Below are 72089 nucleotides of genomic sequence, written 5' to 3'. Positions count from 1 at the left end.
ATATAGAAAATAGAATATATGAAGGACAGGATAGGAGAGCAAAATATAGTACAGGACAGGATAAGATAGCATACTGTATGATATGATAAGCTATCTGCCCTAGCAATATCACCAACCTTCCTCTTCACTCTTTCCAAGACCTCTTTATCTTTAGCTCCGTTGTCACTCCCATACATGCTCTCCACCCAAGACTTCTCCAGAGCCTCTCCTATCCTCTAGAACTCCCAACCCCAATCTTCCCAGCTATCTCCTACTCTGTCTTCTTTTAGGTAATCCCTATTCATATTCTAGTTTTGGGGGGCTGTTGGTAATTTGTATTACATGATGGATTTCAACATCTCCTGGATGCTCCAGTGGTGAAATTTCTCCCAAGCATTCCTAGTATGACCAGACATTGCAAAACCAAATGGGGGCAAGTGACAGACTCCCTGTACAGACAATATGGAGCTCAACTACAAGTAAATGGTACCTATGTTATGGTAAGGTTATCTGAAATAATATTACCTCTATTATATGGCCCCACTATATGCAAAAAATGACTGTTCAACTGCATCAAGCAAGCATCAAGTGTTTAACTGCATCAGCAACTGTATCAAGTGCTAAAATTGAAATATATCAACTACTTTTTTTGTGGAGCATATTTTACCTTTATCTAACACGTAGCCATTTGCAATTGATTCAAACAAATTATTAATTAACAATGAAATTATGGAAGAACACTACCCACATGAAACTATCCAAGGTTGCAATTTAAAATATGATCTTCCAATGATAAATCTGAGTGATCTGTTAAATCAGTCCATGTTGTGATCAATTTTCAAGCACAAACATACAGTAGGTATTTGTTTGAGCAATCAGAAACAGTCAACAAATGTCTACTACTGCTGATTGATTTAGGAAAGGTAAAAATCAATTAAAAAAGAGTTCTTCAAACTGATCAAATAAAGGGTCTCTGGTAGGGATGGGCGAATCGTTCGGCTCGAGCATTAATTCGGGCCGAACTTTGGTTTTTTGGACATTCAGGGAGCAACGAACATAATGCGGTGTTCGTGTCAAATTCGAAAGCCGCGGAACCCTGTTAAAGTCTATGGGACACTAACATGAAAAACCAAAAGTGCTCATTTTAAAGGCTTATATGCAAGTTATTGTCATAAAAAGTGTTTGAGGATCCGGGTCCTGCCCCAGGGGACATGGATCAATGCAAAAAAAAAGTTTTAAAAATGGCCATTTTTTCGGGAGCAGTGATTTTAATAATGCTTAAAGTGAAACAAAAAAAATAAATATTCCTTTAAATATCGTGCCTGGGGGGACCCGCACGCAATTTTTTTTTTAATTTTTGGTTTGGGGTCCCCCTTAATATTCATACCAGACCCAAAGGACCTGGTAATGGACTGGGTGGGGAATCCATGCCGTTTTTTTCAATGAGTTTTATCTATATTGCTGGGACCCGACAATACATTACAGCCGCAATCAGTTTTAAATGACTTTTTTTCCTTTAGAAATGTAATTTTGTGCAGAGACTGTTCTAAACATGGGAAAACTGCGGCACTTTACAGGCACAGTCACCCCCCCAGGCACGATATTTAAAGAAATATATTTAATTTTTATTGTTTCACTTTAATCATTATTAAAATCACTGCTCCCGAAAAAAATTTACATTTTTAAACTTTTTTCGCATTGATACATGTCCCCTGGGGCAGGACCCGGGTCCCCAAACACTTTTTATGACAATAACTTCCATATAAGCCTTTAAAATGAGCACTTTTGATTTTTCATGTTCGTGTCCCATAGACTTTAACGGTGTTCGTCCAAATTTTTTGCCTGTTCGCAAGTTCTAATTAGATTAGATCAGTCACCTAAAATGATTGAGTAAATGATCATATTGATACATGTGTGACCAGCATTAGAGTTGTAGCTCTTTCTTGCTTAAAATTACTTGAAATTGGATTCTAAACATCTTGCACTTTGCCAATGATTTTGTATTGTTCCATAAAATTTCATAAAATTAGATTGCTCATCTAATTTTTTCCAAGTCTATGCTGTACAACATTATCTTCCGTGCTGCTTTGAGATCTTTATTCTACAAGCTGTAAATCGAGGGATTGAGGAGTGATGTGACCACCATGTAGACAATAGACACAAGATGATCTTCTGAAGCAGTGGCGGTTTTGGTTAGAATGGAGGAAGGTAAAGATTGCTCGTTCATTGTAATGTTATTGTTATTCTGTGCCAAATTTTTCAAAGCCTATGCTGTACAAAATTCTCCTCAGTGCTGCCTTGAGATATTTCTTTTGTAGGCAGTAAATCAAGGGATTGAAGAGTGATGTAATGACCATATAGACAATAGACACAAGATGATCTTCAGAAGCAGTGGAGGTTTGGGTTAGGATGGAGGAAGGTAAAGATTGCTCACCCATTGCTAAATTGGCATTGTTATTCTGTGCCAACTTTTTCCAAGTCTATGCTGTACAAAATTCTCATCTGCGCTGTTTTGAGATCTTTATTCTATACGCTGTAAATCAAGGGTTAGAGGCCTGGAGTAACCACCATGTAGAAGAAAGACACAAGATGATCTTCTGAAGCATGAGAGGTTGGTTAAGATGGAGGAAGTTAAAGACTACTCATCACTGCACAATTGGCATTGTTATTCTGTGCCAACGTTTCCAAAGCCTAGGCTGTACAAAATTCTCCTCAGTGCTGCCTTGAGATCTTTGTTCTGGAGGCTGTAAATCAAGGGATTGAGAAACAGTGTAACCACCAATTAGACAAAAGGCACAACATTATCTTTCACAGCATTGGAGGTGGGGTTAGGACATAGGGTAAATAAATACTGCTCATCCATTTCACAACTGGCATTGTTATTCTGTGCCAACTTTTTTCAAGCCTAGGCTGTACAAAATTCTTCTAAGAGCCGCTTTGAGATCTTTGTTCCGTAGGCTGTAAATCAAGGGATTTAAGAGTGGTGTAATCACTGTGTAGACAATGGACACAAGACGATCTTCTGAAGCAGTGGAGGTGGGGTTAGGACGGAGGTAGGTAAAGATGAGTGTCCCATAGAAGATGAAAACTACTGTTAGGTGGGAAGTACATGTGGAAAAGGCCTTCAGTTTTCCTTTCCGGGAGTCAATCCCCATGATGGTGCGAAGTATACGAATATAGGGTACAAAGGTCATACTAAGAGCACCAGAACCCATTATGATACCAACAAGGAACATGACAAAAACGTTAATGAAAGTATCGGTACAAGACAAAAGAAACAACTGAGGGAGGTCACAGAAGAAGCTGTTGATGACATTGGGGCCACAGAAACTCAGTCTCAGGATACAGAGGGTATGTATTAATGAGGTGAGGAACCCAATGACCCAAGCTGCAGACACCATTTGAGCACAAATCTTGGGGTGCATTATCTGGATATAATGTAAAGGATGACAGATTGCAATGTATCTATCATAGGACATCACAGCCAACAAATACAGTTCAATGCATATAAAGGAAAAAAAGAAAAAGAACTGAGTGATACATGAAGAAGCAGTAATTGTCTTGACTTTAGAAAATAAATCTGAGAGAATTCTTGGAGAGGTAACAGACGAATAGAGAATATCCAGCCCAGCCAGGTTACATAAAAATGTGTACATGGGAGTGTGGAGGTGAGGATCATGCCAGATCAGAAGGACAATCAGTAAATTTCCAACCAATGATGCTAGATAGATGAGGAAAAACACCAGAAACAATGGCAACTGGAGGTATGGGACATCCGACAACCCCTGAAGGATAAACTCCGACACTTTGGTTTGATTGATTTCCTTCATCATTTCTACAAAACCACTAAGGGTGGCAAGAACCATCCAATACTGTAATCCCTGATAAACCATAACATACATTTAGGGGTCAATTTTACAAAAGATAAAGCAATTCTGTCTCCAGTATAAGCAAAATTGCTATCAGTTATAGAGTGCAGCAACATAAAGGTGCCCATACATATTTTTTACAACCCTAATGCCCAACCCTTCTGTTATCTGCAAATGCCAGGGAATTAGAAGCACAGGACATTTTGACATGCAGAATTCAGATACTTCAGACCTGGTACGGCCAGAGCTTTCTCATCTCATTCAACAGGTTCCAATTGACGTATCATTATAATGGTCTGCCCAACTGGCCAATATAAATATAGGTGAGCTTCAACACCATAGGGAAATTCTGGACCTCTGCCACTTCAAATTGCCCCCTTACATTGGTGATCAATGAAGCAGCATCCACCTCTATAGGTTGTTCATTGGAGAAGAATTCCCTTACGTTACTGATCAGTAACTTGCCCTTACTCTGGTATTCAGTGGAGAAGGGTTCTCACATTGATGGTCAGTGAAGTGCCACCTTACATTGGTGGTCAGTGGAGGAGGGACCCCTTGTGTTGGTGGTGAGTTTAGAAGTCTAGCACTTCTCACTACTCAAGAAAGCCCTATCGACCTCTGGAGGAACCATGGAGTGTCAAATAATTGCAACTGAGAAAGGCTGCTTCATGGGTTGGATGGGTGCGTGAAAACATTTACAAATGCAGTTATAATACAAATATGATCCTTCATACATATAGGCATCAAAGTTAAACATCTTGCATGTGCCACAGTGAATCTAGACTGTAACACTTCTTGCTGTCTATCTCTAGAAGTGTCTCACTAGGATTTGTTAAGGTATTGTAGTATGTAGCATTTCCCTTGTCACAGAGGCTTACAATTAATTAAACAAACAAACACACAGTAAAAGACCCCAATAAAAATCCAAATCAAAAATAGTTTAAAAAAAAGTTGTTTTTCCACCTCTTACTGTGATATAACAAATCTGGCAAGGCAGTCAGTGTGTGTTCTGGGTTGTTGCAACTGGGGGTTCATTGGGAACAGAGAACAGTCACTAGTGGTGTCACAGAAGGCTCTGTACTAGCAATGAGCAAATAGTGGCAATGGGGTGGTGAAAGCAAATACAAGTATGGGATGCATCACCAGAGCAATGACCTGCAAGAGGAAGGAGGTCCTAATTACTTTATATAGATTTTCAGTTATCACTAGAGGGATCACCAGCAGGAGGAAAAGGGAGGTCCTGATTCCTTTATATAGATTTTAAATCACTAGAGGGGTCACCAGCAGGAGGAAGAAGGTCCTGGTTCCTCTATATACTGTAGATCTTTATATGACTAGAGGGATCACCAGCAAAAGGAAGGAGGCCCTGATTCCTCTATATAGATCTTTATATTACTAGAGGGGTCACCAGCAGGAAAAAGGAGGGCCTGATTTCTCTATATAGACCTTTATATCACTAGAGAGGTCACCAGCAGGAGGAAGGAGGTCCTGATTCCTCCATATAGATCTTTATATCACTAGAGGGGTCACCAGCAGGAGGAAGGAGGTCCTGATTCCTCTATATAGATCTTTATATAACTAGAGGGGTCACCAGCAGGAGGAAGGAGGTCCTGATTCCTCTATATAGATCTTTATATCACTAGAGGGGTCACCAGTAGGAGGAAGGAGGTCCTGATTCCTCTATATAGATCTTTACATCACTCTAGTGATCACCAGAAGGAGGAAGGAGGTCCTGATTCCTCCATATTGATCTTTAGGTATTACTAGAGGGATCACCAGCAGGAGGAAGGAGGTCCTGATTCCTCCATATAGATCTATCACTAGAGGGATCACCAGCAGGAGGAAAGAGATCTTGATTCCTCTATATATATATCTATATATCACTAGAGGAATCACCAGCAGGAGGAAGGAGGTCCTGATTCGTCTATATAGATCTTTAGATCACTCGAGTGATCACCAGAAGGAGGAAGGAGGTCCTGATTCCTCCTTATTGATCTTTAGGTATCACTAGAGGGATCACCAGCAGGAGGAAGGTGGTCCTGGTTCCTCTATATTTATCTTTAGTGGGACCTAATTTTGAATAATATGTCCAGTTTTGTAGACCTCACTTACAAAAACATATTGATAAGACAGAAAAGAAACAAAAATGATTAAAGGTCTGAGGGATAATACAGGAGGAGAATTTCTCAATATGAATATAGGATCAAGAACTTGTAGACATGACATCAGACTAGCGGGAGGAAAGTTCTGTGTAGTTGACGCTTGGAATAGACTTCCAGCAGAAGTAGGGAGTCAGTCAACAATGAATTTAAACATGTTTGGGACAAAGGGAACTATACCCAGATAAAAAGTTTAAAAAGAAAAAAGAAAAAAACAAACAAACGAATAAAAACATCAACACACAAAAAAAAAAAAAATCATAAAAATACAGACTTGTTGGACCACTTGGCTCTTTTCTGCTAGGTTTTTATATCTCTATATCAGTGAACTTACCGTGATTAAACATACATATTATAGATGTCAATTGCTGGTGTGCTTAGAACAAAGGGGAAGGTTCAGTTATCAATGCCTGTGTCATTTTTTGCTGCAGCTAATAGGAGCTCCATGACCCAGAGCTGAGCTGAAATTACAAAGAGGCTCAAACAATAAGAGGATCAGGAAAACATCATTTTGTGTTCTTGCAATCTCAAATCCTACAAATTAAACTGAATTGTATTTTGGAATCTTCCTCCTTTCCAGCACAGCACAGCGATTGACGTGTATTCATTTCCATGTGTTATGTGTAATATCAGTGTTGATTTTCTCGGTCTTTTATGTGTGAGGAGAATACCCATAGGGAATTGTTATACATGAATGTTATTAGAAAATATTTATTCCCTAACGTTAGCAAATCTCCAGGTTATTCCCTGGAAGGTCTACAGATAATAATTAAATCCCTACTGTATTCATGTCTCTATCTTTGTTACTATTCAATGTTGGCTTTTACACTTAGGTGTAATGCTTATTTGGTACCATGCTGTACAGATTGTGGCTTTGATAACAGCTTTGTGAGGGTTACATTGGTCATCATTTGAGAGGTTCCATGTGTAGTCATCAGCTACTGGCTGATAACTGAACTTAGGTAGGTTTATTCGGGGCTCAGATCATGCTTTCTTCGTTGGCTAATTTGGTCTTAAATATGTATAAAAGCAGGCCTTTGACAGGAAGAGACAGCAAAGGGCTGATATACAAATACACATTTTGTAGGCTCCTCTGATGCTGCAAATATGGCCAAGCCATCTTTTCAAAGTGTCATATAGAAAGAGTGAGGCATATTTATAAAACATTTGCAGAGTCATTCATCTTGAAAAACTGCATGTACAGTATCTCACATTTTTGTAGATCTTTTATTCTATCTTTTCATGTGACAACACTGAAGAAATGACACTTTGCTACAATGTAAAGTAGTGAGTGTACAGCTTGTATAACAGTGTACATTTGCTGTCCCCTTAAAATACCTCAACACACAGCCATTAATGTCTAAACCGCTGGCAACAAAAGTGAGTACATCCCTAAGTGAAAATGTCCAAATTGGGCCCAAAGTGTCAATATTTTGTGTGGCCACCATTATTTTCCAGCACTGCCTTAACCGTCTTGGGCATGGAGTTCACCAGAGCTTCACAGGTTGTCACTGGAGTCCTCTTCCACTCCTCCATGACGACATCATGGAGCTGGTGGATGTTAGAGACCTTGCGCTCCTCCACCTTCCATTTGAGGAGGCCCCACAGATGTTCAATAGGGTTTAGGTCTGGAGACATGCTTGGCCAGTCCATCACCTTTACCCTCAGCTTCTTTAGCAAGGCAGTGGTCATCTTGGAGGTGTGTTTGGGGTTGTTATCATGTTGGAATACTGCCCTGCGGCCCAGTCTCTGAAGGGAGGGTATCATGCTCTGCTTCAGTATATCACAGTACATGTTGGTATTCATGGTTCCCTCAATGAACTGTAGCTCCCCAGTGCCGGCAGCACTCATGCAGACCATGACACTCCCACCACCATGCTTGACTGTAGGCAAGACACACTTGTCTTTGTACTCCTCACCTGGTTGCCTCCACACGCTTGACACCATCTGAACCAAATAAGTTTATCTTCGTCACATCAGACCACAAGACATGGTTCCAGTTCCATTTTTTTTTGCAGATATTTAGAGAGATCTTTGCTATGACTTGCCATGTTGAACTTCCAGTGACCAGTCTGAGAGAATGAGAGCGAGAGAGAATGAGAGCGATCACAACATTTTTAACACACCTGCTCCCCATTCACACCTGAGACCTTGTAACACTAACGAGTCACATGACACTGGGGAGGGAAAATGGCTAATTGGGCCCAATTTGGAGATTTTCACTTAGGGGTGTACTCACTTTTGTCGCCAGCGGTTTAGACATTAATGGCTGTGTGTTGAGTTATTTTGAGGGGACAGCAAATTTACACTGTTATACAAGCTGTACACTCACTACTTTACATTGTAGCAAAGTGTTATTTCTTCAGTGTTGTCACTTGACATCGGCCAGTTCAATAAAAACTGTCCGACATTCTGCCCGTGTGTATGACAGTCAGTCCCACAGAAGCCGGCCGGCTTCTGTCGTACAAGCATGCTAGAAAACGAGTAGCTGACCGGCTCCCAATCAGCGATCTCAGCCAATGGCTGAGAGCACTGATCGGAGTATTCTGATGGGGGTCCATCCTCCTGTCAGAACACAACAGCTCAGCGGGGGGAGATCGCTGTACTAGCTTCTGATCCTTAGTACAGTGGCTCTGACCAGAGCTGTCAGTTTTTTATCGTTCAACGCGCTGGTTTGAACAAAAAAGAAAAATGATTAGTGTGTACCGAGCTTAACCCCCTCATCCTGCAGCCACCACCTGGGCCAATTAGCAGCTAGAGGAGGATTCAGCAGCTGCAGTGGATGCTGGGAAATGTGGTGCTGGTAAAGGACCACTGCCCTGTAGAGAGATGGCCACCATACTACAGATCCCAGTAGACTCTGGGGCTCGAGGAGAGAGAAGAGGAGTTTTGTTTCACTGCCCAGAAAAGGGGCACCAGGACCGAGACCGAGAGGATCTCTGTGAATCCTGCCTTCAGGGAGTCTGGCCCATTTGATCTAGATCATGTGATTGTGGAACCGGGATGCTCGATGCTACATAGCGTCAGTTACAAAAGCAACAACTGGACTAAAAGAAGGTGGAGTGCTTGCTGCCGCTGGTAACCACCACTGTTCATTAGAAGCTTCTAAAAGAGTGCAGGGGGGCTTCCCCCAAGAACATCTACAGTCACACCCTGGAATTGGTGAGAGGACTAATGGCCCAGTACTAATACTGCTGGTGGAGACTGTTATAGAATGCAGGACACTAACCACACTTGTTATGTCACTAGCCACAGACTCACAGTGCATCTATAATAGCTCTATACCGTAGATCTACTGAACTGTCATTGTTGACTCACATTCACTTTCTATCTGCTACAGAGACGTCTTCACTCCTACTGCATTCAGTTTCTTAAGAACTATTGTTAAATGCACCAATAATAATTTAAGGGCCCCAATGATAGCCGGCAGACTGCCCCTGTCATATAACACTCTTATCACTCCTCTTATCACTGCTCATCCATTCCTTCTATATTAATCTTTGACTATGCTTATCAGATGGTTTTAGGCCTGACATAGCCACAGCTAGTGCGGTCTGACAGTATAGTCTCAGCTATTGGTACTCAAGTCTTATTACTGATCACTGCTGCACTGTAGGTGGCATTGTTACTTTTTCTACTAATCTGGAGAGCCTGTGTCACCTATTTGTTTGTTTCTTTGTGCTAGTTATCCTGCATACCAAAGAATATTTTTACTGTCACCATTTATTTGATCTCTTTATTTTTGTAAACCCATTACTGACAATATAATAAGTTTTCTTTCTTTCTTAACTGGCTGGGTGCATGTGTATTCTTGAAGCTGGGTATCCAGTATTGTTGTTGATGATATCTCACCATATTGTGGGTTTGTATACTCAGCTGGGTGTCAGAAGGTCTTTACAGGTCCTGTGTCTTGGCACATAGCAGACTGGATGGGAAGATGCTGCTTAGTAGCTTTTGGCTACTAAAATAAGTATAAATGCCCTCTGTGCATTTACCAATAGAAGTAATATATATGTGAACATGTGTAGGCTGCAGCCTGCACTGATACACTATATTGCCAAAAGTATTGGGACACCTGCCTTTACACGCACATGAACTTTAATGGCATCCCAGTCTTAGTCTGTAGGGTTCAATGTTGAGTTGGCCCACCCTGTGCCGCTATAACAGCTTCAACTCTTCCGGGAAGGCTGTTCACAAAGTTTAGGAGTGTGTCTATGGGAATGTTTGACCATTCTTCCAGAAGCACATTTGTGCGGACAGGCACTAATAATGGACAAGAAGGTCTGGCTCGCAGTATCTAATTAATCCCAAAGGTGTTCTATGGGGTTGAGGTCAGGACTCTGTGCAGGCCAGTCAAGTTTCTCCACCCCAAACTCGCTCCTCCATGTCTTTATGTACCTTGCTTTGTGCACTGATCTAAATCATTTGGTGGAGGAGGGATTATGGCGTGGGGGTTATTTTCCAGGGGTTGGGCTTGGCCCCCTTAGTTCCAGTGAAGGGAACTCTTAAGGTGTCAGCATGCCAAGATGTTTTTGATAATTTCATGCTCCCAACTTTGTGGGAACAGTTTGGGGATGGCCCCTTCCTGTTCCAACATGACAAATGAGGTCTATAAAGACATGGAGGAGCGAGTTTGGGGTGGAGGAACTTAACTGGCCTGCTCAGAGTCCTGACCTCAACCCTATAGAACACCTCTGGAATGAATTACAGTGGAGACTGTGAGCCAGGCCTTCTTGTCCACATCAGCGTTTGATCTATCAAATGCGCTGCTGGAAGAATTGTCAAACATTCCCATAGACACACTCCTAAACCTTGTGGACAGCCTTCCAAGAATACTTGAAACTGTTTTAGATCCAAAGGGTGGGTCAACTCAATATTGAACCCTACGGACTTATGCCCCGTACACACGGTCGGACATTGATCGGACATTCCGACAACAAAATCCTAGGATTTTTTCGGGAGGATGTTGGCTCAAACTTGTCTTGCATACACACGGTCACACAAAGTTATCGGAAAATCCGATCATTCTGAACACAGTGACGTAAAACACGTACGTCGGGACTATAAACGGGGCAGTAGCCAATAGCTTTCATCTCTTAATTTATTCTGAGCATGCGTGGCACTTTGTGCGTCGGATTTGTGTACACACGATCAGAAATTCCAACAACGGATTTTGTTGTCGGAAAATTTTATAGCCTGCTCTCAAACTTTGTGTGTCGGAAAATCCGATGGAAAATGTGTAATGGAGCCTACACACGGTCGGAATTTCCGACAACAAGGTCCTATCACGCATTTTCCGTCAGAAAATCCGACCGTGTGTATGGGGCTGGGACTGGGATGCCATTAAAGTTTATGTACATGTAAAGGCAGGTGTCCCAATGCTTTTTGTAATATAGTGTATATGTTACCACACCTAGGTCAACAATTTATATTTTATTAGTGCCGCACACCCCCACTAAAAAATTATGCACCCCCATTCCCAAAAGTTATTTGGAACCAATAAAGTTTTTAAAATAAAAATATGAAAAAAATTGCCCTGATTGCTATAAATGATATATGATAACACTCAAATTAATGTGATAACAATATGCCCAATAAAAAATATTCCTACTACATTGACCAACATGGAATATAAATATGCACAATAATAAAAGTCCAACATGTTTATTCAACCCCCAAAAGTGCCAGTGAAGAAAAAAAGTGAAGAAATCCAATACTGTGACTTCCACGTGTTCCACTACCTATCACCATATGATCTCACCTGGATAAATTGACCTATATGTCATATAGGTCTATCTGTGCCTACCGGTAACATCTCCCAGGCCTCAGGACTAGTCACTGTGCCTAATTTTCCTCAGGATCCTCAAACCAGCTAGAATGATCCACCTCTTCATGGAAGAAGACTCCAACAGTGTATAGCTCAAAGAAATAAGACTATCATTGTTCCTACTGTTCAATAAAACTACTCTTTATTTAAATAATACATATACACTCACTTGGGCCAGTGCACAGCCATCTGGTGCACTGCAGTATAAAGCACATAAAAATGATGTTGCCCCCTTAAGGAGATTCCAGATCGGCAGTTTAGTACAAAAAATAACGCCTCCACTTTTGGATATGTGTGATGATGTCATAGGCGCTGCCCCTATGCATTTCCACATTAGTCATGTGGCTTTGTCAGTAGACATGGCAATTGTCTAATTTCTTTGAGCTATACACTGCTAGAGTCTTCTACTGGTAGGAGGTGGATCATCCTAGCTTGTTTGAGGATGCTGAGGAAAAACTAGGCACAGTTTCAAGTCTGGAGGTCCAGGAGATGTTACAAACCCCTCAAGGTGCAGATAGACCTATTATTCCATATAGCTCCCTTTCTCCAGGTGAGAGCATATGAGAGCATATGGTGATAGGTCATGGAACACATGGAAATCACAGCTTTTGGCTACTTAGGTTTAGATACGCTTAAATTGCCAGCCCCCTGGAATGCATTTCTTCTTGGGTGAAGCAAGACAACATTCGATTCCATTCCACAATGCTGAATGAAAGTTTGGCTTTTCATCCCTGGATTTATCGCACTCAGCCAGATTGACCATTAGACTCTGTAGGTTTGTGTCTTTAGGCAACTGAGACAAAGAGATGGCTGCTCAGTAAATGGGCACCCACATCAGAGTGATAGAAATGAGCACAATGACTACATGTAAAGCAGGGGTGTCCAAACTTTTTTCAAAGAGGGCCAGATTTGATGAAGTGAACATGAGTGAGGGCCGACCATTTTGCCTGACATTCTTTGAACCATTAAAATTCGGTCTAATGCCCTGTAGACACGATTGGACATTCCGACAAAAAAATCCATGGATTTTTTCCGACGGATGTTGTCTTGCATACACACGGTCACACAAATCTTGTCGGAAATTGCGAACGTCAAGAACGTCAAGAACGTCAACGAGTCGAGAAAAATGAAGTTCAATAGTCAGTGCGGCTCTTCTGCTTGATTCCGAGCATGCGTGGAACTTTGTGCGTCGGAATTGTGTACACACGATTGGAATTTCCGACAACGGATTTTGTTGTCGGAAAATTTGAGATCCAGACCTCAAATTTTGTGTGACGGAAATTCCGATGGAAAATGTCTGATGGAGCCTACATATGGTCAGAATTTCCGACAACAAGCTCCCATCTAACATTTTCCGTCTGAAAATCTAACCGTGTGTATGGGGCATTAGTGTGTTCGTCCGAGCACTAATACACTGCCCAAGAAGAATTCTCTTGCCTTTGTGGCTGTGTGTGGTGAAGAGATGAGTGCAGGCGTGTTATTTGTATATATATATATATATATATATATCTTTTGTGGCCCCCAACAAATCCCAGAGTGCCGCTCAGGGCTAAGGATGAGCTCAGGCATGTTATTTGGATATACCCTATTTATCTGCGTATGACACGCACCTTTACTTTAAGAGGGAAGTTTCAGGAAAAAACTAAAATTTTAAATAAAGAACTGTGAAGAGAAATAAGGGTCAGTGCCCATCAATTCAGCCTAATCAGTCCCCATCTGCAGTCTCGGCCATTGCTATGAATGCAGCCCCTCTGTTGCCATGAATGCAGAATCTCAATTGCAAACAATGCATCCGTACCATTGTCATGAATGCAGCCTCACCACTACAATCAATGCAGCCTCACATGTGCCATGAATGCAGCCTCACATGTGCCATGAATGCAGCCTCACATGTGCCATGAATGCAGCCTCACATGTGCCATGAATGCAGCCTTACATGTGTCATGAATCCTGCCTCATCTTCGCTATGAACGCAGCCTCACATGTGCCCTGTATGCAGCCTTACCATTGTCTTCAGTGCAGCCTGATTCATGTCCATCTGCAGCATCGGATGGGACAGGGAGGGGGGCAGGACGAGCGCCAACAGATTACATACAGGAGAATCTCCTGTTTACTTGGCGGCCTCTTTAATACAAAGTCCCACCTTCTATGATAGACAGAACAGTCATCCAATGGCAGCCCAGGAGACAGGACTTCCTATTACAGATGCCGCAGAGTAAACAGGAGATTCTCCTGTATGTAATCTGATGGCGCTCATCCCTCCCCCTCCCAGTCCCCTCCAATGCAGCGCCGATAAATACGGTATACATTTTTTGTGGCCCTGGGGTCCACAAAAGATATATATATCCAAATTACCAGGGGGGCCATATTATACCATGGGCCGGACTTTGGACATGCCTGCTGTAAAGAATATCCAGGAATCTCAGTCATGAAATTCACATTGGCCATAAGTCCCTGTGGTCTGCTTTGATAGAGGCATTTTCCTCCTTGTGAATAACGGGCATTTAGAAACTGCTGGCTAAAACATAGCATACAGCAGGAACACTCGCTAGACTTTTGACAACTTCTGGTAGCAAATCTACAGTACATTTTGATCTAAGCACCAGAAAGTTAAACACTTCTTGTTGGTGTTCTTTAACACATCAATGCTTCACTGATATTGCTTTCAACCTGGCCTGTTATCTGAAATCTTTCATTCATTGGCAACTTGCCCTGACTGAACCAATTATGAAACTGCTTGAAGATGTTGTACTTTGACCTGGGCCCTGCACTGACCTCAGCTTGTTCACAGATCTTGATACCTCACTTTGATTATCTACTGGTCTATAAAATGTCCCAAGTGGAAAAGTTTCTAAGGGCCATGACCTGGAATTGTCATGCAGAAAAAAACAGTATATCTGTGAGGAAAAACTAGACATTTCTTGAACTCCACATCCTTGGAATGTCTTTTCTAGCTGCTGCTAACAAAGAACCCACACTAAGTAGGAGTGAATTTATTCTAATGAGTAAATGGAGGACCCTGAGTTTCAAGCACACACGTTCATAGCAGGTTAGTACAAAAATAATCTTCTGCTGCAAAGGTTATTTTAAAATATCCACCCACAGAGTAAGGTTGTGGCTGCAAACTTACTAGATATAGGAAGTCTCAAATGTGGCCTCACGCATGGACCCTAATATCCCCAAAGGCCACACATCAGGCTCAGTAATACTGCAAGACACAGGGCAAGCAGAAATCCAATATAAGATGATCAAATAATGCACATGTCCTACAGAAAAAAACTGTAGATCTGATGCAGGAGATGGTCAGGGTCTGCAACTGTCCTATACTGGACATTGTGGGCATGATACAGAAGGTCAGTTACCATGTCACTCGTGTTAACTGAGAAAGAAGAAATATCTGTATATAAAGGCCTACCCTCATGTGCATTTTTCAATATTCCTCTACATAAAATATTTAAGAGACACAGTAATGGGTGGAGGAGGGACAGAGATATTTGGTTCCAAGGGAGCGTCCTTTCACAGTAGAAATAATAGGGAGTTATGCTGTGTATATACACTACAGGAAATGTTTAGAGACTTAGGCAGGCCATAGACAGTGCAAATTGCTTCCCTGCTACCACAGCATTGCTGACAGGGGAATTCCACCTGCCGAGACATTGTATTCTCCCGGCAGGGGGCGGGAGAAGCAGTCCCCACCGGGAAAAGATAGTGATTATTGCTAGTGGTTATAGCAGCCACTAGCGATGATTATTAGTAAAATCTGGTAGGCTGGTTGCACCAATTAAGTTGGTACATTCAGCCTGCCCATACATGTTTGAATCTCGATCGGTTCTCAGCCGATTCAAACTGTCTATGGCTGGCTTTAGGACATGCTTCAGGGAATTGGAAACTATGCTGTGTATAAAATACATGAGATGTTCGGAGCCTGGGGACATGCTACATTAGATGTTCATAGACGTGCTCCGAAGAATGGTCAAAGACTGAAGACATGCCTAAGGAGAGTAGACAACTGGCAAGACGCTATAGAAGACAATTGAAGACTTGCTGCATGCTAAAGGGGACAGTTGGGGACTGTGGGAGACTGGGAACAGTCTCTTAAAAACGAGCCCCCCAGATATCTTCACCTTCTACCCCTTGTGACTTATTCACTAAAAAAGAACAAAGTAATTAATTAAGCACACACACACAAAAAGTATTTTGTGTCACAATTAAGCCTGCAGTTTTCCCGCCTGTGTAATTTTTACCTCTTCGCTAAAGTTCTTCCCCTGTTCTCTGATTCCTTTTACATGTGTTGTTGGCTTCTGCACTCACCTATGGGCATTGCCTGCTATTCTCTGGGTTTATATTTCCTTTTCTTTACATCACTTCCTGGCCCACCTCCTAGTTTGCTTCCCTATTTATACAAATGTGCTCAGTCCAACCTGCATTGCCTGAGCAACTTCACAGTTCTCCGAGTTCTTGTCTGCTTACTATTTTGTGTATCCTCTCTGACTACCCATGTACCAATCCAGGCTTCATCTACTGTCTGTGCTTGCCTGCAGCCTGCCCTGACCTTGGGTTGCTGCATACGCTAGTGGTCTCTGCATTCTCAGCTGGGCATACCTGGGGGCCGCGACCTGGTTCCAGCTTGCTGCATGTCCATTCCCATCATCAGGGGCCCTTTTTTCATATAATCTATATTTAAGACAAAATAACAAGTCATAGCGAACATTTCCAATAGAACAAGACAAGAGCTTAGTAGGACATGTACAAATTATTTAAATACCAGCAATAAAACAAGAGAATAAAAGAAGGACCAACGGTTGTATAGCAGTATAGCATTAGGACTCTCCCCATTAGGAATTGGGGAAAGCTCCCATGGTACTGTCACTAAATTGTATACATAACAAGAATAAAAAAGGTCTTGACTAAAAAGACTAGTAGCCAGCAAATACCAATGAGAATGCTAGGTTAACTACGGAGTGGCCCTGCCGGCAAAAATTGCCTCCAACTAACCCCTCCCAGCACACCACCCACACCGGGGCCACCTTGAGGCATGTTGTCTATACCAGTGTTTGTCAACTCCAGTCCTCAAGGCGCCCCAACAGGTCATGTTTTGAGGCTTTCCATTATTTTGCACAGGTGATTTGATCAGTTTTAATGCCTTAAGCCCCATATACACTATCAGATTTTCTGCTGAGTTTTTCCTTCAGATTTACCAAAACCATATATTATGAGGTCAAACCTTAGGAGTTTCAATGTGTATGCAATCAGGCAGGCCCCTGCACTACATGGTTTTGGTAAATCTGAAGGAAAAACTCAGCAGAAAATCTGATAGTGTGTGTGGGGCTTTAGTAATTACCACAGCTGTTTTATCTGAAGGAAATCCTGAAAACATGACCTGTTGGGGCGCCTTGAGGACTGGAGTTGAGAAACACTGGTCTATACCGATGGAGAGAAGAAGCACCAACCTCATGAGAAGTGGACTCCCCTGCCATGGCAAGACACTAGGACTGCATTTCCAGCTATTACATTGTTAAATGGTACATATGCCAAATTCCAGAAACAAGAAAACTTAAGCCCCATATACACTATCAGATTTTCTGCTGACTAATTCCCTCAGATTTACCAAAACCATGTAGTGCAAGGGCCTGCCTGATTGCATACACTTGAAACTCCTAAGGTTTGACCTCCTATTATATGGTTTTGGTAAATCTGAAGGAAAAACTCAGCAGAAAATCTAATGTGTATGGGGCTTTAGTCTTTGTTCAAAGAAAAAGGAAAAAGAAAAAAAGAGAATGAAAAAGAATAAACAGGAACATACAGTACTTTAATTCTTGAAATTAGTACCCTCGCTCACACCAAGCCAGACATCCTATAGCAGAAAAAATTGTATGGAAATGGGAGGTGTGGTGTCGCATTCACCACAAAAAGTGAGCCCTATGTCACTGCTGCCGAGGTTGAATAGATTGTCAAAAGGATGGTTTCGCCAATTAGAGATCTAAACTGGAAGACACCTGCCCTGGATCATAGATGTGGTCTAGCCAAGATGACCAAATGCTGATGAAGCAGTTGCGGGTACCTTTGCAAGTCATTATTCAGTCCTCAACTTCCCTGATTTCATTCACCTTGTGGATCCACTCCTCCCAGCTAGGAACTTGTGCTTGTTTCCAATAAATAGGGAGCAAACACCTTGCTGCGTTCAATAAATGAGGCAATGCTCTTTTCTTATAATGACTACTTGGTATGGGAGGGATATGCAAGCGGAAATGAACCGGGGAGACAGGGATGTCCAGGCCCAGGATATCTTTTATCTGGGACTGAATATCAGCCAAAAAAGGCATTATCACAGGGCATTCCCACCACAGATGTTAAAGCTTACGGCGGTGGCCACAGCCTCTCCAGCATTGCTCAGGAGTAGAGGGATAAATATGTGTCAGATCAGCGGGCTCCTGGTTCCAGCGTGACAAAATCTTATAGTTTGTTTCCTGTGTTTTAGATTCAATAGAGCTGGAATGAGTAAGCTGGTACAGGTGAGTCAGCTGAGCGGTAGTGAACTCAAGCCCCAAGTCTCTTTTCCAAACCCGGATATATGTGGGCTTAGCATCGGAAGTGGCAGAACTCAGAAGTTGATATAGCTCAGAGACCATATGTGGTATCGGCTCTTCCACTATAAAAAAGTGTTCAAAGGCCTGCACCCCCAGAAATCCATATGGGAACCTCCATGTCTGGCTTTCAGGGTCTCAAAGGTCAGCAGCTTACCATTCTTCAGGAGCTTACCACAATTACCATTGTCTACCCAGGGCCCAAAAAGGACCATTTATTCTCCGGGAGGAAATCACAGGAACCCTCCCAGTGGGGCTAACAGGGACACAGAGGGAGCCAAGTGTAGCATTGGAATAATCCAACCCCAGACTGTAAGAGCATAGGTCATCAATGGGGAAGTGGTATCTGACAACCCCCTGTGCTCCTGAGCCAGCCACGGGGCATATGATAGATTCCTACCCACCATGTATTTCTCCAGGGAGACCAACAGCTTAAAGTGAGTGTTGAAGCACCAGTTTAGGATCCTCTGAAGGACAATAGCCCTGCAGTATCTCTGTTGTCTGGCATTCTCAAGCCACCATTATGTTTTGAGCGCCACAGCACTCTCAGAGTAATTTGTGGTCTCTGCGCATTCCAGACAAACCCAGACAGCCTGCTAGAACATTAAGGTAAAGGGAAAGCCGGTTGCTTGTCAAGGAGGGGGTTGCTGAAGGTTGCTTGTCAAGGAGGGGGGCAACTGAATGGGAAGAATCTCAGATTTTGTAAAAAATAATTTTGAAATTCGAGAGTGTTCCAAAATGTTTGAGTTCTCGCATCAGGTTGGGCAGTGAGATCAAGGGGTCCGTGAGGGGAAATAGCAGGTCATCAGCATACGCTGACAGTTTATGCTCAGTAATACCAGCCTTCAAACCATTAATATCAGTGTTCGCTCGCACAGTGTGTAACAGAGACACATTTTAGAGTGGCCTTTTATTGTGGCCAGCCTAAGGCACACCTGTGCAATAATCATGCTGTCTAATCAGCAGCTTGATATGCCACACCTGTGAGGTGGATGGATTATCTCAGCAAAGGAGAAGTGCTCACTAACACAGATTTAGACAGATTTGTGAACAATATTTGAGAGAAATCGGCCTTTTGTGTACATAGAAAAAAGTTGTAGATCTTTGCATTCAGCTCATGATAAATAGGGGCAAACACAAAAGTGTTGCGTTTAGAATTTTGCTCAGTGTGTGTGTGTGTATATATATATATATATATATATATATGTATATATAAAAAATAATTGACCCCAAATCATTATAGCTTTCTTTTTTGCTAATATCTGCTTGGATACTGTATATTTACACAGAAGGGTCAGTATCTTTTCCTGCTATAGTATACTGTATAACAAACTGGTTCATTCATCATTTACCAGTATAGAAGTTTTAAAAGAGATATTTTTTTAGTTATTGATGCAATGAACCAGTTAAAATGCCGTGTTTATGTTGTATCATTATTTTGAATGTAAAATAAATCATTAGAGGATCCCAATCCTCTGGAGTCCCCACCAACAGTAATCTTTAATTAAAGGAATCATTAGTCAGGTCTTGTTAAAACACACAATGATGTCACACTCCTGGGATTCTCTCCGAATTGTAACTTTTAAATTATCAACAAGATAAAGATTTCATTTAGTAATTATCCACGAGTATTCCCAGCAATGAAGCCGTGACTGGGAATTAATTATACAATCACCGAATGTGAAATGAATTATAAACTTACAAGATTGAAAGGCCCAACAACAATGATTTATACACATGTGTTAAACTTCTTTTGTCCATATACAAAGCATTATTTATTATCAAGATAAGCCCTTAAAAGTCCTTAGAAATGCTAAGAAATGACCACTAATCATTGTATAAACAGTTATACAAGACAATTCACAAGACAAAATGAAAGGAGCTGTCCAACTTATGCTCCCGGGTTGTTCACAGAGACAGTATATGCCCAGCAATGGCAATAATAATAATAATAACAACAATAGTATTATTATTATTATTTAATTTTTTTGCTAGAAAATTACTCAGAACCCCCAAACATTATATAATATATATATATATATATATATATATATATATATATATATATATATATATATATATACACAGTATCTCACAAAAGTGAGTACACCCCTCACATTTTTGTAAATATTTTATTCTATATTTTCATGTGACAACACTGAAGAAATGACACTTTGCTACAATGTAAAGTATTGAGTGTACAGCTTGTATAACAGTGTAAATTTGCTGTCCCCTCAAAATAACTCAACACACAGCCATTAATGTCTAAACCGCTGGCTAAACAAAAGTCAGTACATCCCTAAGTGAAAATGTCCAAAGTGGGCCCAATTAGCCATTTTCCCTCCCCGGTGTCATGTGACTCGTTAGTGTTACAAGGTCTCAGGTGTGAATGGGGAGCAGGTGTGTTAAATTTGGTGTTATCGCTCTCACTCTCTTATACTGATCACTGGAAGTTCAACATGGCACCTCATGCAAAGAACTCTCTGAGGATCTGAAAAAAGAATTGTTGCTCTACATAAAAATGGCCTAGGCTATAAGAAGATTGCCAAGACCCTGAAACTGAGCTGCAGCACGGTGGCCAAGACCATACAGCGGTATAACAGGACAGGTTCCACTCAGAACAGGCCTCGCCATGGTCGATCAAAGAAGTTGAGGTCACGTGCTCAGCGTCATATCCAGAGGTTGTCTTTGGGAAATAAATGTATGAGTGCTGCCAGCATTGCTGCAGAGGTTGTAGGGGTGGGGGGTCAGCCTGTCAGTGCTCAGACCATACGCTGCACACTGCATCAAATTGGTCTGCATGGCTGTCATCCCAAAAGGAAGCCTCTTCTAAAGATGATGCACAAGAAAGCCCGCAAACAGCTATATATTTTTTAGCAGACACCCTAGGGAAAAATGGCGGCCATTGCAACTTTTTATGTCACGCGGTATTTGCACAGTAATTCTTCAAACGCAATTTTTTTGGAAAAAATTTTTTTATCATGAATAAAAAAAAAGTTAGCCTACTTGTTTTGTATGATGTGACTGATGATGTTACACCGAGTAAAAAGATACCTCACATGTCACGCTTTAAAGTTGCGCACACCCGTAGTATGGCACCAAACTTCGGTACTTAAAAATCCCTATGGGCGACGCTTTAAAATGCTTTAAAGGTTACATTGTTAGGGGGTTACCGAGGGGGCCTTTGGCTAGAATTATTGCTCTCATTCTATTGTTCGCGGTGATACCTCACATGTGTGGTTTGAACGTTGTTTACATATGCAGGTGCGACTTATGTATGCGTTTTTTCTGCGTGCGAGCTCGTGGGGGTAGGGGCGCTTACTTGTTTTTTTTATTGTTTATTTTATTTTATTTTATTTTTTTTTATACTTTCCCTTTAAAAAAAAAAATGTGATCACTTTTATTCCTATTACAAGGAATGTAAACATCCCTAGTAATAGGAATAGTGCGTGACAGGTCCTCTTTATGGAGAGATGTGGGGTCTATAAGACCCCACATCTCTCCTCCAGGCTGGAAAGCTTTAGATAAAAAAAAAAACGATTTAATGCTTTCTAGCTGAGTCTCCAGCTTTGCTTACTTGCGTCGGCCCGGATGTGATGTCATAACGTTGCTCCGGGGCCTCCGAGAGTCATAGAGATTGCCGGGGACCGTCTGTCTCTTGGTTTTCTCTATGACTTCCTTCCAGCAATAGCAGATTCCTTCTCCGGGTCCCCGATGGCACGGGAGAGCCTGAATAAGCACAAGAGGGCAGCAGGTGGGGGGACGTCCCCTCCCTTTGCTGGTAAGAATGATCACCGGCTGAAAAAAAAACGATATCTGGATGATGCCTGCAGCTGCAAGACACAAAAGTAACAATTGGGCAAAGGCTTGTCCAAGGCCTGGTTCACACCTATGCATTTTTTAGTGTGTTTTCAGTTTTGCAGAAACACACTACAGTCCATTTACCATGGTTTCCTATGGGTCACATTCAAAACTGTGCATTTTATGGAAAGGGTCAGGGATTTTTCTGGTTTTTGGTTCCATAGTCTTCAGTGGATCAAAAGCGTGTATTGAAAAACACAAAATGCACCTTCAATATGCAAATTGCAACCTACATAGGTGTGAATGAGGCCTTAAGAAGAAAGTCTTCAATTTTGATTTGAAAGAGTTTAAACAGGGTGACTCTCTGGTGTCCTTGGGAAGAGAATTCCAGACTTTTTGGGGCAGAACCGGTGAAGACCCTGTCCCTAATAGAGGCTCGATTCACACCTATGCATGTTGCTTTTGAGCGTTTTTGGAGGTTTTTTTTTCATGCTTGCCACGTTTTTGAGCCGCGTTTTTGCCGCGATTTTGCCGCGTTTTTGCCGCGTTTTTGCCGCGATTTGCGTTTTGCGTTTTTTTTTTTTTTTTTTTTTTTTACAGTTTTTTTTACAGTCTAAAAAAAAATGTAAAAAAAATTAAAAAAAAAAAAAAAACGGCAAAAACGCACCAAAAACGCATCAAAAACGCATCAAAAACGCTGCAAAAAAGGTGCACTTGCGTTTTTGATGCTTGTCCATTGAAAACCATTACATGCAAAACGCTGCATTTTGCATGAGAAAAAGTCCCCGACCCTTTCCAAAAACGCAAAGAAACAAAAAAGCATTGATGTGAACATGTTCCATAGGAACCCATGTTAAAAAATTCCCGTGCATTTCTGCAAAATGCAAAATGCATCAAAAAACGCGCTAGTGTGAATGGGGCCAGAGTGTAGATAGGTTTGAGGAACACACAGAAGATCAGAATTAGAAGGGTGAAGGTAAGGTTATGAGGGGGGGAGGGTAAGATTATATAAGTTCAGACAGATAATGGGGTGCCAAGCTGTGCAGAGCCTAAAAGGTGGGTATGAGGATTTTGAAGTTAAAGGGAAACCTGAGAGGTAGCCAGTGCAAGGACCTAAGGATTGGAATAATATGAGATCTGGGTCAGGGTTCATGCTGGCTAGATCAAATCTGGTCCTAGGAGGGAGCAGGTTGTACAGAAACTTATATAACAGACTAAGTAGGATCATAAGCAAGCCTGGATCTAGGGGGTGCTGGGGTGGGCTCTCCAAGACCAGCGCATCCACTGATCATGATCCAGTCTCCTATTCCCAGTTCAGTCCCCCCCACTCACAGTGATATTTTACTAGAATGGCCTTCATCCTAACAAACAATGTTGTCATGTGTAGGCCCCACTTCCAGCACTTACGTCCAGACCTGCAACCTGCATTACCTCATGGTAAATCTACAGTCACGGGGCGGCAAGTGGTTATAAACAATGTTACTTTGTATCTCTCTATTTCATGTCTGATTAACGTTTATAAAAAATGTTACTTTGTATCTCTCTATCTCCTGTCTGATCAACGTTTATAAACAATGTTACTTTGTATATCTCTATCTTCTGTCTGAACACTGTTTATAATCAATGTTACTTTGTATATCTCTATCTCCTGCCCAGATCAATATTTATAAACAATGTTACTTTGTATCTGATCAACGTTTATAAACAATATTACTTTGTGTCTCTCTATCTTCTGTCTGATCAAAATTTATAAACAATGTTACTTTGTATCTCCCTATCTTCTGTCTGATCAACGTTTATAAACAATGTTACATTGTATATCTCTATCTCATGTCTGAACACTGTTTATAAACAATGTTACTTTGTATCTTTTTATCTCCTGTCTGAACACTGTTTATAAACAATGTTACTTTATATCTCTCTATCTGTATAATGTTTATAAACAGTGTTACTTTGTAAATCTCTATCTCCTGCCGGATCAATATTTATAAACAATGTTACTTTGTATATCTCTACCTCATGCCTGAACACTGTTCATAAACAATGTTACTTTGTATTTCTCTATCTTCTGTCTGATTAACATTTATAAACAATGTTACTTTGTATAGTTCTATCTCATGTCTGAACACTGTTTATATACAATGTCACTTTGTATCTCTCTATCTTATGTTTGAACGCTGTTTATAAACAATGTTACTTTGTATCTCTCTATCTCCTGTCTGAACAATGTTTATAAACAATGACACTCTGTATATTTCTATCTTGGATGTGAACAATGTTTATAAACACAGTGTCAGATGGTCCAATTTTAGAGCAGCAGCCTCAATAGTTTCTGTACTTGTACAGTCTTTTTGACAGCTGCTGGATTGCTGGAAAGTGTGAGGGGATACATATAAATACACACACCTGATCATGTGCTTTAGTGCCACCCTCTCTCCAACCAGACTGGGACTTGCATTGTAGGTGGAGTGCTGTCTATTTCACTGCTGAGTACTCTAACACACATGAAGCATTTCAGCACCTGGGACCCTGCTGCTGCTCAGCTAAGTCCATTAAGGTGCCTAACAGGTGGCAGCCCAGTCCAGGACATAGCATCTGCACCTAGGTAGCTGGCAGGCCTCATGCAGCTTATGGCCCATGTGTTTGGCACCTGAAATCTAGAAGAACAAGGTATAAAAAATACATGAATAAATAATGCTGGGATACGATCTGCCAACTCAGGTCAAGCCCAGACATAAAAGGTTAAGTGGACAAATGTTTTACTTTATATTTTTGTGTTGAACTCCACTAAAAGAAGCTCAGCCTGTTGTGTTTATATGCATATTTAAATGCATTGGTGACCTGGAGTAAGCAGGGTGTGGTTAGTTCTAATATGCATACTTGGGTCAGTTAAATCAGTGGTTCTCAACACCTGTCAGAACCCACTAACAGGCCAGATTTTAGATATTACCTTGGGGGAGATGCAGACTAGAACAGTGGCGTCACTAGGGTTGGTGTCAGCTGGTGCGGTAATACATGATGTCACCCCCCACCCCCGGCACTAATCAGGCTAGTGCAGCAGTGCAGCTCTCCCAACCTTAACACACCACAATAGATGGAGCTGGAATGGGATCAGGGGATGGATGGAGCTGGGATGGGATCGGGGGGGTGGATGGAGCAGGGATAGGATCAGTATCAGGGGGGATGGATAGAGTGGGTATGGGATCGGGGGGGATGGATGGAGTGGGTATGGGATCGGGGGGAATGGATGGAGCCGGGATGGGATCAGGGGGATGGATGGAGTAGGTATGGGTTAAGGGGGGATGGATAGAGCAGATATGGGATCAGGGGAGATGGATGGAGTGGGTATGGGATCAGGGGGAATGGATGGGGCAGATATGGGATCAGGGGGATGGATGGAGTAGGTATGGGTTAAGGGGGGATGGATAGAGCAGATATGGGATCAGGGGAGATGGATGGAGTGGGTATGGGATTAGGGGAATGGATGGAGCAGATATGGGGTCAGGGGGGATGGATGGAGCCGGGATGGGACCAGGGGGTAGATGAAGTAGGTATGGGATCAGTGGGGATGGATGAAGTGGGTATGGGTTCAGGGGGATGGATATAGTGGGTATGGGATCAGGGGGATGGATGGAGTGGGTATGGGATCAGGAGGATGGATGGAGTGGGTATGGGATCAGGGGGATGGATGGAGCGGGTATGGGATCAGGGGGGAAGGATGGAGCGGGTATGGGATCAGGGGGATGGATGGAGCGGGTATGGGATCAGGGGAATGAATGGAGCGGGTATGGGATCAGGGGGGATGGATTGAGTGGGTATGGGATCAGGTGGGATGGATGGAGCGGTTATGGAATCAGGGGGATGGATGGAGCGGGTATGGGATCAGGGGGATGGATGGAATGGGTATGGGATCAGGGGGGATGGATGGAGTGGGTATGGGATCAGGGGGGATAGATGGAGCGGGTATGGGATCAGGGGGGATGTATGGAGCGGGTATGGGATAAGGGGGGATGGATGGAGTGGGTATGGGATCAGGTGGGATGGATGGAGCGGTTATGGGATCAGGGGGATGGATGGAGTGGGTATGGGATCAGGTGGGATGGATATAGTGGGTATGGGATCAGGGGGATGGAGGGAGTGGGTATGGGATCAGGGGGATGGATGGAGCGGGTATGGGATCAGGGGGGATGGATGGAGTGGGTATGGGATCAGGGGGGATGGATGGAGCGGGTATGGGATCAGGGGGGATGGATGGAGCGGGTATGGGATCAGGGGGATGGATGGAGCGGGCATGGGATCAGGGGGATGGATGGAGTGGGTATGGGATCAGGGGGATGGATGGAGTGGGTATGGGATCAGGAGGATGGATGGAGTGGGTATGGGATCAGGGGGATGGATGGAGCGGGTATGGGATCAGGGGGGATGGATGGAGCGGGTATGGGATCAGGGGGATGGATGGAGCGGGTATGGGATCAGGGGAATGAATGGAGTGGGTATGGGATCAGGGGGGATGGATTGAGTGGGTATGGGATCAGGTGGGATGGATGGAGCGGTTATGGAATCAGGGGGATGGATGGAGCGGGTATGGGATCAGGGGGATGGATGGAATGGGTATGGGATCAGGGGGGATGGATGGAGTGGGTATGGGATCAGGGGGGATAGATGGAGCGGGTATGGGATCAGGGGGGATGTATGGAGCGGGTATGGGATAAGGGGGGATGGATGGAGTGGGTATGGGATCAGGTGGGATGGATGGAGCGGTTATGGGATCAGGGGGATGGATGGAGTGGGGATCGGATCAGGGGGGATGGATGGAATGGATGTGGGATCAGGGGGGTGGATGGAGTGGGTATGGGATCAGGGGGGATGGATGGAGTGGGTATGGGATCAGGGGGATGGATGGAGTGGGTATGGGATCAGGGGGGATGGATGGAGTGGGTATGGGATCAGGGGGGATGTATGGAGCGGGTATGGGATAAGGGGGGATGGATGGAGTGGGTATGGGATCAGGTGGGATGGATGGAGCGGTTATGGGATCAGGGGGATGGATGGAGTGGGTATGGGATCAGGTGGGATGGATATAGTGGGTATGGGATCAGGGGGATGGATGGAGTGGGTATGGGATCAGGGGGATGGATGGAGCGGGTATGGGATCAGGGGGGATGGATGGAGTGGGTATGGGATCAGGGGGGATGGATGGAGCGGGTATGGGATCAGGGGGGATGGATGGAGCGGGTATGGGATCAGGGGGATGGATGGAGCGGGCATGGGATCAGGGGGATGGATGGAGTGGGTATGGGTTTAGGGGGATGGATGGAGTGGGTATGGGATCAGGAGGATGGATGGAGTGGGTATGGGATCAGGGGGATGGATGGAGCGGGTATGGGATCAGGGGGGATGGATGGAGCGGGTATGGGATCAGGGGGATGGATGGAGCGGGTATGGGATCAGGGGAATGAATGGAGCGGGTATGGGATCAGGGGGGATGGATTGAGTGGGTATGGGATCAGGTGGGATGGATGGAGCGGTTATGGAATCAGGGGGATGGATGGAGCCGGTATGGGATCAGGGGGATGGATGGAATGGGTATGGGATCAGGGGGGATGGATGGAGTGGGTATGGGATCAGGGGGGATAGATGGAGCGGGTATGGGATCAGGGGGGATGTATGGAGCGGGTATGGGATAAGGGGGGATGGATGGAGTGGGTATGGGATCAGGTGGGATGGATGGAGCGGTTATGGGATCAGGGGGATGGATGGAGTGGGTATGGGATCAGGTGGGATGGATGGAGTGGGGATCGGATCAGGGGGGATGGATGGAATGGATGTGGGATCAGGGGGGTGGATGGAGTGGGTATGGGATCAGGGGGGATGGATGGAGTGGGTATGGGATCAGGGGGATGGATGGAGTGGGTATGGGATAAGGGGGATGGATGGAGTGGGTATGGGATCAGGGGGAAGGATGGAGTGGGGATCGGATCAGGGGGGGTGGATGGAATGGATGTGGGATCAGGGGGATGGATTTAGTGGGTATGGGATCAGAGGGGTAGATGGAGTAGGTATGGGATCAGGGGGATGGATGGAGCGGGTATGGGATCAGGGGGATGGATGTAATGGGTATGGGATCAGGGGGGATGGATGGAGTGGGTATGGGATCAGGTGGGATGGATGGAGTGGGTATGGGATCAGGGGGGATGGATGGAGTGGGTACGTGATCAGGGGGGATGGATGGAGTGGGTATGGGATCAGGAGAGATGGATGGAGCAGGTATGGGATCAGGGGGGATGGATGGAGTGGGGATCGGATCAGGGGGAATGGATGGAGGGGATGTGGGATCAGGGGCATGGATGGAGTGGGTATGGGATGAGGAGGGATGGATGGAGTGGGTATGGGATCAGGAGGGATGGATGGAGCGGGTATGCGATCAGGGGTAATGGATGGAGTGGGTATGGGATCAGGGGGATGGATGGAGCGGGTATGCGATTAGGGGGATGGATGGAGCGGGTATGGGATCAGGGGTAATGGATGGAGTGGGTATGCGATTAGGGGGATGGATGGAGCGGGTATGGGATCAGGGGGGATGGATGGAGTGGGGATAGGATCAGGGGGGATGGATGGAGTGGGGATAGGATCAGGGGGGATGGATGGAGTGGATGTGGGATCAGGGGGCGGCTGGTCGGCAAGTAGTTAAAGTGAAGTGAGTTGTCAGCCCAAATCCCAACCTAGAGGATTGGGTTCCCCCTATTTTCCAGTCATCTCTTCCCCTCTCAGGGTCGGTGGCCCCCCTGATACTCACATTTTTGGTCATTTACTCTAAGCGGTAGTGTGAACGGGCCTTAATGGAGCAAAGTATACAGTTAACCCCTTCAACACTGAGCACTTACACCCCCTTCCTGCCCAGACCAATTTTCAGCTTTCAGCGCTGTCGCACTTTGAATGACAATTGCGCGGTTCTGCAACACTGTACCCATATTATGTTTTTAGAATTTTTTTTTCTACAAATAGAGCTTTCTATTGGTGGTCTTTAACCACTGCTGTTTTTTTTTTTTTTCGTTTTTTTGCTAAACAAAGAAAAAAAAAAGACCGGAAATTTTGAAGAAAAAAAAGTTTTTCTTTGTTTCTGTTATAAAATTAGTAATTTTTCTCCCTTACTGATGGACACTGATGAAGCTGCACTGATGGGCACTGATGAGGTGGCACTAATATTCAGCACTGATAGGCAGCACTGTTGGGCACTGATAGGTGACACTGATAGGCGGCACTGATGGGTGGCAATGATGGGCACTGATAGATGGCAGTGATAGGCAGCACTGATGAGGAGGCACTGACAGGCATTACTGATGGGCACTGATGGGCACTGATAGATGGCACTGATGAGGAGACACTGACATGCATTATTGATGGGCACTGATTGCCATCTCTGGTGGGCACTGATTGGCATCCCTGGTGGGCACTGATTGGCACTTGTGGGTATACTTGATGGTACTGCACTGAGATTCTAATTATCAGCACAGACCCCTCCATGGGTTGAGCTTCTGATCGGCTCTCCTGTACTCGCGCCTTGACAGCGGGGATAGAGGAAAAGCTGATAACCGGCACTTCCTGGTTACGATGCGATCAGCTGTGATTGCCCAGTCAGGATAATGAAACCACTGCCCGGCTGTCATTTGGCTATAGGCTGGGCAGAATGTGGTTAAAGAAATGTGGAGCGCTTAGCGAAAGTAACTTTTATAAGTTTACTTTTAGTAACGTTTTTTTTTTAATCTGAACAGCAGTAATTCTAAGCATCAAGGTTGATACCACTGGTAAAAGGAAAAATAAATAAATAAGATATAAGTAAAGAATAAAAATACAAGAATGGCGCAAAGTGAAGTATAGCATAACCAAATTGCTTTTTCTGGTAAATATACAGAAAGTTTTAAAAAAAAAAGAACTGCTGGGACCATAGGCGTGCGCACAGGGTTTGGCTTTACCACTTCAGCCCGGGAAGATTTGGCTGCTCAATGACCAGGGCCATTTTTCGCAATACGGCTCTGTGCCACTTTAACTGACAATTGCGCGGTCCTGCGATGTTGTACCCAAACAAAACTGATGTCCTTTTTTCCCCACAAATAGAGCTTTCTTTTGGTGGTATTTGATCACCTCTGCGGTTTTTATTTTTTGCACTATAAACAAAAAAAAGAGCGACAATTAAAAAAAAAAAACACAATATTTTGTACTTTTTGCTGTAATAAATAGCCCCATTTTTTTTTCACAGAGGTGACCCTGGCAGGTGAAGGAGGAGGATGGGTACAACAATCACTTTCAGGTGGAGTGACCCTTTAAATCTATTTGTTTCAAAAGGCAGCGATTGTCAACAAGTCATTGTATGTACCAGTCATGTGACTTCTCCGAGAACTTTGTGCAGATATGCTGGAACAGGAAGAGGGGGGAGGAGGATAACTGCTTTCACTTTCACTTTTCTCTGATCATTGTGTCCCAGTCTGAGCTGACACTGTGCTGAGGACAGACAGATGCTGAGCTCCACCTCAACACCCCCAGAGGACAACGCATACAGGCAGAGCGACTCTTCATAAACATGGTAAAATCAGCAACCTCAGAGCTCAGGAGTGCTGGGACTTGTAGTCCTGTATCACCTATCTGGACACCGGAACTTGTGCTGCTCTCCTGATATGAGTGTGATCTTTGCTGGAGCTAGTGTGGTCCCAGGAGCTCCACCAGTATCACGCTTGTCTCAGGGGAGCACCACAAGTCCCAGAAGTACCAGTTTGACCATCTCCTGTATTATGACTGCAGTCTCTGACCATCTCCTGCAGCATGTCTGCAGTCTCTGACCATCTCCTGTATTATGTCTGCAGTCTCTGATCATCTCCTGTACTATGTCTGCAGTCTCTGACCATCTCCTGTATTTTGTCTGCAGTCTCTGATCATCTCCTGTACTATGTCTGCAGTCTCTGATCATCTCCTGTATTATGTCTGCAGTCTCAGTACAGGAGATGGTCAGAGACTGCAGACATGCTACAGGAGATGATCAGAGACTGCAGACATACTACAGGAGACAGTCAGAGACTGCAGACATGCTACAGGAGATGGTCAGAGACTGCAGACATAGTACAGGAGATGGTCAATGTCTGCAGTCTCTGACCACCTCCTGTAGTATGTCTGCAGTCTCTGACTGTCTCCTGTAGTATGTCTGCAGTCTCTGACCATCTCCTGTAGTATGTCTGCAGTCTCTGACTGTCTCCTGTAGTATGTCTGCAGTCTCTAACCATCTCCCGTATTATACCTGCAGTCTCTGACTGTCTCCTGTAGTATGCCTGCAGTCTCTGACCATCTCCTGTAGAATGTCTGCAGTCTCTGACCATCTCCTATAGAATGTCTGCAGTCTCTGACTTTCTCCTGTACTATGTCTGCAGTCTCTGACTTTCTCCTGTACTATGTCCGCAATCTCTGACCATCTCCTGTACTATGTCTGCAGTCTCTGACCATCTCCTGTACTATGTCTGCAGTCTCTGACCAACTCATGATTGACCATCAGTAATCTAAACTAATAGTTGAGGTCCTTGGGATGAATCTGTACAGAGTTCTCATCATGTCTTATATCAGAAAAAAAATCAGATGGGGTCTCTATTTTGGCCCCGGGGCTCCTACATTGTAATAATTGGTGTGACAGCCTGATCTCCACCAGCAGATCAGAGACAGAACATCTAGAGAAGATCCCCCCTGGGGAAGGTGGGGGATCATCTGCTACTCCTATAGAACATGATTTTAGTCTCACATTTCTATCGGATTGTGGCTTTCGAAGATCTGAAGAAAGTATCCGCTAGAACAGTTTGAACATCTTTTGTTTTATATGTTTCTCTTTTTGTCTTTCAGGTGTCATCCTCCACTGTAATGCAGAGTGTTTTATCCAAGGTGAGGAACGGAGGAATGGAGACTCTTTGGTCTGTAGGGCTGTTTTTGAGGAATTAGGTTGAGGTTTGCAGTCTTGTGTTATTTATACATTTTTCTCTTGTTTGTCTTTCAGATGTCGTTTTTCTTCACTGTAATATGGAGTTTTTTATCCAAGGTGAGGAACGGAGTAATGGAGACTATTAGGTCTGTAGGGCTGTCTTTGAGGAATTAGGTTGAGGTTTGCAGTCTTGTGTTATTTATACATTTTTCTCTTGTTTGTCTTTCAGGTGGCTTGTTATTGTTATGATATGACTATGGGTATTCTACGCAAGGTAAGAAAAATAGGTTAACCGTAGGGCTGTTTCTGAGGTATTAAATGAGGTTTGCAGTTTTTATGATATTTGATCAATGAAGTCACTCAAGATCCCCAGCACATTTATTTATCTGGCATTAACTGTCCACTGTAGTATGTCTGCAGGTCTCTGGCCATCTCCTGTAGTACAGTGGTCATCAACCCTGTCCTCAGGGCCCACTAACAGGCCAGGTTTGCAAGATAACTGAAATACATCACAGGTGATATCATTTGCTGCTCAGTGATTGCAGTATTCAAGTCTGCATCTCCCCAAGGTAATACATAAAACCTGGCCTGTTAGTGGGCCCTGAGGACAGGGTTGATGACCATTGCTGTAGTAGGTCCATAGTCTGACAGTTCTCTGTAGAATTACATCCACTGAATATTATGTGTGGCCCTGTGGTGATGTCAGGGGCCCCATTTGAAGCCCCCTATGTCAAGAAATTTGACCATCAGTAATCTAACCTCATGGCTGAGGTCCTTGGGATAAATCTGTACAGAGTTCTCATCATATCTCATATCAGAAAAAAATTAGATGGGGTCTCTGTTTGGCCCCAGGCGCCTACATTGTAATAATTGGTGTGACAGCCTGATCTCCACCAGCAGATCAGAGACAGAACATCTAGAGAAGATCCTCCCTGGGGAAGGTAGGGGGTCATCTGCTACTCCCATAGAACAAGATTTTAGACTCACATTTCTATTGGATTGTGGCTTTCGAAGATCTGAAGAACGTATCTGCTAGAACAGTTTGAACATCTTTTGTTTTATATGTTTCTCTTTTTGTCTTTCTGATGTCGTTCTCCACTGTAATGCAGAGTGTTTTATCCAAGGTGAGGAACGGAGGAATGGAGACTATTTGGTCTGTAGGGCTGTCTTTGAGGAATTAGGTTGAGGTTTGCAGTCTTGTGTTATTTATAAATTTTTCTCTTGTTTGTCTTTCAGGTGGCTTGTTTTTGTTATGATATGACTTTGGGTATTCTACTCAAGGTAAGAAAAATAGGTTATCTGTAGGGCTGTTTCTGAGGTATTAAATGAGGTTTTTAGTTTTTATGATATTTGATCAATGAAGTCACCTAAGATACCCAGTCCATTTATTTATCTGGCAATAACCGTCCCCTGTAGTATGTCTGCAGGTCTCTGGCCGTCTCCTGTAGTACAGTGGTCATCAACCCTGTCCTCAGGGCCCACTAAGGTTTGCAAGATAACTGAAATGCATCACAGGTGATATCATTTGCTGCTCAGTGACTGCATTATTCTAGTCTGCATCTCCTCAAGGTAATACATAAAACCTGGCCTGTTAGTGGGCCCTGAGGACAGGGTTGATGACCACTGGTGTAGTAGGTCCATAGTCTGACAGTTCTCTGTAGAATTACCTCCACTGAATATTATGTGTGGCCCTGTGGTAATGTCAGGGGCCACACTTGAAGCCCCCTATGTCAAGAAGTTTGACCATCAATAATCTAAACTCATGGTTGAGGTCCTTGGGATAAATCTGTACAGGGTTCTCATCATATCTCATATCAGAAAAAATGAGATGGGGTCTCTTTTTGGCCCCGGGGCTCCTACATTGTAATAATTGGGGTGACAGCCTAATCTCCACCAGCAGATCAAAGACAGAACATCTAGAGAAGATCCTCCCTGGGTCATCTGCTACCCCCATAGAACATGATTTTAGTCTCACATTTCTATCGGATTGTGGCTTTCGAAGATCTGAAGAAAGTATCTGCTAGAACAGTTTGAACATCTTTTGCTTTATATGTTTATCTTTTTGTCTTTCAGATGTCGTTCTTCACTGTAATGCAGAGTTTTATATCCAAGGTGAGGAACGGAGGAATGGAGACAATTTGGTCTGTAGGGCTGTTTTTGAGGAATTAGGTTGAGGTTTGCAGTCATGTGTTATTTATATATTTTTTTCTTTCTGTTTGTCTTTCAGATGCCTTGTTTTTGTTATGATTAGGGATGAGCTGAACACCCCCCGGTTCGGCTCGCACCCAGTCCATTACCAGGCCCTTTGGGTCTTGTATAGATATTAAGGGGAACCCCGCACCCAAATTAAAAAAAAGGAAAGGCGTGGGGCCCCCAGGCCCTAAATACTCTGAACAGCAGTATACAGGCGGTGCAAACAAGACAGGGACTGTAGGTTTGTTGTTAAGTAGAATCTGTTTGTAATTTTGAACTGGTGCATTTTTAACGTGTTTAGCTCCAGCCAAAAAATCTATTAAGCTTTTTGAAAAACATAGGGAAGGGTTATTACCCCTGTGACATTAGTTTTGCTGTCTGTGCTCCTCTTCAGAAGATTTCACCTCACTTTCTGTCCCAATGACAAATGTTTTTAGAAAATGTGGGGGTTTTAGTGAAACAAGGATTGGTGATAAAGCATCAGTGGAAAGGAGAAACGTTTTTCCCATATTAACTCTTACAGGAGAGAATTTCCCTTCCTAGGGGTAGATTTCATCTCACTGTTGTCTCCTTCCGTTTGCAAGTAGGAGTCATTTGTAAGTTGGATGTTTGAAAGTAGGGTCCTGCCCTATATACTCTGCAGAAATTTGGGCCTTAGGTGTTGGTGTTGCCACAACACTGTAAGCCCTCACAGGGCCCTGCTGTGAAATATTAGATCAAGAATTGTAATTACATGCCCCTGTTGAACAGGGGCAGAAAGATTGGGCCTTTGGTAAAAGTGGTGGTGCTGGTGCCACAACACTGTAAGTCCTCACAGTTACTCTTGGTGGGCGCTGGAACGGGCCCTGCTGTGAAAAAAATAGATCAAAAATTGTAATTACATGCACCTGTTGAACAGGGGCAGAAAAATAGGGCCTTTGGTGGTGGTGCTGGTGCCACAATACTGTAAGTCCTCACAGTTACTCTTAGTGGGCGCAGAAACGGGCCCTGCTGTGAAATATTAGATCGAGAAATGTAATTACATGTCCCTGTTGAACAGGGGCAGAAAAATTGGGCCTTAGGCACTGGTGCTGGTGCCACAACACTGCAACCCCTCACAGATACTCTAGTTGGAGCGCAGGACGAACCCTGCTGCAAAGAATTGCATCAAAAATTAAAATTACACGCCCCTGTTAAACAGGGGCTGAAAAATTGGGCCTTAGGCAGTGTTGCCACAACACTGCAACCCCTCACAGATACTCTAGTTGGAGCGCAGGAATGAACCCTGCTGCAAAGTATTGCATCAAAAATTGCAATTACACGCCCCTGTTAAACAGGGGCTGAAAAAATGGGCCTTAGCCACTGGTGGCGGCATCCAGGAAACAAAAATATTCTTACAAGCTATCAGCATAATCATTGAGGAGAAAGAGGATAGTTACTCAGCATAACAGGATAGTCACTCAGCATCAGAATAGGCAGTCTTGAAGGGATCTGACATTTCAAAGAAATTTATTCGGTTACATACTGTAAGCATCAGGTGCTTGGTAGCTGGGGGTGATCCAAGACTGATTCATTTTTATGAAGGTCAGTCGATTGACCGAGTCGGTGGACAGGTGCACCCTGTAATCAGTTACAAAGCCTCCAGCAGCACTGAATGTGCATTCCAAAGAAATGCTGGATGCAGGACAGGCCAGTAGCTCAATTGCATACTGTGCAAGCTCTGGCCAGTAATCCATCCTCAAGACCCAGTAACCCAGAGGATTTTCGGTGGGAAATGTGTCCAAGTCAGATCTTGCCCCTAGGTATTCCTGCACCACGTAAAACAAACGTTGGCGATGGTTGCTGGAACCGATCATACCTTGGGGCTGCGGACTAAAAAATTGTCTGAACTCATCGGTCAGATGGCCACCTTCTCCACTGCTCCTTCTTTGACTGACCGAAGCCTCAGCAACACGTTGTCCAGGAACAGGAGTTTGAAAAACTCCCAGTCTCTGGGAAAGTGTTTGCTCCCTCTGCAACGGCAAGATAAGGTCTGCAACCTTACTCTTGTAACGTGGATCAAGGAGGGTTGCCAGCCAGTAACGATCCCTCTCCTTGATACCACGAATATGAGGATCCTTCCGCAGGCTTTGCAGGATCAGGGAGGCCATGCAGCGTAGGTTTGCTGAGGCTTTCGGTCCGGAGTCCTCTGGGTCACTAAGGACGACATGATCCGCAGCCACCTCCTCCCAGCCACGTACAAATCCATGGGTTTCTTGGGACTGTAAATGATCCCTTAAAACTTCTGCTGATGCTGGGTGCCAGGCTCCACCTCCATGCTGACACAATCCTCCTCCTCTTCCTGTGTGATCGGCGGGCATGCAGGAACACTGTCTGGATAAAGGGGGCCTTGAGAGCTAAGGAAGTCCTCCTCTTTCTGTCTCTGTTCTGCATCAAGTTCCCTGTCCATTATTTCACGCAGCGTGTGCTCCAACAGGTGGACAAGGGGGACAGTGTCACTGATGCATGCACTGTCACTGCTCACCATCCTCGTGGCCTCCTCAAATGGTGACAGGACAGTGCATGCATCCCTGATCATGGCCCACTGGCGTGGGGAAAAAAAACCAAGCTCCCCTGACCCTCTCCTGGTGCCATAGTCGCACAGGTACTCATTGATGGCCCTGTGCTGTGTGTCAAGCCACTGCAGCAGGCCAACGTTGAGTTTCACCTTGTGGGCATGTCACAGATTAGGCGGATCTTGGGCAGGTTAAATTCCTTTTGGAGGTCAGCCAGTCGAGCACTGGCATTATATGACCGGCGGAAATGCACACAGACTTTCCTGGCCTGCCTCATGACATCCTGTATGCCCGGGTACCTGCCCAAGAACCGCTGCACCACTAAGTTAAGGACATGAGCCAAACAGGGCACATGGGTCAGTTGTCCCTGTCGGAGGGCAGAGAGGAGGTTGGTGCCATTGTCACAAACCACCATTCCTGGCTTAAATTGGCATGGCGTCAACCACCTCTGAACCTGCCCCTGCAGAGCTGACAGAATCTCTGCCCCAGTGTGGCTCCTGTCCCCCAAGCACACCAGCTCAAGCACTGCATGGCATCTTTTGGCCTGTGTACTTGCATAGCCCCTTGAATGCCTACAGAGCACCGCTGGTTCCGAGGACAAAGCACAGGAAGCGGTCATGGAGGAAGAAGAAGAGGAAGGGGTGGAGGAGAGAGGTGTGTCAGAATCATCAGTAGTGGCATTTTGGAGGCGTGGTGGCAGAACAACCTCCAACACTACTGCACCTTGTCCTGCATCCTTCCCAGCTGCCAGCAGAGTCACCCAATGTGCCATGAAACTTAGGCAACGTCCCTGTCCATGCCTGCTGGACCATGAATCAGCGGTAATATGCACCTTACCGCTGACCGCCCTGTCCAGCAAGGGCAGCACAGTGGTGTAGTGGTTAGCACATTCACCTAGCAACAATAGGGTCGCTGGTTCAAATCCCGATCACGGCACCATCTGCCTGGAGTTTGCATGTTCTCCCTGTGCCTGCGTGGGTTTCCTCCGAGTACTCCGGTTTCCTCCCACACTCCAAAGACATGCTGGTAGGTTAATTAGATCCTGTCGAAAAAAAATTGGCCAAATATGTGTATGTTGTATGTGTATGTGTTTGTAAGCATGTCAGGACCCCATGGGGCAAGGACCGCGCTATACTGCAGATGGACACCGGCAGCAAAAAGTGCCCTGAGGCGATTCAGTTCGCATAGGTAGCGCTATACAAGTCACTCATTCATTCATTCAAGGCCAAGACACTGCCTTCCACATGGTGGTAGAGAGCCGGAATCGCCTTCCGTGAGAAAAAGTGACGTTTGGGAACCTGCCACTGAGGAACCGCACATTCCACAAACTCACGGAAGGGGGCAGGGTCTACCAACTGAAAAGGTAGCAGTTGAAGTGCTAGCAATTTTGCCAAGCTAGCATTCAACCGCTGGGCATGTGGATGGCTGGGAGTGAACTTCTTTCTGTGGTGCAGCAGCTGGGGCAGGGAAATTTGCCTGGTACAATCTGACGTCGGTGTACCGATAGCAGATTGCCCGCAAGTATTTGGCTGTGACACACCTAATTCTACACCTTCATTCCTCTCAGTGCAGGTCTCAGAGAGGACTGAAGGTATAGTGAGGTTGGAGATCCCTGCTGATGAGGAGCAAGGAGAGGTCCCCTTTGTTCTTTGGTGTGGGTCTTTTAGGTACGCTTGCCAACAAACTGCATGGCAGGTCAACATATGTCTGGTCAAGCATGTGGTGCCCAAGTGGGAGATGTTTTGGCCACGTGAGATACGCTTGAGACATATGTTGCAAATAGCAGCGGTGTGATCTGATGCACTCATCTCAAAAAAGGCCCATACCAAAGAACTTTTGGAATAACGCACAGAGACAGCAGCGTCTTGCACATGCGGAGCTCTGCTGTGTGATGTAGTCAGTGTGCTGCCCTTAGGCTGGCCCCTGGAGGGCATACTGCCTCGTTGGTGATGTGCCTCCTCCTCCTCCTCTCTCCTATCAGGCACCCATTTGGAGTCAGTGACCTCATCATCCCCTCCCTCCCCATCACTGGAGCAAACCTGGCAGTATGCTGCAGCAGGGAGAACATGACTGCCAGATTGCTATCCTTCTTGGGCACCCCCTCTGTCTGGGCTCAAGTTACTGCCTTCCTCTAGCTGAGTACCATCATCGGAGCCTTCAAAATGCTGGGCATCCTCCTGGAGCATGTACCCAACACTGTGGTCAAACAGTTCGGGGGACTCCTCAGGAGGACATGGTGGGGCTAGGGAAGGAGTCACTGATAGCATTGAGCTGAGGGAAGAGGCCGCATTGGCAGCTGCTTTGCCAAAGTACCCTGAGCCTGGGTGAAAGAGGATTAGGAGGATGCGGACGGCTTGGTCATCCACTCGACCAAGTCTTCGGCATGATGCGGCTCAATGCGGCCAGCTGCCAAAAAAAAGGCCATGTGTCCCACGGCCACGTGCTGATGAGGATGCACCGTGTCCATGACCAGCACTGTTGCCTCTAGACACAGAGCCTGCTTGCCCTATTTTATTGGCTTGTGACTGTCTGTCTCTCCTTGTTGGCCTTCCAGACATACTATTTGCCTGCAGTAAAATGTAGCTGCACAAAACTGGGATGTATATATATACCGATTATACTGCAGCCAGCAGAATCAACTGCCTGCCTGTAGTATTATTAATATGAAAACACATGCACTTGTCTTCAGGTAGCTATACTGTAGGTGCAACTGTGCAGGGTACACAGTACAGTAACTGGAAATACATCAAGTGCCTACCCAAGCACCTGGCTTCAGGTAGCTATACTGTAGGTTCAACTGTGCAGGGTACACAGTACAGTAACTGGTAATACGTCAAGAGCCTACACAAGCACCTGGCTTCAGGTAGCTATATACTGTAGGTGCAACTGTGCAGGGTACACAGTACAGTAACTGGAAATACGTCAAGAGCCTACACAAGCACCTGGCTTCAGGTAGCTATACTGTAGGTTCAACTGTGCAGGGACACAGTACAGTAACTGGAAATACATCAAGTGCCTACACAAGCACCTTGCTTCAGGTAGCTATACTGTAGGTTCAACTGTGCAGGGTACACAGTACAGTAACTGGAAATACGTCAAGAGCCTACACAAGCACCTGGCTTCAGGTAGCTATATACTGTAGGTGCAACTGTGCAGGGTACACAGTACAGTAACTGGAAATACGTCAAGAGCCTACACAAGCACCTGGCTTCAGGTAGCTATACTGTAGATGCAACTGTGCAGGGTAAACAGTACAGTAACTGGAAATACTTCAAAGAGCCTACACAAGCACCTGGATTCAGGTAGCTATACTGTAGGTGCAACTGTGCAGGGTAAACAGTACAGTAGCTGGAAATATGTCAAAGAGCCCACACAAGCACCTGGCTTCAGGTAACTATACTGTAGGTGCAACTGTGCAGGGTACACAGTACAGTAACTGGAAATACGGAAAGAGCCTACACAATCACCTGGCTTCAGGTAGCTGTACTGTAGGTGTAACTGTGCAGGGTACACAGTACAGTAACTTTAAATATGTCAAGAGCCTACACAAGCACCTGGCTTCAGGTAGCTATATACTGTAGGTGCAACTGTGCAGGGTACACAGTACAGTAACTGGAAATACGTCAAGCGCCTACACAATTACCTGGCTTAAGGTAGCTATACTGTAGATGCAACTGTGCAGGGTACGCAGTACAGTAACTGGAAATACGTCAAGAGCCTACACAAGCACCTGGCTTCAGGTAGCTATACTGTAGGTGTAACTGTGCAGGGTACACAGTACAGTAACTGGAAATACATCAAGAGCCTACACAAGCACCTGGCTTCAGGTAGCTATACTGTAGGTGCAACTGTGCAGGGTACACAGTACAGTAACTGGTAATATGTCAAGAGCCTACACAAGCACCTGGCTTCAGGTAGCTATACTGTAGATGCAACTGTGCAGGGTACACAGTACAGTAACTGGAAATACGTCAAAAGCCTACACAAGCACCTGGCTTCCGGTAGCTATACTGTAGGTGCAACTGTGCAGGGTACAGAGTACAGTAACTGGAAATACGTCAAGAGCCTACACTAGCACCTGGCTTCAGGTAGCTATACTGTAGGTGCAACTGTGCAGGGTACACAGTACAGTAACTGGAAATACGTCAAGAGCCTACACAAGCACCTGACTTCAGGTAGCTGTACTGTAGGTGCAACTGTGCAGGGTACACAGTACAGTAACTGGAAATACGTCGAAAGCCTACACAAGCACCTGGCTTCAGGTAGCTATACTGTAGGTGCAACTGTGCAGGGTACACAGTACAGTAACTGGAAATACGTCAAGAGCCTACACAAGCACCTGGCTTCAGGTAGCTATACTGTAGGTGCAACTGTGCAGGGTACACAGTACAGTAACTGGAAATACGTCAAAAGCCTACACAATTACCTGGCTTCAGGTAGCTATACTGTAGGTGCAACTGGGCAGAGTACACAGTACAGTGACTGGAAATACATCAAGAGCCTACACAAGCACCTGGCTTCAGGTAGCTATACTGTAGGTGCAACTGTGCAGGGTACACAGTAGAGTAACTGGAAATACGTCAAGAGCCTACACAAGCACCTGGCTTCAGGTAGCTATACTGTAGGTGCAACTGTGCAGGGTACACAGTACAGTAACTGGAAATACGTCAAGAGGCTACACAAGCACCTGGCTTCAGGTAGCTTTACTGTAGGTGCAACTGTGCAGGGTACACAGTACAGTAACTGGAAATACGTCAAGAGCCTACACAAGCACCTGGCTTCAGGTAGATATACTGTAGGTGCAACTAGAAATACTGTAAAAACACCTGCCTGCCTGTCAGTATATTAGGAAGAGAATAACAGGAACGGATCTAGCTAAACTGAATACAGTGTATATATATAACTGGGGTTACTGGCAGACATCACTGATAGGGCTGCACAGATAATAAGCACAGACCCCCTGTCAGGAGAGCCTCTATGTCAGTGGTTCTCAACCTTGCTAGTGCTGTGACCCCTTGATAAAATTTCCCAAGTTGTGGGGACCCCAACAGTAAAATTATTTCCATAGCGTGGGAGGTCAGCACCCAAGGCAAGACAAGTAATTTGCGCCCCTAATGGACATTCAGCGCTCCCTGAGTTGCTTCCACTTGTACAGTATTGAAACCCCTTATGGTACATTTTAGGATGTGCCACTCTCTCTTTCTCTTTGTTTGCCTTTCTTTCTCCATCCTAATTTCTTATTTTTTTCCCCCCATTCCTCTCTCTAGCCGTCTGTTCTCTTATTCTTTCTCTGTGCCGTGAACTGAATGGGCGGCTGCGAATAGGCTAAGTGGGCGGCCACAGGCTCCAGGGACAGCCCAGCTGGGTAGCCGCAAAAAGGCTGGGAGAGCAGTGCGGGCTTCAGGAACAGCCCAGGATTCGGTGACCCCTTGCAAATTATCATTCGACCCCTGAGGGGGTCCCGACCCCCAGGTTGAGAACCACTGCTCTATGTCATAGGCTCTTTACCGTGATGGGAGATGCGGTGTGTCCGTGCGACACACTACACCACTGATAACCATGCCGCGCACACAGCGGCTTGTTCTGAAAGATGTCTATGATGTCCAGTCAGTAAAATGGAGCCCCTGCCCGGCCATCATTCTGCTATGGGCGGGAAGGTGTTAAAAGAGTCCAAAGATGCCTTTTAGTATTCATAATTTGAGCAAACAAAAACAATCAACATGTTTTGGGGGCCAACAAAACGCACCCCTTCATAAGGCTATAAAACAGACATAAAGGATCAAAATAAAACCTATTGTATAAACCCAAAATACACTATATTACCAGAAGTATTGGGATGCCTGCCTTTACATGAACTTTAATGGCATCCCAGTCCATAGGGTTCAATATTGAGTTGGCCCATACTTTACAGCTATAACATCTTCACCTCTTTTGGGAATGCTGTCCACAAGGTTTAGGAGTGTGTCTATGGGAATGTTTGACCATTCTTCCAGAAGCGCATTTGTGAGGTCAGGCACTGATGTTGGACGAGAAGGCCTGGCTCGCAGTCTACACTCTAATTCATCCCAAAGGTGTTCTAATAGGTTGGGGACAGGACTCTGTGCAGGCCAGTCACGTTCCTCCACCCCAAACTCCCTCATCCATGTCTTTATGGATCTCCTGTCCTCCTACAGACCCTGCACTTTCTTATTTTCAGCTCAATCCTCAGCTTCTTCCTGGAAGCAGCACAAGGTAAAGGGGGTGCACTGTGATGTAAGGGAGGGTAAGGAACTGTTGACTTCTGATGGTGGGGGTGACTCTTGACATCTGATGTACGTAGGGTTGGGGTGCTCTGTGCTTCTAGTCTTACAGCCCTTTGTGGGCAACCATAATGTTGATGCAACCCGCAATGAAATTGAGTTTGACACCCATGAGACAAAGCTAAGTATCTTAAGAAATTCCTACTATGCTTCGCCTTCTAGTGGCCTAATGTGGTATTCCTTTTTAGATAAAATAAATAAATAAAATTGCCCAGCATAGGAAAAAAACCCTAACAACATTTGTTTTTGCCTCAATCGATCACAAAGAACAAATGTACATGCTTTTTGTACTGGGAAATTGCTATGCAAATTCCTTATAAGTGCACATTTTGTGTTGATGCTACTGACACACAGAATGAAGTCTATCATGATTTTTGTTTCTTATTTCACACAGAGTTCTCTTACCATGGATGTATTTTATTTCATTTCCCAGATCAGGAGGCAACCCAGTATTACAGTTTTTATACTCTGGGACTTATGGATACGAATGGTATCAGCGGTGCTGAGTTGGGCTTCGATACTGACAATTAGCTCAAAAAGTGTTGTCGGTATATTTTCCCGGGAAGGCGAGGGTTCTTACCATTTCCTCTTCGAGGCCCTTGGGTTCCAGGATTTACTGGTTAGAAAAGTCCGGACAACCACCATAACAAATGATGGATGGCCCAGATTTAAAGAGGAGGTGTCCCGATGTGACTTTGCCATTTTATATCATTCCAAGACCCGAGGGAGACTCAACATCACAGATGTGACGGATTCCATCTATGACAAGGAACTCAAACATCTTTCCCAAAAACTAGGTAAGACTCAAGCACTTGTATTCCTCTATTTTGGGTGGATTCCTGGGGGTGAAGCTACCCATTGGCTGTTTAAAACTCCAAAAGGTAAATATCCAACAGGAACTAGGGCTTCAAAAGATATTCTTTTAGTAAAATGAAGCTCACTGACTCTGGTGAGGCCACTCATGTCAAATAAGACTCCCTTTCATTGGGTAATCAGAAAGTGGCTGAAAACATACAGTATAAAAATTTCAAGTAGAATTCCATGCAAAACCTAACTGTCTCTCTAAATTGCTTCCTCCAATTATAACTAACCGGTGTAAGGGGGAATCAGTATACTTATCTATATTCAGGCCACTCCAGTTCAGTCATGTGACCTCCCTTGTGTAAACCAGAGCCAGCTGCAGGGGAGAGGAGGGAGTGCTCGACAATGGTTGGTAATGCCTGGGAGTGGTGACATCACCCATAGGCTCCTATGGGTCATCCGTTGTTGGAACACCCTCCTCTCTTCTGAAGTAGGGATGAGCCGAACACCCCTCAGTTTTGTTCGCATCCAGAACATGCGAACAGGCAAAAAATTCGTTTGAACTCCGTTAAAGTCTATGGGACACGAACATGAATAATCAAAAGTGCTAATTTTAAAGGCTTATATGCAAGTTTTTGTCATAAAAAGTGTTTGGGGACCTGGGTCCTGCCCCAGGGGACATGGATCAATGCAAAAAAAAGTTTTAAAAATGGTTGTTTTTTCGGGAGCAGTGATTTTAATAATGCTTGAGGTGAAACAATAAAAGTGTAATATTCCTTTAAATTTACCTGGGGGGTGTCTATAGTATGCCTGTAAAGTGGCGCATGTTTCCCGTGTTTAGAACAGTCTGAGAGCAAAATTACTGTTCTAAAGGGAAAAAAAGTCATTTAAAACTACTTGCGGCTATAATGAATTGTCGGTACAGAAGTCATTGAAAAAAACGGCATGGGATTCCCCCACAGGGGAATCCCGAACCAACATTAAAAAAAATGCATGGGGGTCCCCCCAAATTCCATACCAGGCCCTTCAGGTCTGGTGTGGATATTAAGGGGAACCCCGCACCAAAATGTAAAAAAAAATGGCGTGGGGGTCCCCCCAAAAATTCATACCAGACCCTTATCCGAGCACGAAACCTGGCAGGCTGCAGGAAAAGAGGGGGGACAAGAGAGCGCCCCCCTCCTGAACCATACCAGGCCACATGCCCTCAACATTGGGAGGGTGCTTTGTGGTAGCCCCCCAAAGCACCTTATCCCCATGTTGATGGGGAGAAGGGCCTCATCCCCACAACCCTTGCCCGGTGGTTGTGGGGGTCTGCGGGCAGGGGGCTTATCAGAATCTGGGAGCTCCCTTTAACAAGGGGACCCCCAGATCCTGGCCCCCCCATGTGAATTGGTAATGGGGTACAAATGTACCCCTACCATTTCACAAAAAAGTGTCAAAAATGTTAAAGACAATAAACGTTTTTTGACAATTCCTTTATTAATGTATTCTTCTTTCTCCGCTTCTTCTTTCATCTGGTCTTCCTTCGGTGTTCTTCTTCTTCCTCCATCTTGTTCTTCCACCGCTTCTTCCTCTATCTTTTTCTGCTTCTTCCTCCGGTCTTCTCGTCCGGCATCTTCCTCTGGCTTCTTCTTCTCCGTTTCATCCTCCGGACGATCCACCTCAATGGAAGTCTCCCGCTGTGTGGCACTTCTGTTCTTGTGACAGCTCCTATATGACGGAGGGTGGGGCCACCCGGTGACCCCGCCCCCTCTGACACATGGGGACTTCCCTATGGATTTCCCCTGGTGTCAGAGGGGGGCAGGGTCACCCTTTTACATAAACAGAAGCGTCACAGAGCGGGAGACTCCCATTTAGGCGGATCGTCCGGAGGACGAAGCGGGGAAGAAGAAGCTGGAGTTAGATGCCGGACGAGAAGACCAGAGGAAGAAGCAGAGGAAGATAGAGGAAGAAGCAGGGGAAGAACAAGGTGGAGGAAGAAGAAGAAAACCGAAGGAAGACCGGAAGAAGATTCGGGGAAAGAAGAAGACATTAATAAAGGAATTGTCAAAAACCGTCTATTGTCTTTTTTAACATTTTTGACACTTTTTTTGTGAAATGGTAGGGTACCCCATTACCAATTCACACAGAGGGGGTCGGGATCTGGAGGCCCCCTTGTTAAAGGGGGCTTCCAGATTCCGATAAGCCCCCCGCTCACAGACCCCCACAACCACCGGGCAAGGGTTGTGGGGGTGAGGCCCTTGTCCCCATCAACATAGGGACATCCTCCCCATGTTGAGGGCATGTGGCTTGGTATGGTTCAGGAGGGGGGGCGCTCTCTCATCCCCCCTCTTTTCCTGTGGCCTGCCAGGTTGCGTGCTCGGATGGGGGAATCCCATGCCATTTTTTTCAATGACTTTTATGTGTATTGCAGAGACCCAACAATTCATTAATAGCCACGAGTACTTTTAACCACTTGCCGCCCGCCATATAGCAAAATGACGGTGGCAAAGTGGTTTCAATATCCTGACCGGACGTCATATGACATGATCAGGATATTGAGCCGCTGCACACCCCTGGGGGCGCACATCGCGGCGATCGTTGTTGCGGTGTGTCAGTCTGACATACCGCAACTCCAATCTAGGTAAAGAGTCTCTGACGGAGACTCTTTACCACGTGATCAACCGTGTCCAATCACGGCTGATCACAGTGTAAATAGGAAGAGCCAGTGATCGGCTTTTCCTCACTCGCATCTGACAGACGCGAGTAGAGGAGAGCCGATCGGCTGCTCTCCTGACAGGGCAGGTCTGTGCTGATTGTTTATCAGCACAGCCCCCCCCTTGGATCCCACCCAGGACCACCAGGGAAGCCGCCCAGGACCACCAGGATGGCATCCACACTGGACCACCAGGTATGCCCCCTAGACCCCCAGGGAAATACCAATCTGTGCCCAGGCAGCTGCCAATCAATGACCAGGCAGCTGCCAATCAGTGCCCACTCCAGTGCCTACCACTGCCAGTGCCACCAGGGATGCCTATCAGTGCCTCATATCAGTGCCGCGTATCAGTGCCCATCAATGCCACGTATCAGTGCCCATCAGTGCCGCCTATCAGTGCCCATCAGTGCCGCCTATCAGTGCCACCCAAAAGAGCCCATCTTTGAAGCCTTTCAGTACCCATCAGTGTCGCCTATCAGTGCCCATCCAGTGCTCACCAGTGCCACCCAGTGCCACCCATGAATGCTCATCAGTGGCGCCTATCAATGCCCATCAGTGCTGCATATAAGTGCCACCCATCAGTGCTGCCTACCAGTGCCCATCAGTGCCGCATATCAGTGCCCATCATCAGTGCCCGCTCATTGGTGCCACCTCATCGGTGCCGCCTTATCAGTGCCTGTCAGTGCTGCCTTATCAGTGCCCATCAGTGAAAGAGAAAACTTACTTATTTACAAAAAATTTTAACAGAAGCAAAAGCAAAACTTTTATTTTTTTCAAAATTTTCTTTTTTTATTTGTCTAGCAAAAAAAAAAAAACGCAGAGGTGATCAAATACCACCAAAAGAAACTCTATTTGTGGGAACAAAATGATAGAAATTTAGTTTAGGTACAGTGTAGCATGACCGCGCAATTGTCATTCAAACTGCGACAGCGCAGAAAGCTGAAAATTGGTCTGGGCAGGAAGGTGTATTGAAGTGATTAAATTACTTTTTTTTTTCCTTTAGAAATGTAATTTTGTTCTCGTACTGTTCTGAACATGGGAAACATGCTCCACTTTACAGGCATACTATACATTTAGAAAATTTAAAGGAATATTTCACTTTTATTGTTTCACTTTAAACATTATTAAAATCACTGATCCCAAAAAAAACGACATTTTTAAAACTTTTTTTTTTGCATTGATCCATGTCCCCTGGGGCAGGACCTGGGTCCCCAAAGACTTTTTATGACAATAACTTGCATATAAGCCTTTAAAACTAACACTTTTGATTTCTCCCTTAGACTTTTAAAGGGTGTTCCGCGGCTTTTGAATTTGCCGCGAACACCCCAAATTGTTCGCTATTGGGCGAACGGGCGAACAGCCAATGTTCGAGTTGAACTCATGTTCGACCGAACATAATAAAGCACATGCCTAAAAATAGGTAAGTATACAGATCTTTCTTACAAGGGTTAGTCAAATTGCTGTTGGGGGGGGGGGGGCATTTTCAGGAGTAGTTTGGTATTGCATGGAATTCTACTTTAACATGAACATTAGAGAGAATGGTGAATGATTCCAAGTTTAATGATTCATTATATGATCACTAAAATGTCTAATGAATTTCAGAACTCTCTCCCTTGATCAAGGCTTAAATATTTCTCGTGGTAAAGGGCTCAAAGAGTCCTTTAATCACAAGAAATAGAATTAAAGGTGCTCTTGTGTACATTCTGAGGTTGTTCAACCACTTGAGCCCCAGCCTGCAGTGTTCTTTCATTACTGGGCCGTTTTTCAGTTTCCAGTGCTGAGATAGGTTAACGTATAATGACTCAGTCATTCACATAAAACTTTTAGATTAAAAAGTTATCAAAACCGCACCACATCTAATTTTAGAATAAAAAATAACTGTGAGAAGATGGCCATATTATATTAAAACAGAGCACCAATAGTGAGAACCTTCAGTTCAATGCATTTCCTCATTAAGCTTCTTCAGAAACTAGAGGTATTTTCCATATAGACATATCATGCACATGGCAGGTGCTGCAATCCACAAGCTTAAGAAATTCATCCCTTCCGAGGGGTGGAACCATAGGGATGAGAAAGAAAGGAAAACGAGGGACAGAAAGAGGAAATTGTGAGGCTTCGCCAAACAGGGGATCCAGAGCCTGCAATGGCAAGGATAAGAGACCCAGGGACCTTTTTAAATGTTCAGCATTCCTAGTCTCCAATATATCATGTCAAAGGTGTAACATTTTTACCAAAGATCTCCACCAGTTTGATGCATTTGGCTGCTAAGCTTCTTCTAGAACCCATAGGTAGTTTCCATATAGACATATCAAGCACGTGGCAGGTGCTTCAATCCGCAGCCAAAAAAAACTCCTCCCTCCCCCAGGAGAGGAACCATGAGGAAAAAGGAAGTGAGGAAGAGAGAAAAGGAAAAGGGGCCTTGATAAACAGGGGGTCCATTATCTGCTATAGCAAGGATAAGAGACCCAGGGACCTTTTAAAAGTTAAACATTCCTAGTCTATAGTGTCTGAGGATTCTTCTGTAGCACCCTCCTAGGTAGGATGTTGGATGTACTGTATATAGTTAGCATAGTGTGGTCTCCTGCTTAACAGAAAAACAAAAGGAACACTTTTTATTGATGATTTCTGTGGCACTGCGAACACTTTTTAGATTACTGGATTCAAGTTTCTGTCATCAGGATCTCTCATTTTGGACCTTTTGCACTTTATCTTCTGGAACTTGTTACATATATGTTTATATATTTATGAATTCATTTATTTGCATTACTTTTGCACTTTATTGGTTATTTTGTTGTATATTTTTAATTTGCATTTATTGGGAATACGTTACATTTGTACACATATTTTTCGCACTTTATGCTATTGGGATTATGCTGCATAAGGTTTTTTTTTTGCATCTATTTGCACTTTTAATGAATTATTTGTAGGGCACTACCCCCGAAGGAGCTGCTGTTTGTTTGTTCTATTTGTAAATCACATTCACCACCAAGCACATCGCAGCCCATAGAAATACAAACAGTCCATAGTGTACTTTTTCTCTTGCATGAGGTTTATTTATGTATGTACTGTATATATTTTTTGGTTCCAGAGATGAGCACACTTGTTTTTGTTGATATTTTAATTTAAGCATAGTATGCAGGCTTTTTTAAGTGCTGTTACCTATATAGAGTGGGTTTTTATAAAATATTTTCTAAACCATTCACTATATCTATACTTTAGCTCTCACTCTTCTCTCACGCACTGATCTGCATTCTTGCTCTGGGGCAGGGAGCCTAAATGCACTGGATCCTATAGTTTAGCATAGGGGACAAGTAACTGGCTTACCACTTACCAACCGGCTCCTGTACATATAAATCGGCACTTTAAAGATGGATATCTCGGTAACGGATTACCGAGGTATCCATCTTTTCAGGAGCCGGTCGTGTTTACGATAATGGTGGTCTCTGATTCGCCGCAAGATCACCGTTCTCGTTATGCCACCCCCCTCCCGCCGCTCTCCCGCGCCCTCCACCGCTTACCGGAGCCGTCGGTAGCGGCAGAGGCGATCGGGACCTGTCATGTCTGTGGTATGGAGACGAGTGAGGGGAAGACGGCCCCCAGCTGTCTCCATACCATAGGAGGGCAGAAGCGATGTCATAACATCAGCTCCGCCCATACGTCTTAAAGGGCCATTTTTTGTTGTCATTTTTTTCAAATGACAATTTTTTTTTTTTTTTTTTTCGCATTTAAGTCCAAATATGAGATCTGAGGACTTTTTGACCCCAGATCTCATATTTAAGAGGACCTGTCATGCTTTTTTCCATTACAAGGGATGTTTACATTCCTTGTAATAGAAATAAAAGTGATCCAATTTTTTTTTTTTTTAAACAGTGAAAAAATATATAAAATAAAATAAAATAAATAAGAAAAAAATAAATTTGAAAACACCCCGTCCTGACCAGCTTGCGCGCAGAAGTGAACGTATAGGTGAGTAGCGCCTGCATATGAAAACGGTGGGCAAACCACACATGTGAGGTATCGCCGCAATCGCTAGAGAGAGAGAGAGCAATAATTCTAGCCCTAGACCTCCTCTGTAACTCAAAACATGCAACCTATAGATTTTTGTAAATGTCGCCCATGGATATTTTTGAGGGTAAAAGTTTGATGTCATTCCACGAGCGGGCGCAATTTTGAAGCGTGACATGTTGGGTATCAATTTACTTGGCGTAACATTATCTTTCACAATATAAAAAAAAAAATTGGGCTAACTTTACTGTTGTCTTATTTTTCTTATTCAAAAAAGCGAATTTTTTCCAAAAAAAAGTGCGCTTGTAAGACCACTGCGCAAATACGGTGCGGAAAAAAGTATTGCAATTTTATTCTCTAGGGTGTTAGAAAAAAATATATATAATGTTTGGTTGTTCTAAGTAATTTTCTAGCAAAAAAAACTGTTTTAAACTTGTAAACACCCAAATCTCAAAACGAGGCTAGTTCTTAAGTGGTTAAAAAGAGGTGAGAAATGTCAGAACCTATTGATCTATCGTTAGCTTTAAGGATGTTCTCAGGTAGTCCTGCGATCTTTAATAGTGAGTTGCCTGTTGGGTTCTTGCAGGTAAGGGGAATGTGCTTGTAGTGGCCGATGACCTGGACTCCATCACTCAAGAAGACAAGGAGAGGATACTCAACAGCCAGCCTCTCATCCCGGGAAAGGCTCGAGACCTCATTCTCTTCAGCAAAGAGAAAGAGAAAACATCTAAAAAAGAGACAAGAGAGAAGATAATGGAAATAATATCAGCTATAGACAAAATGGCACAGCCAATCACCATCTGCAAAGGTAAATCTCAGTTCTAGAAATATTGGCTCCAATTGTGTCTATGAAAATAATATCCAACGCTTTTTGTGTCTATACCGGGTTATACTGTAGGTCATATCCACAAGTCCAGTGCTAGATAGATATCCCAGGGTCTACGAGTGTTGAAGTACACTCTTCTTTGTTTGGCCTTCCTTGTCTTTGGTCATAGAGCTTTGTTAAACTAAACTGTCTTTTTAGGGTCTAATAGCTATCGGCAAGTAAATAATTTGTAGCTCTTGATCAGTTAACATCTTAACAGATTTTTTTGTTATCATTTTCTTTACTTGCAGTAATATCCTTTTCTTTAAGTTTGAGGTAGATTTGAATGCAACAGTAACATTTTGCTCGCTTTTCGTGAACTGCCTTTTTTCACAGTACCCCGCTGCGTGGTTTTACGATGTAGGGTTGGAACACACAAAAATTCTCTAAGGCCTCATGCACACTGGACCTTTTTAATATAACTGTTAGGGGTGTCTGGAGTTCTCTCTCTCCTTTTTTTTCTGCCTCTAAATTCCCCACCATGGTAGCCTATGTTTCCATGCACACATAGAAGTTTAGTGACAGGGGCGTTTAGAGGCAGAACCCCCCCACAAATGGTGCATCCAGGATCAGCAGTGTTTTGCTGGAAAAAAAAATGGAATTTAAGAAAACAAACCTACATACTGTCCTTAGCTAGGTGATTGCAGCCTCTCTCCTATGCTACCTCTAAAACCAAGAACTGAGCAATCAAAGACTGCTGATCACTCAGTTCTCAGTCACCTCTTCCTCTCCAGTACTCACTGGAGTGATTGGCTCTGGAGGGGCAGGAGGGGCTGGCTGAGGCTCTCAGTGGTGCGCTGAGAGGCTGAGACAGGTGTCAGTCCAGGCATCTGGGTGGAACCTGATATAAAAGTTGGGATCTCTCCAGAGCCTGGACTGGCTGAGTTATGTCAGCTGACAGCAGACTTAACCTGCTGTTGGCTGAATATGGGTCACAGGAGTGCAGAACTGAGTGCACTTCTATGACCCACAGGAGAAATAGGGCCAAAGGAACTTTGACACTACTTCTCCTTTACGAGGAGTAACCCTCTTTTCAGAAAGGCAGGCTTTGATGATTTTCCTGAAATGAGGGATATGCAAGGGAATGAGACATGTGAATGCCTTCTGTTCTAAGAAGTATTTACTGTACCAACTCATATTGGTTGGAGGGCTTTCTGTTTCATTTACTCCCTTCTCACCATAACCTGTATGGTAATTCTGTCTTTTGGGGTAACAAGCTCTGCTCCATAGAACTTCCATACACTGCCCTGATGATGGTCACAAAGCCAAAAACATCTGCATACAGTTTGGGATTAAGGACTTTATAATATGGGGCACTATAAACCAGAGGTTCCGGATGTGCATGTGGCTGTGGAATGAGGATTTATAATACTGATACTGGAATACTGATTCTATATACAATAATTTTTAATGTAGAGTTTTCAAAGAAAAGATGTACAAATATTGAATTTCATATAATAGTGTAGTAAGGATATTACAAACAGTAACATTCACAAATATTTTGTTAATTCAGAAAAGAATAGGTGCGTGTCAATTCCGCAATTAAATTGTAATCTGTATATGTATAAGAACAAAAAATATAGTGTTGATCTAATAGATAGATCAATAGATGTCAACAGTATTTACACATCTAACAGACATGGATAGTTACATAGTAGGTGAGGTTGAAAAAAGACACAAAAGGTGAGTTGAAAAAAGTCCATCAAGTCCAACCTATGTTATCATAGGCAAATATCACATTGGGTCTAACGGAGACCTTAGATAACCAAAATAGATATCCTATAAAGGTAAGAATAGATAGAAAAAGATAAGAAAGGAAGAAGATTAAAGATATCAAAGCAATGCGTACTGAAGTAATTTGGTGCAAATAAATATTATTCGAGGGTGGTAACGGATTTCATCTATTTATTGCACCTATGTATTAACTTGTCTATTCCCCTAGTTAGCTAGTCTATTAAATCTCTGATCACATGTTACTGCTGATATCACAATAATACAAGGTTAGCTATGAAACCAAGCGCACGGCTTAATAAAACAAAGTCTTATTTATTTCCAGAGAAAATAGGAAAACGCTAACCTAAAAATACTAAAGAAAGATATTACAAACATATACCAACAGAACACATAATATAAGAATATCAAAGATACTTATCACAATGCTTTCCTCAAAGGCTTTGTATTATAAGGCTGGGCTCAGGTGGCAAAGAGATAGCTCTGAGGCTCAAAATGGTGGTGAGAGCCATGCGCCCAGGTATAAGTAGTATACTTCAGTCATACACCATCCAGACCCAACCCCATTGTCATCCCATCTAGACTTTTGATGAATCAGTATTTAGGGGGCAGTCCTCCTTAACCACTTCAGGCCTGGAAGAATTTACCCCCTTCCTGACCAGAGCACTTTTTGTGATTCGGCACTGCGTCGCTTTAACTGACAATTGCGCGGTCGTGCGATGTGGCTCCCAAACAAAATTGATGTCCTTTTTTTCCCACAAATAGAGCTTTCTTTTGGTGGTATTTGATCACCCCTGCGGTTTTTATTTTTTGTGCTATAAACAAAAAAGTGCGACAATTTTGAAAAAAACGCATTATTTTTTACTTTTTGCTTTAATAAATATCCCCCAAAAATATATAAAAAAACATTTTTTTCCTCAGTTTAGGCCAATATGTATTTTTCTACATATTTTTGGTAAAAAAAATCAAAATAAGCGATTATTGATCGGTTTGCGCAAAAGTTATAGCGTTTACAATATAGGGGATAGTTTTATGGCATTTTTATTAATTTTTTTTTTTTTTTTAAATGGCGGCGATCAGTGATTTTTATCATGATTGTGACATTATGGCAGACACATCGGACATTTTTGACACATTTTTGGGACCATTGTCATTTATACAGCAATCAGTGCTATACAAATGCATTGATTCCTGTGTAAATGACACTGGTAGTGAAGGGGTTAACCACTAGGTGGCAATGTAGGGGTTAAGTGTGTCCTAGGGGCGTGTTTCTAACTGTCAGGGGCATGGCTGTGTGTGGCACATCATTGATCTCTGCTCCGATGACAGGGAGCAGAGATCAGTGACACTGTCACTAGGCAGAACGGGGAGATGCTTGTTTAGGTTAGCATCTCCCTGTTCTTCCTCCCCATGAGGCGATCGCAGGTATCCCCGCGGCGATCGAGTCCGAGGGACCCGCGACCCAACTCATGGAGCTTACCGCTTGTGTGGGCGCGTGCGCACCGCCGCTTCCGCGCCCACTGGCCGCCTCTTAAAGGGGAACATACAGGTACGTGATTCTGCCTGTACGAGCCCTTCTGCCGACGTATATCGTCGTGAGGAGGTCGGCAAGTGGATAATAAAATATATCACTGTTCGCCCTGCTGTATTGGTCTCTAGGGGCAGCATTGTCCATTGCTTTGTATCCTCCAATCTTCAATGCCTTTGATCTTTTGATCTTCTGTAGCAGGGCATTCATCGATCATCTTGTCAGCTAAGTTTGCATTTATAGCAACAGACGGTCCGGAGCCAAGAGCTGTTTAAAGACATTCCAGACCGCCCCCAGGAAAGCAAATGCTTGGTTGTATCAACCAGAAAGAAACTCCAGAAATATGATATTAAATCATGTTGCCTTCCAACATTTACCGACTGTGCCAATTGTTAAGTAATTCTCAAGAGGGAATAACTCTAGAATTATCAATTTTTATATTTAAATAATGGATTCCAGGATTTTTAATGGAATCTTGTCACTCAATATAGCTGAGAGATGTTCATTGACCATAATCCAGGATAATTTCGTCTTTAGGATGTCAAAAGGTATCGTTGTTGTTTTCCAGGATTTGGCTATAGTAATTTCAGCTGCTACAAAGATAAAAGTTATCAATCTTCTTGAGTGTTTAGGGACCTTCTCCAATTGACTGCAAAGTAATGCTTGTTTTGGGGAATTCTGTAAATCAATACCAGAGAGGGAATAGATTAGAGCATAAACTTGATTCCAAAAGTTTTTCACTGTAGGGCATAGCCACCAAATGTGAAACATTGTCCCCTCATATACACAATCTCTGAAGCATAACAGAGAAGACATAAGAAGCTATACTAATTCAAATTTGTTTTTGATTGTAACAGGATCAAGCAATCAAGGTATCGCTTATTGGGTGAGTTGAAATTGCTCTCCATTTGATCTGAAGTCCTCCTGTCATGTGCTGGCTTTTTACTTATAACATGCCTTGTGGGAGGAAATAAAAAATCTTATAGACTTACACATAAACTTCTGATTTAATGACAGCCAGCATCAGCCAGTGCATTCCTCTAGGCCAGGGTTCTCCAAAAATATGGCCCCCCAGTTGTTCGGGAACTACAATTCCCACCATGCCTAGTCATGTCTGTGAATGTCAGTTTTACAATGCCTCATGGGACGTGTAGTTCCGCGACAGCTGGAGGGCCGTAGTCTGGAGAACCCTGCTCTAGGCCAAGGCTGTCATGGACCCTTTCCTGGGGTTGTGTCATCATGCAGCCTACATTAGAAAACAGTAAGAACTACGATCAAGGAGGGGGCATGGGTGCACTGGATATTATTAAATACTACTATGCTTCCCACTTAAGAGCAATTGTTTCTTGGTCTAGCATGCAGGCCCCCAACCACTGGTCAGTAAGGATGAGCTCCGGCGTGTTCGCATGCTGCATGTGCCGAGGCCGCCAGGAACTCGGCACTGCACAGCGCTAATCACAAGCAGTGAGACATTTCCCGATGTGCGACTGCAGAGATCGGGGAATGTCTCACTGCCTGTGATTAGCGCAGCGCATTGCCGACTTCCTGGCGGGCACGGCACGTGCAGCATGCGAACATGCCAGAGCTCATCCTTACTGGTCAGACATTGAGAAAGGGGTTTTGTATCCGGTCCATCCAAATTCTCTGGTATAGTCACAACCCTCACGCGTTGCCCCTTTTCTTAGAAATAAATGTACTGCCCCAATGACCTTTACTCTTACTGTTAGGCGTACCTGTCAACAAAAATTCTCTCTCTCCTCACTTTGCCCTCCCCTTATGAATATACTTTTTAACCCTTCTATCCCGGATAGCTTATCCTTAGGACATATACTACCATGGATGCAGGCATGGTAGTATATTTCAGCTACGTAACCTAGTACACCCAGTTATTTGAAGACTACACACTTTTAATACCCTCAATGAAAAGTTCGACATTCCCACACATATGTTTTATTTCTACTTGCAAATTAGGCATTTCTTTCACTCCATGGTCCCATCCCTGACCCTGGATACCCCCTTTGAATTTCTCTGCTCCCTAGGTCCTCACCAACTACACCTGGTGTCAGTTACATATCGCATCCTCCATGAGTCAACTCATCTATACATGCGCAGATGGTCACAATTGTTAAATAGACCTATAACTTCCCAGATGTGGAATAAGATCTGGTCATCCACTTTTAAGTCCTCTAAATGTGTTTTACAAAGAGAAACTTCCATCAAAATCCTTATGCTTTGGTACAAGACCCCTAAGGTCATTCACAAATACGACCCATCGTGTTCTGCGATGTGTTGGAGATGCAGGCTTGATACAGGCACACTGTTCCATATTTTTTGGCTCTGTCCTTTGATAAAACCCTTCTGGCACAAGGTGATGCTACTACTTCAGAAACTGGTAAACACGACCCTCCCAATTGATCCAATACATTACCTTTTGGGCCTTCCTTTTTCCGGTATTACTAAACAAGCCAAACGATTGACCTTGTACATACTGTATTGTTAGTGGCTAAGAGAGTTGTTTCCTTGTGTTGGCTGTCCAATAATCCTCCCCCATGGTCTAGATTCCTCCAACTCATAGCTGACATTAGAAGAATGGAATATCTTACGGCCACGGTGCACAACATCTTCCCACAATTTAATAAAATATGGGAACCATGGGATCAAACCCCTTCCAGTCTCTACACCCTAAGCCAAGGGCTTCCTAACAATAGCATGCTCATTGTATAGATGACTTATATGTATGACCTCTACAATCTACAGTCTACAGTCTTCCTTTTTGAATTGCTACCTTGGACACCTTGTTTGCACTTCATCTTTTTGGATACATGTGTTATTTTATGAGTATGATGTAACATTTTCTTTTTTGTTTTGGAAAAAATTTAAAGAACTATCCCCCCAGAAGTAAAAAGGAATAATCTGTGATGTCCTTATACTAAAATCTGTGTGTATGGATGTGTGTGTGTGTGTACGTATATAGACAGGGTGTAGGGAAAGCTCAAGATGTGTAGGGGGATGGAGGTGGTTTTAAAAGCTAGAGATATACTTTAAATGTCAACATGCCTGCTTTTCTTGTGTTTCAGGTATCGGGCTACATTAAATGTGTGAATATTATAATGAGTTTAATCTTCCAGGTGAGAAATTGAGCTTTTTCACTTGAGTTTTTCTTTTTTAACTGTTTTAATAGATTTGCAATTTGTAGCCATGATTCCCTATTCTGATGCTGGTTTAGTACATTCATGATCTGGAACTGTCCTAATTTTTGAATTCACAAATCTTCCCAATAGAAGCCAGAGAATAGTGTGCTGGCATGTTTGCTGGATGTAGTAATTTACAAAATATAAAAAAAAGTCTATCAAATACAATCAGGTCACCCAATGGTGAGCTTGTCTTGTGCTGCATTTATCTTAATGTATCTTATGCATTAAAGCGGAGTTCCACCCAAAAATGGAACTTCTGCTTTAAGGGATGTGACCCCCTGACATGCCACATTTGGCATGTCATTTTTTTTTGAGGGGGGGAGCGGGTTCCCTCTTTTCAGAGGGTCCCAGCTCCCACTTTCTCCCCGCGCACCGCGGTACCGGAAGGGAGATCAATTCTCCCCCCTCCCTCTTGGCAATAATCTGGGACATGTCACAGGTCTCATGTGATTGCCCGGCCAGTCACGCGTGTGGAGTGGCTCCTGCATGCGCATGCGCATGCGCAGTGGGTGCCCGGCTGTGAAGCCACAGCTGGGCACCCACAGTTACAATGCCGGCACCACAGAGAGGAGGGGGAGAAGAGCGAGGCTTTGTACGCCCGCATCGCTGGACCCTGGGACAGGTAAGTGTCCGATTATTAAAAGTCAGCAGCTGCAGTATTTGTAGCTGCTGACTTGTATTTTTTTATTTTTTTCAGCAGAAATCTGCTTTAAGATAAAAAGCCTTCTGTGTGCAGTAGCCCCCCTCAGCCCCACTAATACTTAATTGAGGTCCATCTAGACCCAGTAATGTTGCACGAGAGACTCGGCTATTTGGGGATTCCCCTCCTCATTGGCTGGGACAGCAGCACGGCGTCATTGACTCCCGCTGCTGTCAATCAAAGTCAGTGAGCCAATGAGGAGAGAAAAGGGGCAGGGGGCGGGCCTGAATGGACACAGGGAGCATCAGCTCGGCTCGAGTGCTCCCATAGCAAGCTACTTGCTGTGGGGGGGGGGCACTCGGCAGAAGGGAGGGGCTAGGAGCACCGAAGAGGGACCCGAGAAGAGGAGGATCCGAGCTGCCCTGTGCAAAACCACTACACAGAGGAGGTAAGTATAACATGTTTGTTGTTTTTAACAAAAAAATAAATAAATAAGACTTTAGTATCACTTTAAAGAGATAAAGTGCTAAATAGAGAATGCAAACTAAAAATATTGCTATAAAAAAATGATCCACAATAAGTGAAAATTTCATTTCTACAGTCCTCCAAACAAAGTGTCAGCATGCCGTGCCAAGAAAGTGCTATCCAAAATAACACAAGATGTGCTTCAGAAAAGAGCTTTAGTGCTGCACTACCTTTTTCAAGCTGGAAAACTCACCAGTTTCCACCAAGGAATTCTGTTCCTTTCTATATTGTTAGTCAGTATCCCTTTTACATGTGTTATTCCGGTGTTACATAGAAAAGTAAGGGGAATCAATATAGTGTGAAACCATTTAAAAATCGATTCAAATCACAAACACATCCCCTCTTCCTACTCACATTGTTTGGTTCCGTACCTTGCACCGAAGGGTATTGGCCACAAATGACATAACATCAGTCTGCAATAATATCCTCTATGCACCAACAGTGCAGTATGCATACCCCTATCAGTGGCAGGTCTCCCAGTCCTTCCGGGTGTACTAATTCCACGTGTATGCTGCGCAATGACGTCACTTCTGGTCCTGTTCCAACGCATTTTGTCACATCAACGTTATCAAGAATTTGGGCCTCTACAGTGGGAGTAGACAAAAATGAACTTGTCTTGTGCTGAGTCTGGAGATTAGCTTTAACGTATGCGTTATCTGATAACTGACAAAATGTGACTATATTATTCTTTCCCACTAGTTAAATACAGTAAAACCTTGGATTGTGAGCATAATTCGTTCCAGAAACATGCTTGTAATCCAAAGCACTTGTATATCAAAGCGTATTTCCCCATAAGAAATAATGGAAACTCAAATGATTTGTTCCACAACCATTTATTTGTAAGTCCTTCTGTTTATAGTCCATATAAAAAGATTATAGCAATGTGATAGGTTGTGTAACTGTCACATACCTTACAGCGGAGCCCGAAATGATGAGGGTGGCCTCTTGCACGGTTCCGGTCCAAGCACCGCTGGTGGTGGGTGCATGGACTGCGAGGGAAACGAAAGGGTGCAGGTGCCTGCAGGCAGGAGGCTGGAACTTGGAGATACAGGAAGCTCTGCTGAGGAGATGTGGAAACTGATCACCAGATTTGTTCAGTGGGAGCCAGATCAGGATCAACTGAAGAATCAGGAACAGGCAGGAGTCGGCAACAGGCAGGAGTCGGCAACAGGCTGGCAGTGGGGTACAGTCCAAGCCAAGGTCAGTATTGCTGGTAGAGGCAGGTTCAGCAGGCAGGGGAGATCCAAGAGAATAGTCAGAAGATAGCCGGGTTTTCAGGAACAAGGTCAATCAGGCAGAGTAACAACAGGAACACAGAAACAAGCTGAAGACAATCCAGCACTGATGCTAGGCAGACTCTCTGTTTATATAGGGCGCTGTGTGGCAGGATTTGTGCCAGCGTACGTGCATGCGCATTAGCACCTTAGCACATTGACGCATGCGCTTTAGCACATTAGCGCTTTGGAACTCGCGGGTACGCATTAGCATAGAGGTGCCATTGTGCATGCCCACCCTGGATCTCATTTGTCTTTGGCTGCGGTTCCGTGCATGCACATTGGCATTAGCGGAATGAGGATTGGCAGCTGCTGCACGGAGAAAATGTCCATCCACAAATGGCAACCTCCACAAGGGGATTAGAAGCAAAATCCAGCAGGAGCTCCAGAGTATAAAAGAGAAGAGAGGGGCCTCTAAGTGTAGCAATATGATTACATTTAATGAAGGTACAAGATTTAGCAACTCACATGGTTGATGATTAAAACAGGCACATCTAAGTATGCCGACATCCGGGGTAAAGCTGTCCACATAGACCATCCCCCGCACCGCCAGCTCTCACCGCTGTCAGTCTGCAATTGTGACCAGGAAAACTACCCTGCAGTAGAGTGATCTGAAAGCGAGGCTTGAGCCGCTAGTGGAGCGCAGCATGGAAGGGACAACATCAATGTTGGTGAGGAGGATGTGCCTGTTTTAATCATGAACCATGTGAGTTGCTAAATGTTGTACCTTCATTAAATGTAACCATATTACTACACTTAGAGGTGCCTCTCTTCTTTTTTATACTCAGTTGTGACTTGACATCGCTTGTATATCAAGTCAGAATGTATTAAAAAATTTTGCTTGTATAAATGGGTGGTGCTGCGCTAATCCTAAATATAAAACCCAGGTGGTTTAAGTATTGATCATAATTTGTATCACCAAAATTTATATAAATAAATAAAAGAGTATTATAAAGACTGGTTGGATAACTAATACAAGTGGTACGTCTCACTGGACTGGATAAGAATATCATAAGTGTAACCAAATATATATAATAAAACACGCATATTAAAAAAACTTAGATCACCATAGTAAATATCTGACTCAACATCAGTGACAATAAGAAACAATACTAAATAAAGTGCAAGGTGATTCAGGCTATGTATATAAACAGCTCAAAAGTGACAGTGTGCAATGTGCAAGCAATGTGCACGATGTGGAGTGGTGTCTACACCTCTATTAGATAGGGTATTAATAAACTATACTTCACATAAAGTGCAAAATGTGCAAAAAACTCCAGGAATAGATACGGTATTAATGTCCCAAAACAATAAAAAATATATATAATGAAAAAAAAGAATTTCACACAAAAAAAGTCCTTTTTTAGTGAAATCTGTGACAGCAACGTGCTAACATGCACACGTAGCAGTTAAAATGCTTTAGGTGACTCACATCTCGTGCTTCTTCGTGTGCAGACACTTCAGTGGGTAGTGGCCCCTTACCTTAAAGTAATAGGGCAAAAGCATATGACCAGAAGAGCTTTTGTAACATCCACCTAGGGGCTCCTGCGCGTCCCTCACTGTCCTAGATCCTAAGATAAGGTTCCCTCAGATGTGGTGCAGGGGGGTTGTAAAGGATAATAGAGCAGGAAGAAACCCAATAGTGTAATTCCGTTTACTTAAAATAATTGTTTTTATTATAGAAATACAGGTACTCACATTAACAATTGAAAAAACAGTGGTTGTATCCAACGAGCGGCGAGCTCGTAAGCCTCTGACAGTGTGTACAGCCTGTCCCGTCCCTACGCGTGACGTCACACCACACGTGACTTCTTCAGGGGAGTTTTGACTTGACATCGCTTGTATATCAAGTCAGAATGTATTAAAAAATTTTGCTTGTCTTGCAAAACGCTCTCAATCCAAGTCACTCTCAAACCAAGGTTTTACTGTATTTATTGATTGGTGATTATCCTTCTGTGTTTTCACACTGTACAATTGTGTGATTTAGATATTCACATCATAGCCTGCAATCTATGTTCTTTGCGGGACAGGGCTTTTTCCATAGTATTGGGTACTGATAGCGTCCTGAAGGTTTTTATCCATTTTTTTCTGCATTTGTTCTTAATATAATATGCTATTTGTTATGCTAAACAAAACATTTCATGGACTCCTCTGGTGTCAGGTTTTTATTTTTTTTGGACAAACCCGAATACTACACTACGATCAACTGGCTGTTATGCAGAAGTGACCTTCCCACAGCTTGGGGAAGACATCCCAAACATCAGGTGAGGGACATTCTGTTATACAGAGCGACCCAGAGCTACAGAGTGTGCTAATCCAACCCACCAGAGATCACTTCTTACTGGTCCAGCTTCAGAGAACTCAAATCTCATTGGTTACTCCAAGGTCATATTCTCATAAAATAAGCTCATCAGGTTTCCATCCACCAGAGAGAAGTAGGGTGCCATCTCCATCATCTTTATCCTTCACCACAAATATTCTCCTCTATGCAGAGACTGTATATGTCAGAACTATATAAATGTATAATAATAGTATGTGACTGTGACATTAGAGTGTAAGCTCCTCTGGTTCAGAATCTGATGCAATTGGCTGTTTTCTTTGTACAGCACTACAGAATATGTCAGAGCTAAAAAAATGAATAATAATAATATTAGCGTGTGCACCTTAGTGCATGAAGAGTGGGAGGCTTACCAGATTCCAATCACCCTCTCTAAGGAAAGGTCAAACAGCATTTGTTTAGTACTCCATAATAGTATACAATCTGCTTCAGGGGGTCTAAACCGGTAATTACACCACAGTGTGCCCCGCAATTCAGTATGCACCGAGGCTCCGTACAAGAATGATACCATAAAGGAAGAAAGCAACACCCTTCATAGTGTAAATCTGCGGGTATAACAATGCTTAATAAGTATAAATACACTTACAATGGATGGATGTTTTGAAAGCAATTTAAACCACGTGTATGGTCAATTTTCCCAAAAGCAAGATGGCCGGCTTCCCGGTCAACTGCTTAAAGGGGTTGTAAAGGCAGAAGGTTTTTTTTTTATCTCAGTGCATTCTATGCATTACGATAAAAAGCCTTCTGTGTGCAGAAGCCCCCCTCAGCCCCCCCAATACTTACCTGAGGTCCCTCTCTGTCCAGCGATGTCCACGAGTGTCTCAGCCATCCGAGATTCTCCCTCCTGATTGGCTGAGACACAGCAGCGGTGCCATTGGCTGCCACTGCTGTCAATCGAAATCAGCTAGCCAATCAGGAGAGAGAGGGCGGGGTCGGGGGTCCGTGTCTGAATGGACACAGGGAGCTGTGACTCGGCTCGGGTGATCCCGTAGGAAGCTGCTTGCTGTGGGGGGCACTGAGCAGGAGGGAGGGGGCGGGAGCACAGAAGAGGGGCCCGAGAAGAGGAGGATCCGGGCTACTCTGTGCAAATCCACTGCCACAGAGCAGGGAAGTATAACATGTTTGTTATTTTTATAGGGAAAAAATGATACTTTACAATCACTTTAACAACCAGCTATTTCTTCACACAGAATTCGAATTGGTCTAACATTTTTCGATCAATCCAAATTCTAATTGTTCTGAAAAGTTGGAATTTGTTAGAAAACGAATAAACAAAACAAATTTTAATGGATTTCAATAAAATTCCTTACTTTTTGTTACTATTTCATTCAGAGATTCGGATACATCAGATTCTCCAAATAACCAAAAATTCATCCGAATTTGTATTCAGACTGAAACGAATTGCACATGTCTAGTGTGGAGGAACTGGAATATCCTGCACAGAGCCCTGACCTCAACCCTTCTGAACACATCCACCATACTCCTCTCATGACAGGTGCACTTCACAGCAGTTTTAGTTATAAAAACATCGTTTGAGACCCTGATTTACCCTGTACCCCATTGATTGCATTTTTTTGTTATTCACTTAGTGAAAAAAAGGAATAAGACCTTTATTAATTAAACAAAGATATTTTTGGATTGTCTTGTGTCATGAGGCCCCAGTGAGATCTCAGCAGTGTAATGAGACACAGGAGGGACATGGCTGGAGATCTCAGGGAGATGTTATATGCTTTTATACACAGTGAGATAGTGCAGGGTGGGGAGAACCTGTGTGTCCTCTCTACCCAGCACTCCGATCTCCTCTATAGAACTGGCTGAAGGAACCCGACCAACACAAGATCTGATAAGACATCTACAGGATGCATTTTATTCATCTAGAACAGGAAGGTGTTGGCTGTTTTATGCATAAAATATTCTTCAACAAGGTGATCGATCATTCCTGACAATTATACAATGTTGTATATTCCTCATCTCTGTCCCCTCAGTATTTATGTACAGGTGAGTGGTTACATTGGGTTTATTTACTAAAGCTGGAAGGTGCAAAATCAGGCTGACTTCTGCATAGAGACCAATCAGCTTCCAGGTTTAATTTCCAAAGCCCAGGGCTTTTTTTTCTGCCGGAACGCAGTGGAACGGCGTTCCGACACCTCTGACAGCCCTGTCCAGCTAGTCACTGAACACAGAAGGCAGTAGAGGAGGCTTTTGAACTACTCGCTTCCTCCACCGGCTTTACTTTTTCTGGAGCTTCGGGAGTTGTGGCTCCCGTTCCGCCCAGCCCCGCAGCTTCCATCCCGCCCAGCCCTGCCCTGCCTCCCTGTCAGACGTGTAGCTCCGAGCCGAGTGTAGTGTTCGGCCGGAACTGAACTGTGTTGGAAAAAAGCCTGCATGCTCTAAACAGACCAATGATAGCTGCACTGCAAGCTATGGAGAGGAGGTGAGTTGACTGAAAACTTTGGAGGGAAAGGGGGGGCGAGTGGCATCTGCAGGGAAGGTGATAGCTGTGGACTGCAGTGGGGGTGAATTTATGAAGAGGGGGTGAAGTTATTAGAGCTGCAAGGGGGAGAGGTTGTGCAAAGTGAGTGCTGAGTAGAAGAAGTGAGCTGTGGATGGGGGAAAGAAGAAGAGAGCTGTGGACGGGGGAAAGAAGAAGTGAGCTGTGGACGGGGGAAAGAAGAAGTGAGCTGTGGACGGGGGGAAGAAGAAGTGAGCTGTGGACGGGGGGAAGAAGTGAGCTGTGGACGGGGGAAAGAAGAAGTGTGCTATGGATGGGGGAAAGAAGAAGTAAGCTGAGGATGGGGGAAAGAAGAAGTGAGCTGAGGATGGGGGAAAGAAGAAGTGAGCTGTGGACGGGGGGAAGAAGTGAGCTGTGGACGGGGGGAAGAAGTGAGCTATGGATGGGGGAAAGAAGAAGTGAGCTGAGGATGGGGGAAAGAAGAAGTGAGCTGTGGACGGGGGAAAGAAGAAGTGAGCTGAGGACGGGGGAAAGAAGAAGTGAGCTGAGGACGGGGGAAAGAAGAAGTGAGCTGTGGATGGGGGAAAGAAGAAGTGAGCTGTGGATGGGGGAAAGAAGAAGTGAGCTGAGGACGGGGGAAAGAAGAAGTGAGCTGGGGACGGGGGAAAGAAGAAGTGAGCTGGGGACGGGGGAAAGAAGAAGTGAGCTGCAGACGGGGGAAAGAAGAAGTGAGCTGCGGACGGGGGAAAGAAGAAGTGAGCTGTGGACGGGGGGAAGAAGTGAGCTATGGATGGGGGAAAGAAGAAGTGAGCTGAGGATGGGGGAAAGAAGAAGTGAGCTGTGGATGGGGGAAAGAAGAAGTGAGCTGAGGACGGGGGAAAGAAGAAGTGAGCTGGGGACGGGGGAAAGAAGAAGTGAGCTGGGGACGGGGGAAAGAAGAAGTGAGCTGCAGACGGGCGAAAGAAGAAATGAGCTGCGGACGGGGGGAAAGAAGTGAGCTGCGGACAGGGGAAAGAGGTGAGCTGCAGACAGGGTAAAAAAGAGGTGAGCTGCAGACAGGGTAAAAAAAAAGGTGAGCTGCAGACAGGGTAAAAAAAAGGTGAGCTGCGGACAGGGGAAAGAAGAAGTGAGCTGTGGACAGGGGAAAGAAGAAGTGAGCTGTGGACGGTGGAAAGAAGAAGTGAGCTGTGGACGGTGAAAAGAAGACGTGAGTTGTGGACGGGGGGGAAGAAGAGATGAGCTGTGGACGGAGGGAAGAAGAGGTGAGCTGCAGACGGGGGGAAAAAGAGGTGAGCTGTGGAAGGGGGGCATAGATCAGCTGTGGACAAGGTTTGCAGAGGTAAGGTTTGAATGGGGGGCACAGAGGTGAGCAAAAGATGGTTACATTGGGGGAGATATGCAAGTACTGTCCGCTGATCTTTTTTTTTTCTGTGCCCTGTGTGATACACACACCTCATCACTGCAGAGTACACTTTCCTGAGCCCTGTGTGTTATGCGCTCCTAGGTGCCACACTCTGTGCCTTTTGGGCCTACGCGAATTTGGCGCCGCTTTAGTTCTCTCCCCATGGAACTGCATGATTGGGGGTGGAGAGTTGGCTGGGGAGGGTGAGTTCCTGCACCTATTTTCTGAGAAAAAAAAGCCCTGCCAAAGCCTAATTGAACAATAATTGAGGTTGGAAGCTGATTGGCTACCATACACAATGGCACCAGATTCTGAGTGCCCCAGTTATAGTAACTCTACTCCGATGTGTCTTATCACTCTTCCCTGGTATATTAAGCTCTGATTCCTAAAATCTGATGAATCCAGTCTGTGTATTTCTCATAAAAGAGGCCCTGTAATGATGAGATGTTCCGGAGTACAATTTTTACTATACGAGACATAAAATTACACTTTACAATTACACCCTGATAATTTCTGCTATTCCTTCTTATCATTTTACAGATCTTTATACACTAACACTTTAGGAAGACGTCATGGTGGAAATGGAAAAGACAAAAAATACAGAATTGATACAATGTTTTGTTGAAGGTCCGGTGTCATTGAATGAAGTGCTCTGCACATGCTAATGCTAGCACATTATGTGAAACATACCTAAAAATGGAGCATCAGAGAGTCACAAAGCCGGAGTCCGTGAACCCAGAAGCAAGACGGGTGAAGATGGAAGCGGCCTCCAGCGATAAAATTGCAACGCTGGAGGGAGCTTCCATCTTCACCTGTCTTGCTTCTGGGTTCGCAGACTCCGGCTCTGTGATTGGCCGGAGCCGCGATGACGTCGTTCCTGCGCATGCACACGGGAGCCGCCGTTTACGGCACAGGGTGGCCGTTTCTTTGCAGCGCATGCGCCAGTGATGTCACTGGCTGCATGCACAGTAAATATCTCCTAAACGGTGCAAGTTTAGGAAATTTTTACACTACCTGTAGGTAAGCCTTATTATAGGCCTATAGGTACAAGTCAGAGATGGAAGTATCCTTCCACTTAAGAGAGATCAGGAATATGGCCTCAATAGATGAGATGAGGTGTGCTGTCTGATCACATTGCAACTTGATTGAATGGAGGCTGTTTAGTTCTACTGATATCTCCCTTTTATTGATGATTTGCTGAATTCTTCCCAGGTCGATTTGTCTGTCTATAGGACATCACACAATTCAGGAACCCAGACAATGTTGATCCATGAATAATGGGATTGTCTATAGATGAGACCATTCTGGATTCATATCTTGGGGAGTTCACAGAATTCACAAACTCCAATTCACCAACTTTGTACACAAATGCTGAACCCGACATATTCTAATCATTTATATCAGACAATGACTCTCATATCTCTCTCTGTATTGTTCATTGATGTGTCTTTACCAGTATGTTGTCTGTTGTATCAACAGTATACAGTATAACAGTATGTCCAGTGATAATTGATTAATTTCATAATAAATAAGTCAATTTAATAGATCGTTGAATATATCATGATTTTTTTGCAGTCAGCTTCTTTATTAAGAATTAAAAACAGGTGAAATATACCAAATGTAAGGTATACAGAGTCTGATGTGACTGTGGGGAGTGCAAGCTCCTCTGGTGCAAAGACTGAGGTTACTACCTAAGTATTCTCTGTACAGCACTGCAGAATGTTAAAGATGTATAAATGTATTTTATTTGTATGTTTATTATAGGTATATCTCTAATCTCTAATCTCGGCATAATCTGTCTAACCCGAAACTGTCAACCGTGAATACTTTTTTGTAACTTTTAACATCTTCATTAAAATACCAATTTATTTTCAGCAATCCATGTGTGTGTGTGTATATAATTTTTTTTTTTTTTTTACTGTATATATTAAAAATATTGTCTGACTGTGCTGGGGATGTTAGAGTGTAGAGTCGGCTGATCTGGTGCAAGAAAATAGCAAATTTTCTCTATCCGGCAATGTGGAATATTTTAGAGGCTTATATAAATATATTTAAGGATCTCCTAGTTTGATTTATTGTTTTATGTTTCCCCATCTATAAATCCTTCCACCTATTACAGAATGATCTTACTGTGTGAAGTTATCATGATATATCTGGGAAGTTATTATGAAGCATAGACTTAAACTCCGATCACTACCTGCCGACTGTACTGTATGCACTGAAAACATAATAAATATTGGTAAATGTTTTCTCCTTTTTGATTCCTGGGTCTGATCACATGCTAATATTTAAATTGTTTAAAAAAAAATTACCAAGCTGCAGTTTTCCTGGGTTGGAATAGGCAAAAGGCCACAAAGTTCATGTTTATGTGCATTTTATTCCTTTTTTTTCTCAATGAACTAGATCTGACACCATTTTTGAGACTCATTTTATTTAGTTTATTGCAAAATCTTCGAATTAATCTAAAATGTCAAATTCATGAAATATATTTCATTTTCCTTTTAATGTCTTGGTGTGAATAATCCTTTGCAGTCTGGTGAACAACATCTTCTGCAGTACAATGTCTTCCTGAATCCTCACATAATCTCCCCCTCTCTTGAATAATTGGTGAATTAAACGGTTTTAATTTGGTTACGATGGGAAACCAGACTGAATTCATTTTGCTTGGCCTGTCAGACCTCACCGATTTTCAGATCCTGGTATTTCTGCTGATCCTCCTTGTCTATGTGTCCACACTGGTTTCAAATCTTCTCATCATTTTCTTGGTGGTCTCAGACTCCCACCTGCACAACCCTATGTATTTTTTCCTTTGTAACCTCTCAGTTTTAGACATCATCAATTCCTCTATTTCAACATCTCATATGTCTTTTGACATCTTTACTGGAAACAGGCTGATTTCATACCCAACTTGTATCTCCCAAGTCTTCTTCTTCACCTGGTTTATTAGCACTGAGTCCTTTGTGCTTGACATAATGTCCTATGATCGCTATGTTGCCATCTGTCTTCCTTTGCGTTACACAACCATGGTGAGCATTTACTTGTGTGTTCAGGTGGCGTTCTTATTCTGGCTTCTCAGTTTTGTCTGTTCCTTGTTGCACACGCTTTTTGCTCTAAGATTGGCCTTCCCTGACCCCACCACCATCCCAGGATTTTTCTGTGAAATATATCAACTGATTCGACTGTCGTATTCTGACACATTCCTCAATTACTTACTTATATATTTTGAAATTGGAAGTTTTGGAGCCCCTGGTTGTTTCATTACTTTCCTTTCCTATGTGTACATTTTCAAAACCATCCTGAAAATTAAATTAAAGGATGGAAGACGGAAAGCTTACTCTACCTGCAGTTCTCACCTCATGGTGGTCTTCATCTTTTACGGGACTGTTTTTTTCAACTACCTTCAACCCATAAGTAAGGATTCTCTGGCAGGCAGATTGATCTCTTTATTTTATGCAGTTTTCACTCCTCTACTAAACCCGATTATTTATAGCTTGAGAAACACTGAATTAAAAAAAGCTCTTCAGAAAACTCTATTCGGAATTGGCTCAATGCCATGAACTATCACTAAAGGAGAACTGCACAACAATATTGTTAGTCTCAGAAGTGTTTGTATTTTTAACTGGTTTGCTGGGTCATTATTTTAGATAGGTGAGATTTGTAATCCTAAAGCCTCATACACACGATAGGACTTTGTACAAACTTTCCCGTGGATTTTTGTACAAAAATAAATTTGTATTGCATACACACGGCAGAACTTTTTCAGCCAACTTTCACCAAATCACGTGGTTTTTCAGCTCTTCACCACCACCCTTTGGTCAACTTCTGTATTGTCTGATATTGTGTCAATCTCGCCGCTTTTATCGGCGAGATTGACACCTTGCCAGCCGGGTTCACACTGGTGCGGGGATCCACCTTGGATCCCCGCCAATGCCAGGCACTGTGTTTGGTATGAATCATGAGGGAGAACTCCACAACAAGTTTTAAATAAAAAAACGGCATGGGTTTCCCTCCAGGGGCATACCAGGCCCTTAGGTCTGGTATGGATTTTAAGGGGAAACCCCTACGCCATAAAAACGGCATGGGGGTCCCCCCAAGATCCATACCAGACCCTTATCCGAGCATGCAGCCCAGCCGGTCAGGAAAGGGGGTGTGGACGAGCGAGCGCCCCCCCCTCCTGAGCCATACCAGGCAGCATGCCCTCCACATGGGGGGTGGGTGCTATGGGGTGGGGTGCGCCCTGCGGCCCCCCCACCCCAAAGCACCTTGTCCCCTTGATTGATGAGGACAAGGGCCTCTTCCCGACAACCCTGGCTGTTGGTTGTCAGGGCCTGTGGGCAGGGGACTTATCGGAATCCGGGAGCCCCCTTTAATAAGGGGACCCCAGATCCCGTATCCCTACCCATTCACCTAGCAAAAGAGTGTCAATAAAAAAACACACTACACATGTTTTCAAAGTAATTTTTTAGGCAGCTCCGGGGGTCCTCGGGTCTTCTTCCGACTTTGGGGATCTTCTTCCGACTTCGGGGTTCTCTCCGGCCTCTTCTCCCGGTGTCCTGTTCTTCTTTGCTCTCTCTGTAATTGATATGACTGATTTCTGATTGGGACTCTAAAACAAAGTTAATACTGCAGCTGCAGGAACAGATTCACAGGACTCAATCACTGTGTTTAAAATGTCCGTTCAGTGAAAAATTTATTATTACATGTTATTTTATACATAGATAAGAAAGGGGTGGTGTGAGATGTTATTAAAAAGTAACAAATAGCAATATGTTATTAAAAGCTAACAAATAGAAATATATTATTAAAAACTAGCGAATAGAACAATTGCAAAAGTTAAACCTTGAAAAGGGAGGGGGGAGTAGAGAGCGTTTAGTAGGAGAAGTGTCTGTGTGTTAGGTGAAGGTTACAGAACACATTTCAACAGTGAGAACAAAATGGATTCTCTTGTGCTTAAATGAACAGTACAATGAATGTCCATGTCATTTCCCCCCTTTTGTTTATTTGACACCATTCTTCTCCGCGTTACGTTCAGCCGATTGCTGGTAACTCCTGTTACATTGGCGCAGAGAGACGGCGTCCTGTTCAGCTCTCTCCTAGCTTTCTCACAATAATGGGTTCATCAGGGCTGGTGGTACATTTGTTGGTACAGCGGGTAGTCACACAGAGGCATAGCCTGATGAGGAAGTAAATAACAAACATGAGAAATAGGAACATCACAATGTAAGCGCCTAGTTTCTGTAACCATGTTGCTATGCCATATAAAAAATCACCAAAACCTCCTAAACCCTGAAAGGGGTTCCATCCATCTTTAGCAATATCTCTGGCCTTATTCTGTAGTTCTCTTATCTTAGCAAGATGCCCTTTAATAATGTCCTCATTATCAGAAATGTATATACAACAGTCAGTGTGAAATATCTTACACATCCCACCTTGAGCTGCAGT

The 72089-nt window shown here is 44.0% G+C and overlaps 3 protein-coding genes across 7 annotated transcripts; 2 read left to right on the top strand and 1 right to left on the bottom strand.

Annotated features, from left to right (window-relative positions):
• Nucleotides 1-2852: 2852 nt before the first annotated feature.
• LOC141147890 (olfactory receptor 5AR1-like) lies at nucleotides 2853-3812 on the bottom strand. Its single transcript, XM_073635051.1, has one exon. It carries the CDS (start codon nucleotides 3810-3812, stop codon nucleotides 2859-2861), a length of 954 nt encoding a protein of 317 aa, XP_073491152.1. The 3' UTR covers nucleotides 2853-2858.
• A 26839-nt stretch (nucleotides 3813-30651) lies between these two features.
• LOC141148222 (uncharacterized) lies at nucleotides 30652-68525 on the top strand. Of its 5 annotated transcripts, none has more exons than XM_073635466.1 (12): nucleotides 30652-30800; nucleotides 32096-32134; nucleotides 32247-32288; nucleotides 32401-32445; nucleotides 33408-33452; nucleotides 34245-34283; nucleotides 43592-43994; nucleotides 51285-51506; nucleotides 55680-55708; nucleotides 57900-57950; nucleotides 62617-62719; nucleotides 67860-68525. In XM_073635466.1, exons 1-11 carry the CDS (start codon nucleotides 30798-30800, stop codon nucleotides 62680-62682), a joined length of 984 nt encoding a protein of 327 aa, XP_073491567.1. In that variant the 5' UTR covers nucleotides 30652-30797; the 3' UTR covers nucleotides 62683-62719; nucleotides 67860-68525. The 5 variants fall into 5 exon arrangements, with proteins under 5 accessions (XP_073491567.1, XP_073491566.1, XP_073491569.1 ...); XM_073635465.1 differs by having other exon boundaries at nucleotides 67188-68525; XM_073635467.1 differs by having other exon boundaries at nucleotides 30653-30800; nucleotides 43631-43994; nucleotides 67188-68525.
• Nucleotides 68526-69283: 758 nt separating this feature from the next.
• On the top strand, nucleotides 69284-70204 carry LOC141147889 (olfactory receptor 7C1-like). The gene has a single exon (XM_073635050.1). It carries the CDS (start codon nucleotides 69284-69286, stop codon nucleotides 70202-70204), a length of 921 nt encoding a protein of 306 aa, XP_073491151.1.
• The last annotated feature ends 1885 nt before the right edge of the window (nucleotides 70205-72089 follow it).

This window comes from Aquarana catesbeiana, linkage group LG06 (genome assembly GCF_042186555.1).
Source record: "Aquarana catesbeiana isolate 2022-GZ linkage group LG06, ASM4218655v1, whole genome shotgun sequence".
Lineage (NCBI taxonomy): Eukaryota > Metazoa > Chordata > Amphibia > Anura > Ranidae > Aquarana > Aquarana catesbeiana.
This window is presented reverse-complemented; position numbering and strand designations above follow the sequence as displayed.

Coding starts and splice junctions, on each gene's coding strand:
- LOC141147890 (XM_073635051.1), bottom strand. CDS start 3,812: ATGATGAAGGAAATCAATCAAACCAAAGTGTCGGAGTTTATCCTTCAG.
- LOC141148222 (XM_073635466.1), top strand. Junction 43,995..51,284: donor ACATCTTTCCCAAAAACTAG/GTAAGACTCAAG, acceptor GGGTTCTTGCAG/GTAAGGGGAATGTGCTTGTA. Junction 51,507..55,679: donor GCCAATCACCATCTGCAAAG/GTAAATCTCAGT, acceptor TGATTGTAACAG/GATCAAGCAATCAAGGTATC.
- LOC141147889 (XM_073635050.1), top strand. CDS start 69,284: ATGGGAAACCAGACTGAATTCATTTTGCTTGGCCTGTCAGACCTCACC.